The sequence below is a fragment of the Rattus norvegicus genome, chromosome 7, assembly GCF_036323735.1.
Source record: "Rattus norvegicus strain BN/NHsdMcwi chromosome 7, GRCr8, whole genome shotgun sequence".
Classification (NCBI taxonomy): domain Eukaryota; kingdom Metazoa; phylum Chordata; class Mammalia; order Rodentia; family Muridae; genus Rattus; species Rattus norvegicus.
Window position 1 is genome coordinate 15,825,876 of NC_086025.1, and position 72,089 is coordinate 15,897,964.

The 72,089-nt window shown below is 43.8% G+C and overlaps 2 protein-coding genes and 1 pseudogene across 6 annotated transcripts; 1 reads left to right on the top strand and 2 right to left on the bottom strand.

The window, feature by feature from the left end:
- Positions 1-17,372: 17,372 nt before the first annotated feature.
- Smokwl5 (sperm motility kinase W like 5) lies at positions 17,373-53,382 on the bottom strand. 5 transcript variants are annotated; one of them, XM_063264502.1, is made up of 6 exons: positions 51,745-53,382; positions 43,880-47,977; positions 42,919-43,072; positions 39,848-41,010; positions 37,495-37,830; positions 17,373-17,519 (listed from the first exon to the last, which is right to left on the bottom strand). In XM_063264502.1, exon 1 carries the CDS (start codon positions 53,198-53,200, stop codon positions 51,776-51,778), a length of 1,425 nt encoding a protein of 474 aa, XP_063120572.1. In that variant the 5' UTR covers positions 53,201-53,382; the 3' UTR covers positions 17,373-17,519; positions 37,495-37,830; positions 39,848-41,010; positions 42,919-43,072; positions 43,880-47,977; positions 51,745-51,775. The 5 variants fall into 5 exon arrangements, with proteins under 5 accessions (XP_063120572.1, XP_063120570.1, XP_038936416.1 ...); XM_063264500.1 differs by lacking the exon at positions 17,373-17,519 and having other exon boundaries at positions 35,229-37,830; positions 39,848-40,329; positions 40,848-41,010; XM_039080488.2 differs by lacking the exons at positions 17,373-17,519; positions 37,495-37,830 and having other exon boundaries at positions 40,772-41,010; positions 43,880-44,215; positions 44,901-47,977.
- Positions 53,383-58,164: 4,782 nt separating this feature from the next.
- On the top strand, positions 58,165-58,938 carry LOC120093784 (non-histone chromosomal protein HMG-14-like). The gene has a single exon (XM_063264504.1). It carries the CDS (start codon positions 58,588-58,590, stop codon positions 58,873-58,875), a length of 288 nt encoding a protein of 95 aa, XP_063120574.1. The 5' UTR covers positions 58,165-58,587; the 3' UTR covers positions 58,876-58,938.
- A 695-nt stretch (positions 58,939-59,633) lies between these two features.
- On the bottom strand, positions 59,634-62,017 carry Ddx21-ps9 (DExD-box helicase 21, pseudogene 9; annotated as a pseudogene).
- Positions 62,018-72,089: the final 10,072 nt, after the last annotated feature.

Sequence of the window (72,089 nt, forward strand, 5' to 3'; positions counted from 1 at the left end):
CCTGCAGAAAGAAACAGGAGAGAGCATATGGCAGCAGCTTGACAGCACACCTAAAGGCTCTAGAACAAAAAAAGCAAATACAACCAGGAGGAGTAGAAGGCAGGAAATAATCACACTCAGAGCTGAAATCAACCAAGTAGAAACAAAAAGGACTATACAAAGAATCAACAGAACCTAAAGCTGGCTCTTTGAGAAAATCAACAAGATAGACAAACCCTTAGCCAGACTAGTCAGAGGACACAGAGATTGAGTCCAAATTAACAAAATCAGAAATGAAAAGGGAGCCATAACAACAGAGCCAGTGGAAATTCAAAAAATCATCAGATCCTACTACAAAACCCTATATTCAACAAAACCTGAAAATCTAGAGAAATGGACAATTTCCTAGACAGATACCAGGTACCAAAGTAAAATCAGGAACAAATAAACCATTTAAACAACCCCATAACTCCTAAAGAAATAGGAGCATTCATTAAAGGCTCCCAACCAAAAAATGTCCAGACCCAGATGGGTTGAGTGCAGAATTCTATCAGACCTTCATAGAAGACCTCATACCAGTACTATACAAACTATTCCACGAAAGTCAAACAGATGGAGCATTACTGAATTCCTTCTATGAAGCCACAATTATTCTTGTACCTAAACCACACAAAGACCCAACAAAGAAAGAGAACTTCAGACCAATTTCCTTTATGAATATCGACACAAAGATACTCAATAAAATTCTGGCAAACCGAATCCAAGAGCACTTCAAAACAATCATCCATCATGGTCAAGTAGGCTTCATCCCAGGCATGCAGGGATGGTTTAATATATGGAAAACCATCAACATAATCCACTATATAAAAAACGGAAAGATAAAAACCACATGATCATTTCATTAGATGCTGAGAAAGCATTTGGCAAAATTCACCATCCCATCATGATAAAAGTCCTAGAGTAAAACAGGAATTCAAGGCCCATACTTAAACATAGTAAAAGCTATATACAGCAAACCAGTAGCAAATACTAAACTAAACAGAGAGAAACTTGAAGCAACCCCACTGAAATCAGGGACTAGACAAGGCTGCCCACTCTCTCCCTACTTATTCAATATAGTTCTTGAAGTTCTAGCCAGAGTGATCAGACAACAAAAGGAGATAAAAGGGATACAGATTGGAAAGTAAGAAGGAAAATATCACTATTTGTAGATGATAAGATAGTATATTAGAGTGATCCCAAAAGTTCCACCAGAGAACTACTAAACCTGATAAACACCTTCAACAAAGTGGCTGGGTATAAAATTAACTCAAATAAATCAGTAGCCTTTCTCTACTCAAAAGAGAAACAAGCCGAGAAAGAAATTAGGGAAAAACACCCTTCATAATAGTCCCAAAAAATATAAAATACCTTTGTGTGACTTTTACCAAGCAAGTGAATGTTCTGTATGATAAGAATGTCAAGCCTCTGAAGAAAGAAATTGAAGAACTCAGAAGATGGAAAGATCTCCCATGCTCCTGGATTGGCAGGATTAATATAGTAAAAATGGCCATTTTACCAAAAGCAATCTACAGATTCAATGCCATCCCCATCAAAATACCAATCCAATTCTTCAGAGAGTTACACAGAACAATTTGCAAATTCATCTGGAATAACAAAAAACGGAGGATAGCTAAAACTATCCTCAACAATAGAAGGACTTACGGGGGAATCACTATCCCTGAACTCAAGCAGCATACAGAGATATAGTGATAAAAACTGCACCGTGTTGGTACAGATATAGACAGATAGACCAGTGGAATAGAATTGAAGACCCAGAAGTGAACCCACACACCTATGGTCACTTACTTTTTTGACAAAGGAGCCCAAACCATTCAATGGAAAAAGATAGCATTTTCAGCAAATGGTGCTGGTTCAACTGGAGGTCAGCATGTAGAAGAATGCAGATCAATCCATGCTCATCACCCTGTACAAAGCTTAAGTCCAAGTGGATCAAGGAACGCCACATCAAACCAGATACACCCAAACTAACAGAATAAAAAGTGGGGAAGAATCTCGAACACATGGGCACTGGAGAAAACTTCCTGAAAAAAACACCAGTGGCTTATGCTCTAAGATCAAGAAACGACAAATGGAATCTCATAAAACTGCAAAGCTTCTGTACAGCAAAGGACACTGTGGTTAGGACAAAACGGCAACCAACAGATTGGGAAAAGATCTTTACTAGTCCTACAACTGATAGAGGGCTTATATCCAAAATATACAAAGAACTCACTAGGTTAGACTGCAGGGAGACAAAGAACCCTATGAAAAATGGGGTTTGGATCTAAACAAAGAATTCACAGCTGAGGAATGCTGAATGGCTGAGAAATACCTAAAGAAATGTTCAACATCTTTAGTCATAAGGGAAATGAAAATCAAAACAACCCTGAGATTTCACCTCACACCAGTCAGAATGGCTAAGATCAAAAGCTCAGGCTACAGCAGATGCTTGCAAGGGTGTGGAGAAAGAGGAACCCTCCTCCATTGTTGGTGGAATTGCAGACTGGTACAACCATTCTGGAAATCAGTCTGGAGGTTCCTCAGAAAATTGGACATTGAACTACCTGAGGATCCAGCTATACCTCTCTTGGGCATATACCCAAAAGATGCCCCAACGTATAACAAAGATACATGCTCCTCTATCTTCATAGCAGTCTTATTTATAATAGCCAGAAGCTGGAAAGAACCCAGATGCCCTTCAACAGAAGAATGGATACAGAAAATGTGGTACATCTACACAATGGAATACTACTCAGCTATCAAAAACAATGACTTTATGAAATTCATAGGCAAATGGATGGAACTGGAAAATATCATCCTGAGTGAGGTAACCCAATCACAGAAAAACACACATGGTATGCACTTGCTGACAAGTGAATATTAGCCCAAATGCTCGAATTACCTTAGACACACAGAACACTTGAAACTCAAAAAGGATGACCAAAATGGGAATCCTTCACTCCTTCTTTAAAAGGGGAACAAGAATACCTTTGAGAGGGAATATGGAGACAAAGTTTAGAACAGAGGCTGAAGGAACAGCCATTCACAGCCTGCTACACATGTGGCCCATAACATATACAGCCACCAAACTAGATAAGATGGATGAAACAAGAAGTGCAGGCTGACAGGAACCAGATGTAGATCTCTCCTGAGAGACACAGCCAGAATACAGCAAATACATAGGTGAATGCCAGCAGCAAACCACTGAACTGAGAACGGGACCCCCGTTGAAGGAATAAGAGAAAGGACTGAAAGAGCTTGAAGGGGCTTGAGACCCCATATGAACAGCAATGCCAACCAACCAGAGCTTCCAGGGACTAAGCCACTACCCAAAGACTACACATGGACTGACCCTGTGCTCCAACCTCATAGGTAGCAATGAATAGCTTAGTAAGAGCACCAGTGGAAAGGGAAGCCCTTGGTCCTGCCAAGGCTGAACCCTTAGTGAAAGTGATTGTTGTGGGGAGGGCAGTAATGGGGGGAGATGTGGAGGGGAACACCCTTAGAGAAGGGGATTGGGAGGGGTTAGGGGGATGTTGAACTGGTAACTGGGAAAGGGAATAACAATTGAAATGTAAGTAAGAAATACCCATGTTAATTAAGATGGAGGAAAAAAAGAAGGAAGGCCTCAGGAAAAGGGAGAAGGAGGGACAAAGTTCAGTGTGTCCCATAATGATTTTTCACTGCCAAATAAATGCAACCTAAAATTTACCATCTCATGTGTACAGTTTAGTGGCATGCTGTTGTACAATCACCATGCTGCCTTTCTCCAGAAATTCTGCATGTGTAAATATGATGAAGGGTGGACAAGTATCCTTAGGCTGACCTGTGCATGCATTTGCATTTGCATGTGGAGGTCAAGGTCAACCTCAGGTGATGCTCATCATTAAGCATCTCCCACTTTTTTTTTTTTGAGACAGGGTCTGTCCTGGACCTGGGAGAGGTCTAATTGAGGAGTGTCTATAGCCACTGATGGGCTCTGTCTATTTGGAGTAAGAACTGAAGCTTTCAGGGAGAGCGGAGTCACAGAAGATCAGAGCAAGCTGTTGCTATTTAACAGTTTCTTCAAATTTTGAAACATTCTATCTTCTATGCCTCCTTTACAGTCTTACCTTCCTTCATCCCTGTCCTAATTTCACTTCCATTGTTGCAACTAAAAGCAACATAAGATTGGAAAGGACTGACTGGATTTACAATTGCAAGTTACAGTCCATCATCTTGGGAAAAAACAAAGCAGATCAGGCAGCTGTCCCGCGCTTCGTCTCGCCAGCAGGAACGACGCGGCACACACAGGATCCTACTACAGAAAAGCTTTAATGCGTCTTGAGAGGGAGAGCATAAGCTTACAATGCGGAGACGGAGAGTGAGGAATAACCGTCCCTTATATAGGAAACTATCCTCGCCTAGGACGTGTCACTCTCTGACTGGTCGCTGCCAATTATGCCAGATGACGTACCAAAACGTACGTGTCCCTTTGAGTAGGGACGTTACCAGGCGCCTGCGTATTGCCCTTTTTACTAGGTGCGTTCTGCCGGATGCCGGTGCCATCTTGTAATGGAGTTTGTGAGGACAGCTCCTCACATATGTGAGGACAGCTCCTCGGACAGCTCCTCACAGGCAGCCAGTCATGTCACACCCAAAGTTAAAAGCAAAGGGGAAAAAAAGAATGAATCATTGCTTGTTGGCTACCTCAATTGGATCTCCCACCTGTTTTTTTTTTTTTTTTGTATGTATACTCTATACTCCCTGTCTAGGGAACAGAACTGACCACATTGAACTGGATTTATTAAGGATTCCCGGTAGACATGCCCACAGGTTAACTAAATGTTGTCATTCCCTCACTGAGACTTTCGTCCCAGGTGACTCTCAGTTATGTCAAGTTGACAGTTAAAATCAGCCTGAACAGTCCTTTCTCATGCATGCCACCATCTGATCTTTTCTCCATATGTGACAAGCTACGAAACAAAGCATGGTGCTTAGCTGGAAGGCCTGATGTCCACATCTGTTCATTGATTTTCCCTTAATTCTTTTCTCCAAATCCCAGATGATCACCTGCTTCTCTGAAGCCTTTACTGACATCATCTTACAGCAGGGAAGTTTCTGGAAAACATATACCATGATGTATTACAGTCACAAGATGATGAACTCTTTAAGGCTGAAGGACTGTCATTAAGGCCACCTATAAAGCAGGTGCTCAGTGTCTCTTGAATACAGGTACAGTATAGATGGCACATATTCTGTTTATGTTTTTATTATCTACCCTCCAAGAAACGTAAGGGCTTATTGAGCTCTCCTTTTGGACACCAACCTAATTTCCACTGGAGTCTCATTTATCTAATGGGAGCAAGGCATGTGTTGGTGAATTGGAATGGCCATAAAGAAAGGTAAATTACCAAGCTACATATTTACCACCTCTGAATGGTTTAAGAGAAGTGGGAGGTACTGGTAACTACTCAAGGACTAGGTGGTCAGGATAAGAACTCAACTCTAAAATTAACATTATCATTACTCCAGGCTCTATATTGGGTGCTTCACATGTGGTACTCATTTCAGTCCATAGGTACTTACTGTGGGCCACTGCTTTACATATGAGAAACCTTAGGCCTGGTGAAGTTCAACTGCTCTTCAGAGTCACATACAAAGTTGCAAAGCTGTGCCTCAAAGCCCACTAATGCCACTCTAGAGAGCAGGCTTTTGCACTTTTTGTGTGGTTAAAATGTATCTTAAGGTCAGGGGTGATTGTAACCTTTGAGATGAAGTAAAAGAACAAACAGAACTTTTGACAGCATAACTTGGCTGCCTGGAGTCAGAAACATTCAAAGGTAAGAGCCACTAGGTTGAGTTAGGAAAGGGTGGCCATGGGCTAGAGAACACCACCTGTGAATTTGTAACAAGTTCAGTAGATCAAAAAAGTAGGATGAGATCCCTGTCCTCCAGGAATCAAATTGAGAGCAAGAGCCATCACTGAAGCTTATTGAGCACAAACAAGTGTTCCAGAAAACTATTCTGAATATATTAATTAACTATTCAGTCCATATAATAAATGATGCGCCGGGGACTAGAATTATCACCTTCTCTTCTCTGATAAGGGAGTTGATACTTGGATGTTTTAGGTGGATGGTCAACCCGGCTGAGGCAGGGTGGAGCTGAAATTCCCATCTCCACTCCTATCTTCTCTGCAGCCATAGCCTCAGCCTTCAGCCCACATTTCCACCCACAAACACTGAGCTGCGTTCTCCTCAAACGTTAGAGTTTAATACGCTAGCTCTCTCTGATCCTGCTTCACTGCAGTTGAGTTTCTGAATGGAACTTTCCATTGCTTATGCATTTAGTTTGTTCACATCAAAGAGAATCCAGCATCTGCTCTATGTCATCTAAAGTCTTCAGTCAATGAAGTGTAATAAATTCTTATTGAGGGGGTATCAAATAAAGTCAAGTGTGAGCCCTTCGCAAGACATTAGATAAACTTCTTTCAAGGTATGTGCATATCAGTCAATCATTTTCTATTCACCATGGTGTCTAAATATTTACCAACATATCAAACTAGACTAACTTCAAAATTCTACTTCGCTATTTTGTTGACATCTGTTTCTTGAAGTCTCACCCTATTTTAATGGTCTGTATTTAATGTTATCTACGGTCTATTCTTTAAAAACATATTTTCTTAGAATTTCACACACAGTGCATTTTGATCATATTCAGGCCCACACTTCCCTCTTCTTTTTCTTCTCCTCTTCTCACACATGAGCATGGGTGTATGGCCATCCACTACAGCATACCAGAAGCCACACTTAATAGAAAACTGATTTTTCCACACTTCCTAGCTACTAGGTATCAATAGTTCCAGGGGATGGGTGAGACCTTCTGCTCCCCACCTGGTAAATTCTATTTTAAGAAAGGTTAATGCATATATGGTTATGAAGTAAAGACTAAAGTATGCATAAAAAATAAAAGTAATTTGAGGTGTTGGGGAGATGACCACTGGGCTAGAATGCTTTCTGTCAATCATAAGGACCCGAGTTCAGACCCTTAGCACACACAGAAAATGTGGATGTAGTGGCATCCATCCATAACCACAACACTGTGAGGGTAAAAACTGTTGGTATTCTGTTTAAGCTTCACCTCCACAGCTACCTGGCAGCAGCCAGGTATGCTCCGATCCACAGTTGCCTGGCAACAGCCAGCTGTGCCTGACACTATAAAAGGGGCTGCTTGCCCTCTCCTCCCTCTCTTATTCCCTCTTACCCTCTCTTCCCCCTCTTGCTCTTTGTTCTCCTTTGTTCTTGCCCCCATCCTTCCCTCCACATGCCCATGGCCTGCTGCCTTCTCTATTTTCTTCTACTCTTCTCTCATTAAAATTCTTCATGTGGAACCATGGTGTTTGACTGTCTTCTGTCTGGGCATAGGCCAAGATTTAAATCCTAACAAAAACAGATAGGAATGGAAAGATGAGAGAGATGGGGGTTCATTGGCTAGCCAGTCTAACCAAACGATGAACTCCAGGTTCAGTAAGGGACTCTGTCTCAAAAACCAACCAACCAACCAAAATAAATACAACACCCAAACCCAAAACCAAAACAACCAAAAAATCCCTGATGACAACAAAACAAAACAACACCACCAACAAAACAAGATAGAATTAGATAAAGGCAGGTACAGCCTGTTGACCTATGGCATACACACATATACATGCTAGTGAAGGTAGCATATATGCATACACATTCATATAGCATACATGCTGAGCTTCCCCCATAAACCAGAAATCTGAGTTTCCAAATGTTCCCCGTCCAAAAGTCTTTGAGGGTCACTATGACATCCTTGGCCTTAAGCTACAAGGATGTAATCAAAATATAGGTGCACTAACAAAATTATGTAAAATCTGTCAGTGTACGTATTACATGTCAAACAGAAACTAATTTTATAATTAGATTCAGCTCCCCTCCTACAATATATCATCATGTATGTTCAAGTTTATCTAAATATTAAAAAAATAAATCTGAAACACTTCTGGTCCAAAAGATCTTTGATCTGTACAGACACTATAGGTCCAAATATATTGAACTAATTTCCTTTCAATCTTTAAGAACGGAGACTGCAAAGGGAGTCCCTTGTGCTCAGATGTAAACCTATGGCTCATCCAGGTTCCTTCTGTTCCTGCTTTTCTGTCTAACACTGATGGAGTAAAGCCCTGTGGTTCTGTCTGACTCTCTCTCTCTCTCTCTCTCTCTCTCTCTCTCTCTCTCTCTCTCTCTCATTCCCTTCATCCTTTTCTCCCTTCTTTCCATTTCCAGTTTTACCAGACCCAGTGTTCCCTGCTACTTAGTTCTAGTAGAAAAATTTCTCAGTCTGTGGGTTTACTTAACATTGATCTATTCATCCATGGACCCTACCTTGATCTACCAATGAGTGACTTGTGTCGAAAGTCATCTGGCCTCAAATACAAACAGGAGAGTTTGGCCTGGCCAAATACTCTGTAATTCCACCAAGATACCACAGAAGGAGGCAGCTGGGTAATCAGATGCAAAGTGAAGCAGTTCTCTACTTGCTTCCCTGGGCTTTTGGAGTCCTGGCTCTGAGACAGCTAGGCAAGTGGTTTTGGAATTGTGGGAAAGAGGGTGGAGAGATGGGGTGGAGGCTTCCTCTAGGTCAACCACAACTAACTCTTTGACTCTGCCCAACAAAGCCCAGACAGTACATTTATCTGACTAATCTGGACCTTCACTGAGAAGCCAGCTTAGACTAAACAGTGGCATTCATCTTAATGCTTCTCTTTAGAGTACTAGAGAATGAGTGTAAATTTCCAGGGGGTTGTGGTTGCTTATGAGATCCACCCTTTGATCCAGGTGGGCCAAAGGGAAGCCATTCAAAGAGATTGAGGAAGAATGTCTTCCAGGGACAAATGGCTAAATGACATCCTAATTGGTTTCCTGACTAGTTTAATTTCTGGCTTTCCATGGCGGGAAGTGAGAATGCCTAAGTCAGCCAACATTTTCCATCATGACTCTAGCCCCCCACAGACTCCTGAAGTGTTCCCAGTATCTCTGTGTGCAGCTCCATCAGGTGTCCATCCCTACATACAGATTTGGTACCTGCCACTTGGGCCAAAGGCAGCGTTAAGATACAAAAGGGATATGAAAGCAAGCCTTGGGGTTACCACAAAGAGAGAGGCAGGTCCAGCTCACTGGGCAACTAAACACTGCCAGATGGTTTATGGACAACCAAGATCTTTGAAGAAAGATTAGAAAGCAGTGTTTATCACTCTTGGAAAGTGACACGCAGCCAGAATGTGTGGAATCTGTCAGTTACTCATTCTGCAAATATTTCCTTCAGTTCTAGTTTGGGATGGGACCCATGCTTAACAGAGTGAGATCCAAACAGTCATGGCACCTACCCTCAGGCAAATAGTCCAGCCCTAAATGTATAGGTAAAATACTCTGCTGCAGTGAGGTGCTTTGAGAGTAGTTCCACTGAGTTTCCTGATTCAGACAGGACTCGGGGAGGGAGTCTCTGAGGAAGTTAAGTCATTGAAGGCCCAACTCACTCTTCAAAATATCACTTTAGGCGCTAGCAAGATGGTTCAGTGGGTAAAGGGGTTGCTGACAAGAATAGGTTCCTGAGCATGGATTCTTGAAACCCACAGTAAGCATAGTGCAGTTGCAAGCATCTGTTTCTCAGTGCTGTCAAGCAGAGATTGAGAGACAGACCTGGGGAACTCCAGAGGCTCCCGAGACAGCTAATAGCATACACAGCAGCAAAACCAGAGTTCCTTACACATGCAAAGGGGAAGAGGACCCCAGAAATAGTTCTATAGCCATCACACATGCATTATATACATGTTCCTATACCACCACCACACACAGTCACACACAGTCTCACACACACACACACACACACACACACACACACACACAAGACAGATCACTCTGGTGTTGGTGTTGGCATGAAGAATAAAGTGGAGATTAGTAAACAAATAGAGCTATAAGGCTGTTGGTTGAAAGTTTGGATGACTTCAACCAAAGTAGATCTGTGACAATTTGGGGACAGCAGTGAAAAAGACTATGGAATCATAAGATATCACAAGACGACATGAGAGAGGGTAGGTGTGGGGGCAGAAGGAGACTTACAGATTTGCAGCCACAGTTAAAGGTCCAGGTGGCACTCTCCACTGAGAGAGGGGCAGGGGAAGAAACTAAGTCCTGTATTTCAGTCAAACAATGAGCCCATGTCTAATCCTGTACTGGCCAACTTCCTCTGCCCTTGGGTTACAACCCCACATGTTCTCCATGCCACCAGCTCCACATGGTGAGAGCCCATCTACTCTTCAATCCAATTCAAAGAGCACTCCTACCGCAAAGCCATTTCTGTTTATGGACAGGACCATTGTTTCTTTATCCTTCCCTACACGAGCAATCCAGCATAGTAGACACTGGAAACATGTGTAAAATGAACAAAAATAGCCTGCTTTTCTGGCCATGGAAGGAAAATTAGTAGAAAATGGATTTACATAAAAGCCACCAGGTCATACTGAAGTTCAAACTGTAGGTGTTTTAACATGAAGCCAACTCCATCAATGTGATGCTCAGTTTTTCTCCCTTCTTCTGACTCACAGAGATCAAAAAATAAAATGTGCAAGGGTGGGGGTGGGGAGAGAGGCCATTCCTGTTCTTGCATTCCAAATGCTGTTTCTTCCAGTTGATTTTATTCTTATTCACTGAAGAACGACAAGAAGAAAACGGTGAGGAGGAAAGGTGGTGGTGGAATGGAGTAGGAGGGAAATAGAGGAGGGGGGAGGAAAAGGACAGATAATCACTGTCTCAACCACTATCAGCACAAGAATCAGTAGGGGGAGGAGGAATACTGTGAGAGAAAATAGGAAAAAGGAGGACAAAGAAGGTAAAGGGGGCAGGAGAGAGCAAGGAAAGACAAAGATAGAGAAGAAAGAGAAGAGGGAGAGAAGGACATGCCCTGTCCCTAACTCATGCAATCCTACCTGTACGCCCACCATGCATCACAAGCTGATGCCACTGTTATCAAGAGAGCACCAAAGAAGAGCTGGAAAGGGCTCAATCACTGCTCAGCCATGAAAGTCCATTGCTCCTTGCTGTGATGTGTTCTCCTAAGGTTGAGTACAATGCTCCTTTAAAGGACTGTCTCAGGTTACTTATTTGGGGAGTCCCTGGTCAGGAATCAGGAGGTCTAGATCTAGTCCTGATTTCCCATGCTATTTGATCTAATCAATGCTTCTTTCTACATAAAATAACAGAGCTGGATATTGAGAGCATAATAGAGAGAAATGGTAGTCCCAATTCTGCTCTTTTTTGATGTTTCAAGTAATTTAGTCCCAGCTACAATGACACAAGAAAATGTTGACACAGGGAGATTAAGCCACCTGCTCAACACCTAGAAACAAGAGAGTCTGGATTCAAACATAATGCTCTTCCACTATGGTGGTCTGAATGAGAATGGCCCTCACAGGCTCATGTATTTGGATACTTGGTCTCCAGTTAGTGGAGCTGTTTGAGAAGGATAAGGAGGTGTGGCCTTGTGGGAGGAGGTGTGTCACTGGAGGCTGGCCTTGAATTTTCAAAAGACTTTCCACTCCCAGTGTGTCTCTCTCTGCCTGCTACTTGAAGATCAAGATGTGAGCTCTCAGCTGTTTCTGTTGCCTTTGCTCTACCATCATGGACCTATAGCCCTCTGAAATCCTAACACAAATTAAATGTTTTCCATTATCAATTGTTCTGGTCATGATATTTTGGCCACAGTCATATGAAATACCTAATACATATACTATACTGTACTATACTATACTGTACATCTTCCCACTGACCATCTCTACTTGTCTCAGTTTTGAAGCATGGACTCCTTTTGATACTTCCCTTGTAAAAAAAGTTCTCTATCTGTAATGGTTATTCTTGAGTGTCAACTTGACTAAATCTGGAATGAATTAAAGCCCAAAATTCTCAGTACACCTATGAAAGGTTTTTTATTATTTATTACATCATTTGAAATGGGATGATACACCTATTATTCAGATACTTTTAGGTGAGAGAATCCACCTTTAATTTGGGTCAAACCTTCTGATGGCAGCATGTATAAATGACACAGAAGAAGAAAGCTTTCCTTTTTGTGTGCTTGCTTGCTCTTACTGTTGCTAGAAAGTCCATTCGTTTACTACCATTAAAGCCTGCTTCTTTGGAATTCTAGCATATACTGAATAGTTGAGACATCCAGCCTCATGGACTGAACAACTACTAGAATCAGACCTTCCATTCGTAGAGAGCCATTTTTGGAGTAGTTGGACAAGAGCCTATAAGTTTCTCTAATAAATTCCATTCACACATACACACACATACACACACACACACACACACACACACACACACACACACACACACGTTGTTGTAAAATTATAAAAAATAGAAAATTGTCTTTTATCCCCCACTAGATTTGGCTCTGCAGTGCCCCAAGTTATCTGGTAGACATCTTGCCGGAAGCACACATCCCAGTTCCGGGGTGGCCCAGTGTCTCTAGCTGCCGCACACTTTCTCGCATTTAAATCACTCCATGAAAGAACACAGGACACAATAACCTTTGACCCAATTGATAAGATATAATTGCCCACTTAAACATACAAAGCCCTGTACACATCCATCCCTTAAGAACATTCATAACAACCTATAAAGGTACAGTGAGGAATCTTAATGTCAATTTCCATATTGTCCGAGTGCAGCTTCTCCTTCTGTCCCTCCTGAATCTTCCCCTTTCTGTTCCAGTCTCCTCCTCTTCCCTCAAGCCTTTCTCCCACCCATCCTTCCTTCTCATCAAATGACAGGCCTCCTTCTATCCTGTACCTGCCCTCACCTGTATCTTACAAATTAAATGGGGAGAAGGTTCTGGTGAAGTCACCTGAGTCCTGAGTAGTGACTAGGCAGCCGTCCTTGGGGTGGTGGAATTAGCATCAAATACAGATAACTCCAGGGCAAACCACAACATACACATACACACACACACACACACACACACACACACACACACACACACACACACACACTTATGATGCTTCACTATGTCCTCTGCTTTATGCTCCAGTTTTTTGCACAGGCTCACCCCTCTGTTTTGCCAGGCTGTTTCTCTCTCACCTTCCAGAGTCCTCATAGGTGCTATCTGCTCTCTTGGTTTCCTTAGCAGCACCCCCATCTGGCTGGGCTGGGTACCCCTCCTCCACAGCCGAGCATATTCCCTTAACCTTACAGTACTGCTTTGCCTTGTAATTATACATTACAATCTCTCCTCTGCCTCCAAACACCCAGTGTGTGAGGTCTGTTTCAACAGCCACTACACAGGACAGCACCTTGTGACACAGCACAGGATTGTGCTTCCTACATGCTGGAAATGTCTCCCTTGTCCCTGCATCCAGATCTTCTTTGTGACCCTCTATTGCCACCTACTGGCCAATTATTGCAATTACTCATAAATCTACATCTGGTTCTAGGGGTCATCGTGTGGATGTCCAACCTGTGGGACTGACAGTCTTGGAATTGATTCCAAACTGGAACCCAGACTGTTCTGCATTATATGCCTCCCAAGTAGCTCCTGCCTCAAAGAGGCCTCACCTTCCCAGGAGTCTTTGGAATGTTTAATGTTGGGGCTGGCAGGCTGTCTCAGGCTGAGGTGAGGGTCAGGCTGTCCATCCCTCTGCCTGGCTGGGAGTCAGAAGTCTGTCTCCTGCTGGGCCACACAGACTGCTGCCTTCTTGCTGGGGGTTGGGGGTGGGGATGGTGGTGGAAGGATGGGCTAAATCAGGCTGGAGTTGCCTCAGAACAGCCCTGCGTGGCAGAGAGAAGGGGAGGGATGGCATAGAATTCGAGATGCCTTGTGGGTGGAGCCCAGTGTCTCTGCTGTTGACTGGCTGCTCAACCTCAGGCTAAAACAGATGGATCCACGTTGTCCAATGGCTTTGTCTTCCACCAGCAGCCCCATCCCAGTGCCCTAATATGTCCACATTCACAGTTTCTTGAATAACTCTGCCAATCAACCAAATCCATGGTCCTGCCCTGTGAAAGGGGGTGGGAAAACTGGATTCCAGGAGGCTTCTGTCTCTGTGGGTGGCCTCATATTTTACCGACACATTGAAGGCAGCAAGAGAGAGAATATGGCAAACAAGGCTGCCTGGGGCGGGAAATGCCTACTTTGGGGCCCCAGGATGTGGTGGCATGTGACAAAGATTTATGAGGAGTGGGCACTGCATTCTTTTCCTGCCTCAGGCAGGGAATGAGCACAGATGGGATCTACCTGTGTCAGAGCAGGGCTCCCGGACAGATCCATCCGACCATGGAGACAGTGAGGCCAGGCAGCATCTCTTGCTGGATCCCAGAGCTTGAGGATTCTGCTAGCCCAGCCAGCCAGCTGGGATCCTCTTCCCACCTCCCTGAGTCCCGGAATGTAGCAGGGGCAGCATGGTCACTCATTCACCAGAGTCCCCAGGGTTTAACTCTGGTTCTCACACTTGTGCAGCAAGTGCTTTACCCAGCAAGCCAGGCCCATAGACCCAGGAAGCCTCTGCATGATTCAACCTGCAGCGCTGGACCATCTGCTCTGTGCAGAACCTTCAGGCTCCAAGGAACCAACCATGAAGACCACACAGGGCTCACTCCCTCCCAGGAGGCAGTGACACACAGATATGTGATAAACATCCGTGCAGCAGCACAGAGATCCAGCTTGGTCCAAAAGAAGCCCTCTGCCCAGCCTTGGATGAGAAGCAAGATGAGAGGCATGTGTGGTTCTGGTGAGGTGGCCCAGCTAGTCCACCAGCTAATCAGTCCATCCAGTGTTTGGTGCCTATTCTTTGCCAGGGCCTAAGACTTCAAAGGTGTGTGTGTGTGTGTGTGTGTGTGTGTGTGTGTGTGTGTGTGTGTAAGCATGTAGAGGAAGACCTGGTTTGGAGGTGGGGCAGGGTTTCTTATACCTGCTATAATTTGGGGACACTCCATGCCTCCTCCTCTGAATAATGGGGATGTAGAAGATTAATTGTAAAGGTGGTGAGAGGGTTTTCATGAAGACTCACATGCAAAGGCACACTGGAGGCTGCCAAGAGTACAGCCGTAGGCTACTGATTCCGGGTGTCTGAGTGAGGCTTCACCTTGCCGGGAGAAGCCGAAGGGTCTTCTGGCTGTAGAGACAGATCCAGGTCCTATTTAGCTCTGCCATTTATATTCTGATGTTGCCTCAGTAAACATCACCACCACAGTCCAAGTTCTTTCATTGGTAAATATTAGGAGAAAAATTACTACATCTGTCATCTGGGTCAGGGACTCCAGAACAATGCTGCTGACACATAGCAGGTGTTTTGCTAACATTCAGCTTGTCCCTTCTGTTTTTCTGCATGAAGAAGGTTGAGAAGATTTATTATCTATTTATTCACCCTTACAAATATTTAGTATCCATCAATAAACATATTATTTATCCATCCACCTAACTCATGCACCCATACACCCACTCTCCCAACTGCTTATTAAAATATCTATCGGGGCTGGGGATTTAGCTCAGTGGTAGAGCGCTTACCTAGGAAGCACAAGGCCCTGGGTTCGGTCCCCAGCTCCGAAAAAAAAAAAGAACCAAAAAAAAAATCTATCCATCCTTCCTCCTTCTTTACTTTGTGCTAAGTATCATGTTGGTCTTTGCAATGGCACTGAATAAAATGTCCAATCAGGCAGAAATATTTTTACATCATCCTGGAAGACAGTCCTTGAGGAAGACAGAGATCCAGAATTTACCTTAGCACCTCTATCTTTTACCTCAGGTCCCTGACAGGTGGATCTTGCAGAGTCCATAGCCTCATTTTGACAGGGTGAATTGTAAATTTTTCCTTTTGTGTGTGACAGGGGTGTGATGTATGCTAACATGAACATGGGTGTGTGCAGGTGTGTGCATGTGGAAGCCAGAGGAGGGCATCGGGCACTCTTCTCTGTTAATCTATACTGGCCCCGAAGACACTCTCTCTCTGAGCCAGGAGGCCCCACTTATCCTCCTTTGCCTGTGCATTCCAAGGACTGGGGTTACGGGTCTGTGGGAAACCATGCTGGGCTTTTTATGTGGGTGCTAAGAATCCAAACTCAGCAAACTCTCTGAGTCATGGAGTCATCACTCCCACCCCCACCCCATACACATCCATACACACACCTTTTACTTTTCAAATACAGAATTCGTTTTAAAAGCCTGACTTTCCTTGAGTATTAGAAACACGGCCGGCCTGTATTCCCAACTGGCAAAAGCTGGCTGAGTGGCCTGCAGCTGCTGCCTTTAGGGGGAACATTGGCTGTCACAGCCAGCACTGTCCCCATGGTTCCCAGTCATCTCCCTGCAGCTGAAGCCAAATGGCTGATGCCATTTGCCATGGAGCCTAAGCTGCTGTTTACCTGACCACAGGGAAGTGTTTCTTCCCTCCTGTGCTTGTTCCCATCCGCAAGTCCCCAAGACTGACTGATGTTTTTCCACAGGTAGCCTCTGATTAAGCCAGTTTTTCACATGGCAATTAACTTTGCAAAGGTCTCTAGAAAACTCATCAGAAGACTGGACAGGAATACCCATTCCCCTTTCTGCCATGGCAGATGATTCCCTCCTGCAAGGACTCCTTTTCCTCCCGGCACCTTTCCAGTCAGCCACTCTGAGGGCTCTGGCAGGGTGAGGCTGACTGGGTGGGGTAGGGCGCTTCCCTCCAGGCTGAGGTCACTTGTCTTCTATGCTTGGCCAATGAGGTGTAAATGGAGTTTTGCCACCATCCTCTCAGCTGTCAGATGCTGGATACATGTGTGTGTGTGTGTGTGTGTGTGTGTGTGTGTGTGTGTGTGTGTGTGTGCAAGCAGTGCCAGAGCCTCCTCACATGCAGCACATGAGGTCCTGAGCTTCAGGTGCAGATGGGAGAGCAGCAAGAACAGAGTGACAGACACCCAGGCTTGTCCTCAAATGCCCTCGTCGGATCCCAAGATGCCCGTAACATCTGCTCTGGTTAGGATCACAAAGCTTTCTTATTTATAAGACAAGAATAGTATTAGTGCCCACACAGGGATTAGGAGGACTAGAGAATGGGTGGGAACCACTTAGCACAACACCTGACAAGGTTGTTAGTGTTCATTGTCAATTAACGGAATCCAGATTCCTCTGGGATGTGTACCTCTAGGCATGCCTGTGGGGATTACTGTAATTACATTAATTGATGGGAGAACAATCTTAATTGCAGAAGAGACCATTCCCTGGGCAGGGGACCCTGGTCTGTTTCAAATGGAGAGAACAGGCTCAGAGCAATGCACTTGCTCTTTCTGACCATGGGTTCTGTGTATGCAACCACGTACCTTAAGTTCCAGTCCCCAAGGGTCCCCTAGTATAACAGGTCACAAACTGGAGCTGTTGGCCATAGAACAATCATCTCTTCCTCATGTTGCTTTTGTCAGAGTATTTTATCCCAGCCACAGGAAAAGACACTAAGTCCGTTCATAAATCTATTCATGTAATAATGAGGACACGGTCAGGCCTCAGAGTTTGTTGATCCTTGTATGTCTTTGCTTTTCTGTGCCATCCAAACTGCCCAGCATCTCCTTCATGCCCAGCATGGGAGGCTTGGGCAGGAAGGTGGCTCTTATTCCCCCACCCCCAGCTCTGCCACTGTGGTTGCCCTGAGCAGGTATGAGGATCTTCTGCTGCTTCCTCAACCGGGAAACAGCCCGTGGCCAGTCCACTGGGAAGGACCCGGGAAACAGCCCGTGGTCAGTCCACTGGGAAGGACCCGGGAAACAGCCCACGGTCAGTCCACTGGGAAGGACCCGGGAAACAGCCCACGGTCACTCCACTGGGAAGGACCCGGGAAACAGCCCGTGGTCAGTCCACTGGGAAGGACCCGGGAAACAGCCTGTGGTCAGTCCACTGGGAAGGGCTGCTGCACTGATGGCGCCTGTGACTGCTGTGCAACTGTCTGCCCCAGAGCCAATGTGATCTTCTGTTAGGCTGAATGTGGGGGTGACAGCAAGTGGGCCTGAAGCATGCCACCAAGTTCAGTCCTCGTTGTCACAATCACACCTTGTCACTGCTAATGACTTGCCAGATCATCGCACATTTCCCTGTATCTGTCATCTGTGCTGCTCTTTGCAGAAACACAATGACACCATTAGGAGTGGGAAGGCCACGGGTGGGAGAGAAGACACAGGTGGGCATCTCAGTCTTTTTCACCCTAGAAGCTCAACATGCGCTCATCCGGGGCTACCATTAACTGTGCCCATTAACTGGGCCTTGCCAGGCAAATGAGGTATGACAGCCTCTAGGCTCCAGGCATGGGGTGGCTAAGGGGAACTTCAAAGGAAGGACACCCTTTCCACTTGTCAAATAAACAAGGGGAGGGGGGCAAGCAGACGTAAGACAGGTCATTGTTAGATGGAACTGCAGTCAATTTGAGAACAACGTTAACTGAGAGGAGAGGGGGAGACCAGGACAAAGGCTTATCTGCACTTAGTGTCCCAGTGCCCACCTCTCACCCCAGACAACCTGCCATCAGGATGGTTCACCTACTCCAACACGTTATGGTCTCTGTCATTCCTAATGAACAGAATGGCTGGTATTGTGAAATTCAAAACCAGGGCTCTGTTGGTGCACACACATATCTCCCTGCTTGCTTTTGTATGTGTAAATGCTATGTGTGTGTACGTGTATATGTATGGAGTGTGTGTGTGTGTGTGTGTGTGTGTGTGTGTGTGTGGAGTGTGTGCATCTGTGGGTGCCAGAGGTAAGCCTCTGTCGTTCCTCAGCTCCTGCTCACACTGTTGTTGAGACAAGATCTCTCGCTGAACCTGGAACTTGCCAAGTAGGCTAGAAAGACAACAGTCATTGAGTCCCAGCGATCTCACGGTCCCCTACTCCACACTGCTAGATTACAAGTCTGTGCCACCACCTCCAGCTTTTCATGTGGGTTCTGGGGATTGAACTTAGGATCTTCTCAGCCTCTGCTTTCTCTATTAAAAACAATCCAAGCATTCACTTCTCAGGGACTCTGGCATATTGATAAAGAGCTAAGATTTCATAGTATGGGGATTAGAATTGTGACCCCTTCTACTGTGTGTGTGGTACCACCGACTACTAAGGTCAGGTACTTCTAAGTTCATGATGTCACACTGATTAGACAGGGATAGAGACAGTGACATACACCGACTGTGCACTGAGTGTGCAGTGAGCTCTAGACAATATCAGAGACTCGTGAACAGCTTGAGGAAGAATTAGTCACGAGCTGCTGTGATGTGAGCTGCAAGGCTGTGGTGAAGAATGTGCTAAGTTACACCGGGGAGGTAGCAACCAGCACTGTGAACAAGATGGTCACGTCAGAGGCGGCTCCCCAGAAAAGGCACCATCTTTACCTACTCAAGCTTCTAAGAAGGAAGAGAAATTGGCCGGGTAAACATACTAAGGAAGGGTGTTTTGAGGAACAGGGAACAGAAATTGCTAGGACTAGGTACGCCTAGGAGTCACTCGTTTGCAGAGCCGGATGTGGTACTGAAGACATACGCGGGGCTGGGGTGGGGTGAGGGGCACACGCTTATGACTTTAAACTTAAAAGTTTAGGCTGGTGATGCATCATCAAAGGGTGGAAGTCGATTTGTTTCCAGAGAGGGTATAATGATGCTAGGTTGGAAGGTAACCAGGAGACAAGGTCAAGACTGGAATCATGAAGCCAGGGAAACTGCTGGAAATCTAGGTAAGGGAGCCAGTGCCTGCTGGCGCATCAGGCTGAAGAAATCTGAGCTTGGAACCCGACTCATTTGCTCATTCCTTTCTCTTGTGGTTTCCAAGACTGACTGCTTTGTCCCATCCCATAGGACAGACCTGCTATCCAGTCAGACCTCCAGTAGAATGGACAGAAGCACTGTAGAGCCCCGTGGCATGGCCAGGTTCATCTGCACAAGCTGCATCTTAAAGTGTTCAGCCATGAGCCCTAGCAGCAAAGGTGGCTGGGGAATCTCAATTTGCTCTCAGAAAATGCAAGCGCTACAAACCCGATCCAAATCAAAAGCTATGGCTGAGAAAGGCTCAGGAGGAGAACACCCCAATACTGTTTCTCCCAAGGTGCAGGCCGTCAAACTGCATTTAAATATTTATGTCTATTCTCATAAACTCGTGCTGCTCTCAGCCTGGGGCAGAAGATCTGCGTTTCACCTCTCCTCCCCAGAGGATGTTGGTTAATGCAAAGATTCATTTCTGGTCCAAGAGCTGAGAATAAGTGATTGATGAGCATAAATCCATGATTGGGGCATCTGTGCCCCCATGCCTGTGTCAAGGCACACAGATTTTAAGACTGTCAGTGTGGAGAGGGTTGCCATGAAATGTTGTCATCCCGATAAAACATTGTCACTGTAACCATGACCACACAGACCCTTCCACACTCCATCAGAGAGAGAAGAGGTGGTGCCCACAAGAACCCACCCTTTCCAGAGGAGCTGATGACTGTTAATGGTTGCTGTGAGGGGGTGTGCCATTTTCTCCAAGGGTGTAGCCACTGAGAGACTAGATGCAAAGAAAAGTAAGGAAAATAATAATAAAATAAATGCAAGGTCACTTTCCCAGGGGTGTGGCCAATACTCAGGTGGAATTGATTGGACCCCCAGGTTTAAAGACTCTGCCAGCTGGACTTCGAGAAGAGGCGTGCGTTTCCACCACACTCTCTGCTTGCAAGGAAACCTCATGAGACAGATTGGCCCTGGACCAATGGAGAAAGACAGTTGCAGGGCTGAGTCTGAGAAGGGTCAGGAAGCTGACAGCAGTGTTCTTCTGGGGTTGAGGGGTAGGGTCACCCTTAGCCCTGACAGTCTGAGCCCCTCTCATTATCATCTCAAAAGGGAAGGAAGAGGCTGTCAGAGCTGGCTTCTCTCTTTTCCCAACTTCCTCCTCCCAAGATCTTCACACAGAGGAGGAGGAGCTGGGAAGGAGGAGGACCTGAGGGCAGCTGGCTCTGCCAGGACACACTGGACCATGGGGCTAGCCTGCCACCTGCTGGCTAAATTTGGTAGCTGTGGCCAGGCATTTTTGGAGACTTCAACAGGTAGGACTGAGAATCTTCTGGTGTCTCTGCAAGCTGTTAGTGCTGGAAACAGTCTCCCTACATAGCAAGGGCTGGCCTTGAACTCACAGTTCTCTCAAACTCAGCCTCTCTTTTTTTTCCTCCATCTTTATTAAATTGGGTATTTCTTATTTACATTTCAATTGCTATTCCCTTTCCTGGTTTCCAGGCCAACATCGCCCTAACCCCTCCCACTCCCCTTCTATATGGGTGTTCTGCTCCCCATCCGCCCCCCATTACCACCCTCCCCCCAACAATCCCATTCACTGGGGGTTCAGTCTTGGCAGGACCAAGGGCTTCCTTTTCCAATGGTGCCCTTACTAGGCTATTCATTGCTACCTATGAGGTCAGAGTCCAGGGTCAGTCCATGCATAGTTTTGGGCAGTGGCTTAGTCCCTGGAAGCTCTGGTTGGTTGGCATTGTTGTTCATATGCGGTCTCGAGCCCTTTCAAGCTCTTTCAGTCCTTTCTCTGAATGGGAACAGGGGTCCCGTTCTCAGTCCAGTAGTTTGCTGCTGGCATTCGCCTACGTATTTGCTGTAATCTGGCTATGTCTCTCAGGAGAGATCTACATCTGGTTCCTGTCGGCCCACACTTCTTTGCTTCATCCATCTTGTCTAATTGGGTGGCTGTATATGTATGGGACACATGTGGGGCAGGTTCTGAATGGCCATTGTTCCTTCAGTCTCTGTTCTAAACTTTGCCTCCCTAACCCCTCCCAAGGATATTCCTGCTCCCCTTTTAAAGGAGTGAAGCATCCGCATTTTGGTCATCGTTCTTGAGTTTTATGTGTTCTGTGCATCTAGGGTAATTCGAGCATTTGGGCTAATATCCATTTATCAATGAGTGCATATGATGTGTGTTTTTATGTGATTTGGTTACCTCACTCAGGATGATATTTTCCAGTTACATCCATTTGCCTATGAATTTCATAAAGTTATTGTTTTTGATAGCTGAGTATTATTCCATTGTTGACGTGCCACATTTTCTGTATCCATTCCTCTGTTGAAAGGCATCTGGGTTCTTTCCAGCTTCTGGCTATTATAAATAAGGTTGCTATGAACATAGTAGAGCATGTGTCTTTGTTATATAATGGACATCTTTTGGGTATATGCCCAAAAGAGGTATAGCTGAGTCCTCAGGTAGTTCAATGTCCAATTTTCTGAGGAACCTCCAGACTGATTTCCAGAATGGTTGTACCAGTCTGCAATCCCACCAACAATGGAGGAGTGTTCCTCTTTCTCCACATCCTCACCAGCATCTGCTGTCACTTGAGTTTTTGATCTTAGCTATTCTGACTGGTGTGAGGTGGAATCTCAGGGTTGTTTTGATTTGCATTTCCCTTATGATTAAACATGTCGAACATTTCTTTAGTTGCTTCTCAACCATTCGACATTCCTCAGCTGTGAATTCTTTGTTTAGCTCTGAACCCCATTTTTAATAGGGTTATTTGTCTCCCTGTAGTCTAACTTCATGAGTTCTTTGTATATTTTGGATATAAGCCCTCTATCAGTTGTAGGATTAGTAAAGATCTTTTTCCCAATCTGTTTGTTGCTGTTTTGTCCTAACCACGGTGTCCTTTGCCTTACAGAAGCTTTGTAGTTTTATGAGATCCCATATGTCGATTCTTGATCTTAGAACATAACATATTGGTGTTTTGTTCAGGAAATTTTCTCCAGTGCCCATGTGTTCCAGATTCTTACCCACTTTTTCTTCTATTAGTTTGAGTGTATGTGGTTTGATGCGGAGGTCCTTGATCCACTTGGACTTAAGCTTTGTACAGGGTGACAACCTCAGTCTCTTAAGTACCAGGATTACAATTGTGCCCCACCACAACCAGCAAGATTAATGCCGAGGCACCCAGGGAACATTAATTTAGAGACAGATGGGAATGCCACTGAGATGCTCAGAAGTTAGAGAGGTCATGGAGATTTAAGAACAGAGTTCAAAGAAGAAGCTGATGATCCTGTGTTAGGAAGTCTCTCAGTCACAAACATTCAGTGAATTTGGAACCAACTCCCAGGTAAGCCCATGAGCTTCAGTTTCTTTTTCCCCATCAAAGGGCAAGAAGAATGCCAGAAACCAAACACTAATGTTCTTAAGACCCAATTAAAGTGTGAGCATGTGATAAATGTCTCAACACATCGAGAGACTGACTACTCAGGCCGAAATTGTTATCTCCACCCTGACTTCCAAGGGAGCAGCACCTAAGACTTCTACACTACTAATCCATACACATAAGGAGATCCATGACCAAAGTCAAAATTTAAAGGCTACTTGACTGGGGCCATGAGCTGGGTCCCAACCTTGTACACTGTGCTTTGTCCCAGTACTACAGGCTCTGTGAGCAGATACAGAGCAGTAAGATCTGCTTAGTAGGGGCTGAGCAGGAAGGAATGCCAACAGGAAACCAGACATAATGGGATGAACCCTGTCCTATCTGCACAATACTGGGGATGAAGACGTAAATCAAGAACGCCTGGAAGGTGCTGATGTCATGATTAACGACATACAGAGAGGGCCACAGCTCTCTACAACAGGATGCACATATGCATCAGTGCCACTTACTAGTTATCCAAGGACTTTTGTATTGACTTTCACATTACGTACTTCCATAAAGTCCGTGAGGAAGTGGGTACCACATTTAGGCACAGCAAGTCACAAGGGTTACTAAGCTGCGAGGCGGATTGAAGAATAGAATAGAATGTGGCCTAACTGTTACTACACCATGATCTCCATTATTAAACTTCACTTCTGAACAGGAAGCAAATTTCTTGACAAATAGCTGAGGGAGAAATAAGGCAACTAGCACAGAACACTGATCCTGTGTCAAGGCTGGACTTCAGCAACAGACCACAGAACTATGCTACCTAAGTCTAGGTTACTCATCCAGTGGGTTCACAGGAGCTCCATGCTGAAGTATGCACATGGAGTCAATTATGGGAAGGAGTGACTCAAGGGCTGCTGATGTCCAAATGCCTGACCCAACTCTGGCTTCACCTTAGAAAATCTATTTCTGGAGCCTCAGGTAACCGGATATTAGCCATGCTGGTCATTGTTTTGGCTCACAGGCATCTCAAATGGCTAGGACTATGCATCGCCTCTCTCTTCAACTACCTATTGTTCATCAGTCTGAAATGAGATGATAAACTCAACAGCAAAGGACACTGAAGTACCTATGGGCTTTGACTTAATGAGCAAATGTCTGTGTGTTTGTTTCACAAAACCAAGAGCTTCTAGTTCTGCATCTTCATTTTTTTCTTCAATAAGACTCGACGACCAAGGGAATGAATTTATAAAAAAAAAAGTGTGTAATTCAGACTCATGTTTACAGAACGAGTTCACTGTGGTACAGACATAGTGAGAAGAACAGCTGAGAGTTCTCTGGGCCACAAGTGGGAGGCAGATTGGGAATTGCTGGGAACGGCTTGGGCTTTTGAAACCTATAAAACCAACCCTAGGGACACAGCTCTTTCCCAAGAAGCACTGCCTTATCCTTCTGAAACACATTTACCAACTATGAACCAAGCATTGAATCACATGATTGTATGGGCACCAACATCTTTCAAACCCCTAAATAGATCTTTAGCGTCATAAGAAGGAAAGAAAAGGCCCTGAAGGTAAAAGTCAAGACTCTGGAGATATGTTGAGAGGGCCACTGTCCATTTCTTGTTCACATGGAGAATGTGTGAGGGAAGTATAAGTAAAAAAGAAAGAGCACGTATTTAAGTCTGTGATCTGGGTTGGGGTTTAATCCCTCAGTCCAGGGAGCTGTTTTTTGCATCCAAAGGACTCCTATGTACCAGTCTTGGTTTAATTTCTAGTCTATGTGTCAGGATTTTCTCTGGACCTGTCAGCAGAGGCCAAGGAAAGTACTCAACCTCGCTGCATGGCTACCCTCTTCAGAAAGACAAACCTCAGGAGTAATCACAGCACCCTGGGCTTGACATTGTAACATTAGCTTGTCCTGGCCTTGCAGGGACCTGACAGGCATAATCCTACCATGCTGGAAACACAGAGGAGCATCAGTACTACATTTATTTCGATATTTCGATATTGCTGTTCTCCAAAAGTAACAGCACCTGATTTCAATGTTCACATTCCATGTAATAATGACATCTATATTTTATTTTAATCTTTGAATGTTCCTCCTGGCAGAAGAATCCTGCTAAGTCTTTGAAGAAAAAGACCAGAAATTATCTGAACAGAACCTAACAGCAACCAAATACTGCCCTAAAACAAAGCCCAAACCATTTACTGTATGCAGAAGGCAGTGGACACTTACTAGACAAAAAAGTGGACCAGTTCTGAGAGAGGAAGACAAGAAATAGTGTAGGCAACAAACAGGAGGCATTATCTAATGTGTATGACACAACACCAGAGTGAGCAATGGAAAGAGATCCCCAAATCAGTATCAGGAAAGTAAACAGGCCACTTGGAAGAAGAGAATGAAAATAAGACATATTGCATGCATGAGTGCATTCACACAAGCTTGCACATGCACGCACGCACGCGCGCGCGCGTGCGCACACACACACACACACACACACACACACACACACACACACACACACACACAGAGTGAGGTGTTATCCTGGCTGGTTCCTTTTCTGAGCTATAATGAACACTGCAACAATGATGCTGGATGTCTGAGGATCCCTGTATCACATCGATGAATCAGACAGCTGTCATATTTTACTCCTTCTGAGGGACAAAATAGCTGGCAGCCAGTTGGGTGGCCCCAGTTTCACTTCCCAATATCAGTGTGTAAACAACCATGATTCTCCCTGTCCTGCCCATCATTTGTTGGTCTGGGTTTCCTTGTTTCCTGTCATGGTGGACAGGGCACAAGTTACATAAAGCACTTTTAATCCCACTTCCAGGATGCTGAGGATGGGCAACACTTGTTGGAGTATCTACCTTTGAGGGTCTTCTTTTGAGGACCATCTCTTTAGTTTTTAGTCCATATATTGATTAGATGACAGGGATGTGTGTGTGTGTGTGTGTGTGTGTGTGTGTGTGTGTGTGTGTGTGTGTGTAGTTTTGTGTTGGTCAGTGGTGTCTGCCATGAACAAGGATGACGTAGGTTTAAAAAACTCCAGGAATTCTCATAACTGAAAAGTGTAGACATTAGGTCCAATTCAGGTCAAGGCCCACTCGTCTCAGAACAAGTGAACATGACATTGTACTAGGAGGATGATGTCATTTAGGGACAATACCTGAGATCCTCCCCCATGCAAATGAAGCATCCTAACTTTTCAGATTGAACCAACTGGAAGTCTTCTTCCCTGTATCTCACCTCACCTCACCCCATGATGTTTCGAAGTTCCCTGTTCACAAGGAAAAAGGTCCATGTGTTATTTCACCAAGAATCATCTGAGAGCATCCATCTTATTGGGCTGCAATTCTCCCAGGAAGAGTTTTCTCTTAGGAAGTGTTCCTTACTGGATCTTGGCACCATCCAGCAGTCTGGATTTGAGGTTTCCCTGCAGGTTCTTAGCTTGCTACTGAGGCTATTAATTGCACACTATTTACTGCCCCTAACTTTGTGACACTGACTCTGGTCCTGGGGATCCATATAATGTGTAAAATACTCACTGGACAAGCACTGTCGAGTCAGGGGCCAACCTCCTGGCCTATGTCGGCTTTTATAGACTTTTCTTTGTGGTGGGACCCATGTGTGTCCTCTTGAGCAGCTCTCAGGTCAGTCTTAAGTGCCTCTTAGGGTGTGAACTCAGGATTGAGTCTTAGGGTGACTTTGAGGTCCATGCTTAGCACCCTGCTGCTCTTCATTACCATAGAGGAAGGGACTAACCAGGGAATAGGTAACAGGAAGGCCTGGTTTAGATGACTCCCAGAGCATCATCTTTGATAAGACTCCTGGACTGACAGGTTTAATTTGGCCTCTAAGAGCAGGAAATCCAAGGTTAAAATAATCCCCTTCAGCTTGGTACTTTCTGCTGGGACAGACTGCTTGCTAGTTTGCTCCCTAGAAGAGGCTATATCTTCAGACAAACCAGAGGATGCACTGCACTCAGCATTTGGTAAGAACACTCCCCAAGCCCCACAGTAGCTCCTGGGGCCCAGTGAACTTGGGGACCCACCACCTCTCCAAATCCTCCACCAGCCAAATAGAAATCCCCTTCCACCTGGTCCTTTCTGCTGGGACAGACTGCTAGCAAGTCTGCTCTCCAGAAGAGGCTATATCCTCAGACATACCAGAGGACCCATTGCACTCAGAACATTTGATATCATATCCTGAAGCATACCAGAAGAACCACAGTATTCAAAACATTTGATACCACATCCTGAGGCATCCCAGGAGATCTGCTGTACTCAGGGCATCTGACACTGCATCTGGAGACATCCCAGGAGATCCACTGCACCCAGGACACCACAGCTTGAAGGCATTCCAAGAGTTCCTCTGTACTTTGACACCACAGTCTGAGGACCTCCCAGGGGCACTGATGCATGCAGGGCAACTGACCCAAAAGACTGAAAGCCTCCATGAGTGTGGCTGCACAGAAGGAAACAGAAACCACAGTCCATTGAATACCCACCCACCCCCACACCCCCATATCCCCACACTCCCACCCATACCCACCTCCATGCCCTCACCACCCCTATGCCCCACCCCTGGAGAACAGCTTCTCACAGGACAACAGTGTGACTGCTCCTCTGAAGACCCAACAGTATGAAGGCCTCCCAGGAGATCTACTGCATCCAGGGCAACAAATCAGCAGCTTCTCTGTCCCTCTGAATACCCTCCAGTTGGAAGGCCCCGCAGGAGGTCTGTTGCAGCCAGGACCACAGGCCTACCAGGGAACCTGTTGCAACCCAGGAACAAAAGAGGTAGACTACAGACAGAGTCACCTAGACCAGCAAACACTAGGAATAACCAGATGATGAGAGGTAAGCACAAGACCATAAGCAACAGAAACCAATATATGTGGGCATCATCAGAACCCAGTTCAACCACCACAGCAAACCCTACATACACCAACACTCCTGAAAATCAGGAAGATGACCAAAAATTCTATTTCATGAAGATAATAGAGTCCTTTAAGGAGGATATAAATAACTCAATGAAATAAATACAGAAAAACACGGCTAAACAGATAGAAGCCATTTAAAAGGGAACAAATAAATCACTTAAAGAAATACAGGGAAACACAATCAAACAGGTGAAGGAATTGCATAAAGCAGTCCAAGACCTAAAAGTGGAAATAGAAACAAGAAAACATAAATGGAAGCAAACCAGGAAATGGAAAACCTAGAAAAGAAGTCAGGAATTACAGAAGTATTACCAACAGAATACAAGAAATAAGAGAGAATCTCAGGTGTAGAAGATACAGTAGAAGAAATGACACAGCGGTCAAAGAAAATTCAAAACCCAAAACATCCAGGAAATTCAGGACACAATGAAAAGACCAAATCTAAGAATAATTGCAATAGAGGATAATTAAAATTCCCAGCTCAAAGGACCTGAAAATGTCTTCAACAAAATCATAGAAGAAAACTTCCTCAACCTAAAGAGATGGCCATAATGGTACAAGAAGTCTACAGAGCATCAAATCAATGGGATCAAAAAAGAAAATCCTCTTATCACGTGATAGTCAAAACACTAAACGCACAGAACATAGAAAGAATACTAAAAGCTGCAAGGGAAAGGGGCCAAGTAACATATAAAGGCAGATCAGACTTCTCAACAGAAACTATGAAAGCCAGAAGAGCCTGGTCAGATGTTATACAGACTCTAAGAGAACACAAATGCCAGCCCAGGCTATTATATCCAGCAAAACTCTCAATCAACATAGATGGAGAAACCAAAATATTCCAGGACAAAACCAAATTCAAACCAATCCAACCCTACAGAGGATACTAGAAGGAAAACTCCAATACAAAGAATATAACTATAACAAAGAAAAGACAAGATATTAAGAATCTCAAAACAAAGCCAAAAGGGAAAACCACAAGCACATAAAGCTATATACAAAAGCCAATATAACAGGAACCAACAGTCATCTGTCTTTAATATTTCTCAATATTAATGGACTCAACTCACTTATAAAAAGACAAAAGCTAATAGACTGGATATGCAAATAAGATGCAGCATTTTGCTGCATAAAAAAAAAACACACCTCATTAATAAAGACAGATACTATCTCAGAATAAAAGGAAAGAAAAAGGTCTACCAAGCAAATGGTCCCAAGAAACATGCTGGAGTTGCCATCCTAATATCTAATAAAATTGACTTTCTTTTTTTTTTATTTTTATTTTTTTTTATTAACTTGAGTATTTCTTATATACATTTCAAGTGTTATTCCCTTTCCCGGTTTCCGGGCAAAATCCCCCTCCCCCCTCCCCTTCCTTATGGGTGTTCCCCTCCCAACCCTCCCCCCATTGCCGCCCTCCCCCCTTAGTCTAGTTCACTGGGGGTTCAGTCTTAGCAGGACCCAGGGCTTCCCCTTCCACTGATGCTCTTACTAGGATATTCATTGCTACCTATGGGGTCAGAGTCCAGGGTCAGTCCATATATAGTCTTTAGGTAGTGGCTTAGTCCCTGGAAGCTCTGGTTGCTTGACATTGTTGTACTTTTGGGGTCTCGAGCCCCTTCAAGCTCTTCCAGTTCTTTCTCTGATTCCTTCAACGGGGGTTCTATTCTCAGTTCAGTGGTTTGCTGCTGGCATTCGCCTCTGTATTTGCTGTATTCTGGCTGTGTCTCTCAGGAGCGATCTACATACTATCTCAGAATAAAAGGAAAGAAAAAGGTCTACCAAGCAAATGGTCCCAAGAAACATGCTGGAGTTGCCATCCTAATATCTAATAAAATTGACTTTCAACCAAAAGTTATCAAGTGTGGTGAGGAAGGACGCTTCATATTCATCAAAGGGAAAATTCACTAAAAGAAAGTCTCAATTCTGAACATACTATGCCGCAAATGCAAGGACACCTACATTCATAAAAGAAACTTTAGTAAAGCTCAAAAAACACATTACACACAATAGTAGTGGGAAACTTCAACACCCCATTCTCATCAAGGGACAGGTCATTGAAACAAAAACTAAACAAACACAGTGACACTAAAGGTTATAAACTAAATGGATTTAACAGATATCTACAGAACATTTCACCCTAAAACAAAAGAGTATTACTTCTTTTCAGCACCTCATGGTACCTTTTCCAAAAATCTACCATATAATTGGTCACAAAACAACCCTCAGTCGATACAAGAAGATTGAAAAAAATTCCAGGCATCCAATCAGACCACCGTGGCCTAAAGCTGATCTTCAATAACGCAAAAGCAACAGAAATCCCATATACACATGGAGTGTAAAATTAATTAATTAATTAATTAAAATTATTTCTCTGATACACTATGGAAATGATCAGAAGACCTGGCCTAGGGATCTGATTTTCTGCTGTCTCTAGTCCGGCTCATAGGAAGGTGTGACCTCCTCGGCCTGGCAGGCAAAGGAGACTGAAAATGCCCATGAAAGGCCAAAGCCTGAGCAGAAACATCTGCCTTGACTGTAGCTGTGAACTTTGAGGTGCTGGCGTTAACAAGCTGTAGCCTTGATTTGTGCCAGAACTGCAAAGATACGGAAATTTAGATTACTGCTGTACTGTTGCTACCCCCATGGTACTGTTCTGGGGATGGGTTTTGTGGTTTCTCCCTTTGTATACACTGTGCTGAATATTAATCTTGTTATAATAATAATAATTTGATCAGAATGCTGTCTTGGCTCCATGTTTCGCTCCATCCCCCACCCCCTCCCACTCCCCACCCCGCCCTTTTCATTTCCAGCCCTCCTTTCAGGTGACCCTGCTTGACCTTAAGCCACTGGGCCACCGTAGCCGAACAGGACCTGAAAATGGAGGACCGGCTAAGAAACGCTGTTTTGCGTGGAGCTCCACAGAACAAAGTGAAAGCAAAAGGTAATTCCCAGTACAGGATAAGTAATTATGTCCGCAGATTGATGGACTATTAAGGACTGCAGGAACCTTAGGCTAGGGAGGTGCTTATACAGGAGTGCTCAACTAGGAGAGAACCAGCGAAAATGGGGCCGGTTAATACAAAGAACTGGTTAGTTCACAGCCTAAGAGCTGCTTCAAGCAAGAGAAGCAGGGTTTACAAAGCATACATTGGAAAATTTTTTGTCCAGGTAGACTCATACTGTCCATGATTCCCGGAGCAGGAAATGGTAAATATACTAACTTGAAAAAAAAAAAAGGAATACACTTAACAGATCATTACACTGTTCACGGATCTGAAAAGGTCATGGTAGAGATACTTTTCCTTTGTGAGATTTTATCAGGGACGTTTTGGATCCTCACCATGAATCTCAAAAGATGAAAGAATTAGACAAGCTGAGGAGTAACAAGGGAAGTTAAAAAAAACAGGGCGCTAGGAAGCAACTATCAGTAGTAGCTCCCACTGTGCCTCCTCTCCCTTCTCTGACAGAATTCCCAGATGAAGGAAGAGATGTGTTAGACCCTCACATGAGAGAGAATGGGTTTCAGAAAAACAATTTGCCACCCTACATCCACACCCCCACACCCACACCCCCGGCCTTCAGAAAAGCAATTTGCTCCTCCACCCCTGCGGCTGGGACTCTTGGGCAAAAGAGAAGGAAAATGAACATAAGCTGTTCCAGAACTCTCCTGGGGACAGGAGGAGGTCAGGAGACATACTGCCTGCTCTCTGTCTCCTACTGGAGAAATCATTAGTTTTGGTTCTAGGTCTCTCAGCTATGCTATCTGGGTCCCTTTGGTGGCACATTTAGTTCTCTTCCCTCTAGATCTATTGTTTGTCCTTGGCGTGCCAATCTGTCCTTGTCTGTCAGTTTATGTCTTTTTTTCTTTTTTTTTCATTTCCTTGCTTGATTGTTGCTCTGCGTTTAATGTTGAAAAAGAAAAAAGAAAAGAAATGGTTAAGACTATCTGCTGGCTGTCCACCCCTTGAATTAGTTTTAACGTGTTGAAAAAGTGGGGAAAGGAGGAGAAAAAAGGCAGTCTCAATTTGGAGCCCTGCACCAGTAGCTAGGAGTCAAACCCAGCTGGAGAAGCTCTGCCAGGAGCCAATTGCGATTATAGCACAAGCTGCTCTTAAAGGGGCCAGCAGCTTCTGGGCTTCTATGGTAAGGAAGCTGATGGTTGTTTTTCCTAGAAATATCTCTGTAATTGTGTTTATTGAGATCAGCAGGTGACAAGGTGCTTCTTTCTTAAAATTACATCTAGAAAAAGTTAAGAAAATGTTGTCTGGTTTAAATAAGTAGATGTGTATAGCCACTTCATGTTTGGTTCTGACTGGTCTTAAAAGTATAGATAGGCTCTGCATGGCTTGGTTATAGAGTATTGGCTTATAAGTTATTGGGTATGATTTAAAAATTGTAACATTGGTAACAGAAACTCAGCTTAAAACTGGTAACTCAGGGTTGGAGTAAATCTAAATAACAACACGTGGCATGAGCCAACCCACAGATACAGGTCTCTAAAGATACCTCTAAATTGGGATAATATTTTATGTAATTCCTATTCTACAAACCAGACTTATAAAATATAAGATTTAAAACAAGGTCTCTTTAATGAGGTATCAAAAGCTGCACCGTCGTGCGTTCCCATGTAAGAACTGGCAGTCAAGCATTGTAACATGAAAGGAATGCACTTGGTATTGATTTTAGTGAGAATGGGTTGTTTATACGGATGAAAATTGGGTTTTCTTTCCAAAATTATGCTCTGATACTGCAAAATAAACTTAAGAATTTTATTTAAACTGCCAATGTTCCATTAGCTGCAGTTTACAATTCAATCACAAGCTCAAGATTTTAACTCACGCATATTTGAGATTAAGGGAAAAAAATCAGGCATGTGGAGATTTATGAAAGGTTAATGAAACTAGCAACTTATGGGAGCATTAAAACCTGGCTTACCCACTCCAGCTGCCATTCTATACTATACAAAAATTACTATGGATTTAAAGGATTGTTTTTATATGATTCCTTTGCATCATCATGATTGTAAAAGATTTGCATTTAGCGTGTCTGCTTGGAATCTTGAAGAACCCATGAACCACTATCTTTGGAAAGATTTGCCTCAAGGAATGAACAATGGCCCTACATTAGGTCAAAAATTTGTTTCTGGTTCAATACAAGAGGTCAGGGCTTTGACTCTTTCAGAGAATAATATTCATTATAACATTCGTTATATGGATATTTTATTAGCTGATCCCTCTGAAGGAGTTTTACTACACGCCTTTGCACTTATACAACAAGCTTTAAAATCTTGGGGATTAGCTATTGTTCCAGAAAAGATTCAAAGGCAGTATCCTTTTCAATATTTGGGACATCAATTATATCTTAAACAAATTGTGGCACAGAAAAGTCGGATAAGAAAAGACAGCTTACCTACTTTAAATGGTTCTGAAAGGTTGCTAGGAGATGCTGATTGGCTAAGAGCTCACCTTAAACTTACCGTAGGTAAGTTTAAACTTACTGTAGGTAAACTTATCTGCTTGATATTTCTCAAGGGGGATGCAAATCCTAATTCCCCTGGACAATTAACTGATGAGAGACAAATAGCTTTGCAGAAAGCAGAGGAAGCTGTTAGCCAACAACAGAAACATTATATAGACTATGACCAATTGTTGGCTGTTTCAAAAAGGTTTGTTTGCTGTTGGCAAAAGGGACCATTAAAGTGGATTCATCTTTCTTCCTCTGCAAGTAAAGTTTGAACACTCTATTATGAAGCTGTTGCTGTGTTAATACAGAATTGTAGGATAGAATCATGAAAGTATTTTGAGTAAGAACCTGATGAAATATTTATTATTCATTCCGAACAGCAATTAAATTGGTTGTTGCAGATACTGATATTTGGCCTATTGCACGCACAAATTTTTAGGCAAATTTGATAATCATTATCCAAAAGACAAGTTGTTAGAATTTGCCTCTATACATGCTTTTGTATTTCCTGTAAATTTATACATGCAGCCGATAGAGAATGTGCTTACTGTATTTACAGACAGCTCATCTAATTGGACGGCAACATATGTAGTTAGATCACATGATTATTCTCTTGAGTTTCCCCCTGCTTTGGCACAAATAATTGAATTAGCTGCTAGAGCCACTGATTTTGAAATATTGAAAAATCAAGCTTTTAATTTATATACTGATAAACAATATATCATGGTTTACAATTGCTTGAAATTGTTCTTTTTTAAGATACTATTAATTCTCAAATTTTGCAATTATTTATGCAAATACAAATCAGTTTAAGAGAATACACTGTTTCTTACTTTATAGAATATTTAAGAGCTCATACTAGATTTCCCAGACCTCTTAGTGAGGCCACAAGAGAGTTACATACCAGGCAGATTATAGGCCTTACACAGAAACAATTAGCCAAACAATATTATTCTTTACATCATCAAAATAGTAATTGCTTGAGACAACAATCTGGTATTTCTAGAGAATGTACATGTTAAATTGTAAAGACTTGTCCTCATTGCCCTTAATTTCTTCCTGTACCACATAATGGTGTTAATCCTTGAGGACTCATCCCTAATCAATTATGGCAAATATATGCTACTCATATTTCTGATTTTGGAAATTAAAATATGTCTGTAAAATATGAGTATTGATACCTTCTAGGCTTTGTAGTTGCAACTGCTTTAACAGGAGAAGCAACTAAAAATAGAATTAGTCATTGCCTATGTTGGTTTCACTGTACTGGATGTTCCAAATCAGATTAAGACAGATAATGGAATTGGCTATTGCAGTAGAGCATTTGAAATGTTTTTCTAACAATTTTGTATCACCCATAGTACTGAGATTTCTTATTATCCTCAAGGAAAAGGTATTGTGGAACAGTCTCATGGAACTTAAAAACAATATCTTCATAAGGGGGAGTTATATCCCCATGTGCCACACAATTACTTAAATCATTCTCTTTTTCTTTTAAGTTTTTTTTTAACAAGGTGGGTTTTTTTCTTCCATCTTTATTAAATTTGTTATTTCTTTTTTACATTTCAAATGTTATTCCCTTTCCTGGTTTCCAGGCCAACATCCTCCTAACCTCTCCCCTTCCCCTTCAATATGGGTGTTCCCCTCCCCATTCACCCCCCCATTATCACCCTCCCCACAAAAATCCCATTCACTAGGGATCCAGTCTTGACAGGACCATGGACTTCCCCTTCCACTAGTGCCCCGACTAGGCTATTCATTGCTACCTATGAGGTTGGAGCCCAGGGTCAGTCCATGTATAGTCTTTGGGTAGTGGCTTAGTCCTTGGAAGCTCTGGTTGGTTGGCCTTGTTGTTCATATGGGGTCTAAAGCACCTTCAGCTCTTTCAGTTCTTTCTCTGATTCCTTCAACCAGGGTCCCATTCTCAGTTCAGTGATTTAATGATGGCATTCGCCTATGTATTTGCTGTATTCTGGCCGTGTCTCTCAGGAGAGATCTACATCCAGTTCCTGTTGGCCTGCACTTCTTTGCTTCATCCATCTTATCTAGTTTGGTGGCTGTATACGTATGGGCCACATATGGGGCAGGCTCTGAATGGGCATTCCTTCAGTCTCTGTTCTAAACATTGCCTCCTTATCCCCTCCTATGGGTATTCTTATTCTCCTTTTAAAGAAGGAGTGAAGTATCTGCATTTTGGTCATCCTTCTTGAGTTTCATGTGTTCTGTGCATCTTGGGTAATTTGAGCATTTGGGCTAATATCTACTTATCAATGAGTGCATACCATGTGTGTTTCTCTGTGATTGGGTTATCTCACTTAGGATGATATTTTCTACTTTCATCCATTTGCCTATGAATTTCATAAAGTCATTGTTTTTGATAGCTGCGTAGTATTCCATTGTGTAGATGTACTACATTTTCTGTATCCATTCCTCTGTTGAAAGGCATCTGAGATCTTTCCAGTTTCTGGCTATTATAAATAAGGCTGGTGTGAACATAGTGGAGCATGTGTCTTTGTTGTATGTTGGAGCATCTTTTGGGTATATGCCCAAGAGAAGTATATCTGGGTCCTCAGGTAGTGCAATGTCCAATTTTCTGAGGAACCTGCAGACTGATTTCCAGAATGGTTGTACACTGTCTTGGCTCCATGTTTCTCTCACCGTATGCCTTTTGAATTTCCAGCCCTCTTTTCAGGTGACCATGCTCTACCTTAAGCTTCTGGATGGTTACAGGTAGGAGGAAAACTGATTATTGTATGTCCTGTCTGTAACATGAACAAAGCCCATGTGATGCTGGCAGCCAAGAGTAGTGCTTCATAATGCTTGTGATTTGCAAGAGAGAGAAACGACTGGAACCAAGGTACAGATGGAGGCTCAGGCAGGTCCTGCTTTGGTTCTGCTTCAGTTAGAGCAAGAAAGCCCATCTGTCCAGCTGTGTGGCTACATAGCTCATGCTACCTGGCACTTGACCTCAGTGTGTGTCCTACTCTTCTGCTGACTTGTCAACCCTCCTGTGTACTCAAACAATCCTGTACATTCTAGAGAATCCCTCTATGCCAGCCCCAATATGTGCCAGTCCCAATAAGGCCAAGCTATCCCATCTTTGTTGTGTCATAGTTCAAGATGTCACGTAAAGGACTTTCCTCTTGCGAGCACTGAATCCTGTGTTCCCGGTCACATTCCTGACCTGAATCCTCCATACAGAGGCAGATGGGCTCTTCCAGACTGGTAGCTGACACCTAGGCAGCTTTGGGCCATGAATACAATCACACACTCCCTCCCGTGTTCCTCTTCCTTTCATTCTAGATGTAGAGGGTGGTGTGATGTCAGTATCTCCTGGAACCACCCACAACACCAGCCTAGGGCCACTGTACTGCTCTGCTGCCCTGCACTAGTATTCTACTAATGGTGACCTCCTATGGAGTTTGACAGAGAGCATGGCAGTCACAGCACTGTGGGTCACAGAGGCAATGATATGGCAATAAGAGTCTCCCGTGGGTCATTTCTGTCAATGGCAGCTCCTGAATTCTAACAGTGGAATCCCTGAATGATTCTCTGTAGGTTTAGTGTTGCTGAGTCCTGGACCTACAAATTAATCTGTAAAATTCTCGTGTCAGACATCTTGTTCTTGGATTCATTTCTGAGTGGTATCTGTACTGTTTTGAGCTATGGGTTTCTGAATTTTGTAAGGATGAATCTTGGAAATATCAGGTTCTCAGCTTTGTTCCTAGTCAAACAAGTTTGAAAAGGGTCAATAGCCACAGAGTACAACTATGGGTCCAGCCTATTTCCAGCCCCTTAAATGGGTACAAATCTTTTTTTATACTATGTGTCAAGTGTAATACCATCTGCACATGACACTCCCAATTATAGGGCTTGTAAAGTTCTATCCAATGAAGTATGAGAGGAGGAATGTAGATACCTGGGCACAAGACTCCTGAACCTGATATCCACAGAGACACAAGTTTCACAATCATAGTCCTGGTTGCAACAGCATCAGCAACAGGCTTCTTCTGTGGAATGGTACCTTCTTCCACTTCTAGGAATCAGAGGTAACCTCTGACCTGAGTCTATCAGACTCTCAGTAGGCTAGAATGCCTGATGAGATCTTGGCGATTACATTTTTCTCCTATGCACAAATGCTTTTCAATATTTCATGAAGATGTGACTTGGCCTTAGATGGGCCAGGCTTCTTGGATGCTGTCCATCTTCTAGTCCTGAGCTCATCAGGTAGAACAATCTCTTCAGTATCAAGAAGCTGAATGTGGAGAACAAAACGAAGGAGATTGTATAAATTGAGGGAATAATTTTTTTCAGAAGACATGTTTCCAGCTCTTTCCCAATAGTTTTTGCACCTATAGACATTCTAACACTCTACCAATGAATAAGAAAACCATCATTGCCATAATTGTCCCTCTAAACCTGATGTCTGAGCTTTTTGGTGGAGCTCTCCTGTCAGAAGAATCAGATGCTCTCTGAAGTGTTAGCCAAGGAGCCATGCAGGAGCTGAAGGAGGAGGAGACAGGGGGCTTGTGGGTGCTCTCTACACTATGTAAATTAGGCTTTTCTTTTTGTAAAGAGTTGATTTCTGCCATACAGCCTGTCCAGGGGCATCGTAGATAACTTGTAGAAAGTGACAGGGTCCTAGCACTCAGAAGTTCTGCTGTTGGTTTCCTGCTCTTCTTCTGTACTGCCTATATAGGTGAGCAGCCTGACATCTCCAGGTCTTTGTTCTGCTCACCACAATGGGGTGAGGAATGGAAACATAAACTCAGGGGTGTTCTCAAGGACACATCAAAAGTCTAATCACTTGTGGTCAGATTATGACTGGTGAGCAGGTGTGGAAGAACATCAAGAATGGGGTGAGTAAGCACAGACAATGTGAAGATCCTGGGTACTCAAAGGGAGAGAGGCACAACTATACCTTCAGGGATCATATGACAAGTCACAGAAAGCATCATCTGTGTTATCCATGTACAGAAGGCAAGCAAAGAGACCCACACATAGATCCTGCATCAACCTGACCAAAAAGTTTCCCTTGGAAACTCAAAAGCTCAAGGGCTGGGACACAAATATAAACACATCTGGAGGTGAAGATGATGACCATGGGTTCTTCCTCCATAGCTGAAAAAATGTCCAAATGGTACTTCTGCTGAGTGCCCACTCTACTGTGCACAGGCCAAAAGTCATACACTAGAAATTACATTTTAATGTTACTGTGTCCTCTCCATTTGCCAGTCTCATAGGAGCATCATGAAGAAGTAGGGACACATTGCAGATATGCCACTCTCCAGACATTTCTTCACAGACCAGTACCTTGCTAAAAACACAATCAGGGCCCAAATGCCCCAAAAGACTTCAGTAGAATTCTTAACCCTTTTGTGCAAATGGGGCAGGGAGTTCAAGAACATTTCTGAACACTTACTTAACAAAGAAGGGTCTAGATTATCTCATTACACTTTGACAAAAGTTGCCTGGAATCTGCCCATCATGGACCAGCTGAGGAAAGCTGCTAACAGGGAGTGGAACCAGCTCAGGAGAAAGAAATTTGCTGTAGTCAACAAAGATAAAACAGGAGTTGAATATCTGAAGACCACTTTGACATCAGACATGGAGACAGCAGAGTTTGAAGTTTGCCCAGTGGGTTGCCTGTCTTAATTCGGGGTTGACATCTAAGTGATTAGATGGATCTTGGAAGATACTTTGAACTTTGGACTTTTAACATTGTTGACCCTGCTATAGACTCTGGGGACTTTGGAAGTTGAACTAAATGTACTTTTCTTTTATTATGCTAAATTTGGGTATGGCCTCCATAGACTCATATGTTTAAAGAAGTCTATGGAGGCCAGGGAGTGGAATGTGATAGTTTGCATATGCTTGGCACTATCAGAAGGTGTGGCCTTGTTGGAGGATGTGTGATACTGTGGGGTGGACTTGGAGACCCTCCTCCTAGCTGCCTGGGGATGCTCAGTCTGTTCCTGACTTCCTTTGGGTGAAGATGTAGAATTCGGCTCCTCCTGCACCATGCCTGCCAGAATGTGGTGATGCTGCCATGGTCCTGCCTTGATGATAATGGACTGAATCTCTGAACCTCTGAACCTGTAAGCCAGCCCCAATTAAATGTCCTTTATAAAACTTAAAAAAAAAGAACAACACCCTAGGACATCAGCTATCTGTGGTATGAGCTGCAGGACTGAGCTCTACTTTGTGTCTTTTCCTCTCAGAGTTGTTTGCTTAAAAATCAAAGGCTAGGTTTTCTAAGGTGATCATCTTACCTGCAACTAATAGATGAGGTCCGCAGTGATTTTCAATTCTGATTCTAAGGGAAGACTATGGAAAGACCATATGAATGGCAATCTCAATCTTGTCCTTCAGATTTGTGGAGAACCTCTGAGTGCCTCATGTCAACAGTCATCCTAACTGTAACACTTTCACTCATCTTCTGGGAGGTAAGACTGTATAGATTTGTTAGTGATGCCTAGAAGACAGAATTGGAAGTATTAAGGTGGTAGACATCAGACCCATTTCCTTCTGCGGACTTCCTTCTACCTTGTTTTCCTCAGGTCAGAAGCACATTGATCCTTGAACAGGTTGTTGGTTATTTATAGTAGATGGAGGTCCCACTGAGAAGTCAAGTGTTTTTCCAAGTATCAGTTGTCTATCTCAAACTCTCTGTAATAGTCAGAGCTTGGTCTTCACTCTTTTGACACTTGCTCCAACTTCGTCACTGAGTGCAGCACTCTAGAATAGGCATAACCTTTGGAGAGATGTAGTATATTTAATGTTAAAAGTGGAGATGGAAGACAGAAAACCCAACATGGGTCAAGGTCATGCAAGAAAACCCCACCCTTTGCTTTCTAGATTCCCAACTTCTACAGAAGTCATTGTTGACTCTAACAAGAAAGGAATGAAAAGTGTCCCAACCCTGAATAAACAAGAGGGTTGAACAGTGGTGCTGAGAACTCTCAGGCTCAAGAACCACACTGGGACATGTCATGTTCTGAGTTTTAAGGTCCTTCTCAGCACTGATTCAAGATCAGGGTTACTGGTTTGGACTTCTCACAGGTAAATAAGAGCACATTGTGTATGGGTTCTGGGTATCCTCATGTGGGCTTACCCATCATAAAGTGTTACAGATGGAATGTCTTACCCATAGAATGTTCTGGCAAAATAAAGTTAGAAAGAACAGTGGCAAATAAAGTAGGATACTAAGATTCAATATGCCTTAACGTTAGAGAACTAAGCTGAGAGATTGAGGATCCCCAAATCTACAACCAAGACAACTCCGTTGGACAGAGAAGATCGAGTTGTTGTGACTGGCATCCAAGGAAGCAGAACAGCACTTCTGTGGGCCAATGCCTAGGCCGCTACTCCCGAGTCCAGTCAAGTACTTCTCCAGCATGTACTGGCACAGCCTCAGGTCCTTCAGGTTCTTCACCTACAAAAAGTTTTTCACAATAGGCAATAGAGTTCAATCACTGGGTCCTTTATGGGTTTGAGAAATACCTCAATTGAGTTAAACTCTGACCTTCAAAGGCTCTCCAGGAAATATACATGCTACCTCCCCCCACATGCATGGACACACACACACACACACACACACACACAGGGCGGGGGGGAGACAGAGAGAGAGAGAGAGAGAGAGAGAGAGAGAGAGAGAGAGGGGGGGGGGGAGAGAGAGAGAGACAGAGGGAGAGAGGGAGAGAGGGAGAGAGAGAACAGGAGAGAGAGAGAACAGGAGAGAGAGAGAGAACAGGAGAGAGTCAGAAACAGATGCAGAGAATGAGACAAAGATGTAGCAAAAGAGGGATTTAAAAACAGAGAAACAGAAGAGATACACAGACAGGGAAGATGGAGGAGAGAGTGAAAATATATAAATATGAAAAAAATTTAAAATGTTTTGCAAAGTTACATGCTCTCAGTGTCCATAATTAGGGTAAATTTTGTAAGCATCATATATACCTAGTAGCACTGATTTGGACCTACTCAAAGAAGTACAGTCTAGCTGAAGTAACTGGCATGAAAGTCTGACCAGTTGCTAACATTTATTGGAGGGAGAGGCTCCACACCTGGAAAAAAAACCTGGCAGAGGAAATAGAAAAAAAGATCAATCTGAAGGCAAACATGTTTTTATCTATGTCTAGAATGTATTAGTCAATGACACAGTGGAAAAACCCCAGTGATGAGCTGAGAGCTGAGTGGTAACAGTGTCAGGTATAATGTGGGAAGAAACCGAGAGGGCCAGAAAGGATACCCTACAAGATGTCAGCTTTGAGCCTAAGTAGAATGAGAAGCTGAAGTCTCTAGTCATGTGTCTGACAGTTTTCAATGTTGGGATCTGAGGTGGCCACTGGGAGCAATTCATGCTCTATAATTTTAACTCTCACATAGTGCAGAAGTGACCTGGAAGAAGAGTCTTCACAGAGGAATCCTCTAGATGAAGTTCCCCTGTGAGCAAGTCTATAAAGGATCAATTTCATGATCTTAAATGACATGGGAAGAAACACGGATTTGGGCAGTGCCACTCCCTAGCCTTAGGTAAAAGAGTTCATAAGAGCAGAAGGCTTTAAATGAGCACAAGTAAGCAAGCCTGCATGGATGCATTTATTTCTCTACACTCTTGAGTGTGGATATGACATGGGTAGCCCCTTTGCATGTGTGCCTTGGCTTCACAGTGGTAAGGCAATATAACCTAGAAGTGTCAAGTCACTGTGACAAAAATGAAACTAAAAATGTTGTGTTTCAGATAATCACACAGACTCTTAAACAACCCTCAGAAAACAGTGGAAAATATCTGGTGGTTCCCTTAGTCAAAGTGATCAAACTAGCTCCTAACTCCTGCTCGGTGGGACCAGGTGGGCATGACTTCACTCCCTCTGAATGTCTGATCTCCAGTCATAATCTAAGAACTGCCTTCAGGGAGTTCTCTCAAGGGTCAGAGACTCTCTCTGTCAGTGCATGTCTTGTGTCAGATGACAGGAAAGAGGAGTTGTCAGAACTCTGAACATCTCTCCACTAATGACATTCTAGGAAGTACCAATCATATCAATTGGCATTCCCATAATAAAGTCATTGCTTTCTGTGTGCCACCATTTCACTGACAGAAAATTAGGGAGCACCATTCTTTCTGAAGTATGGATGAAGAGCAAGAGAAGAAGGTACTCTGTAACAGTTGGATACATAGATTTCCTACATTTGTGGAAGAACCAATTACACAAAACACTATCCCCTCTATACCTGGCCCTTTTCCCAGCCCTAACCTACAGCGGAATTCTAGATCTTGGCACTGAAATGGATGACCTATATCACACTTGTTGGTGGCAACCAGGGAAGGGAGGGGCCATACCATGTTGACCAGATATCCACACTACAGATGCTTGTGATGATCCAGATGAGGTTGCTTGACACATTGTTGGTGCCCTCCTGTCTGCAGACAGAGGCTTATGTTTGGCCTGCCTGGTAGCCACATTGAGCAACTTCTTGTGGGAAAGCACCAGGATCTGCAAGGGACAATTGAGAGTATGGAATACCATGGGATGATAAGGACAGCGTCCCCACTACTTCTTCACATAATGACACTGTACTGAGACTCTGGAGAGAAGATGTGTAAATAGACGAGAGGGTGAGCATCCCAGGAAGACAGTCACAGGGATCAAGTGCCCAGAAGTAGAGGACAGCAGAGGGTGTGTGCAGATGGTAGAACTTTAGAGGATATTCCCATGTTCCTACACAATCAGGTCAGTTCTGGTATTGAGTATTTAGTTCTAGTATTTAGAAAAGAATCAGAAAAGATGGAATCAAAGAAAAGTGGTTTTCTGTGCTGATAACTAATCACAAATTCTATGGTGCTGAAGGATACAGGGATGACTGGATCCAGTAGCCCCATCTTGTGCTGCTTCTAGGCATTACAGAAGACCAGCTATTCAACACACTGTGTTAGTCAGATTCCTGTTTTACAGCACTAAGCACCCTCTATAGAAAAGGAAGCTGGATCCTAGAAGTCAATCAGAGTGGGAGAACTTTCCTGAAGTGGTGAGTAGGTCTGAAAACTGACCAGTGAATGTCAGAGTGTTCAGGGGAAGCATTCATACCACATGATGTTCAAATAATGAAGAGAAATCTGATGTCACCAAAGACCCTGAAGAGTCTCTGCATGGGACTTGCCACTCAGGGATCCCTTAGTCTCTATCAGCACTTCATCCAAGAATTGCTACTAATATGGGGCTGGCACTGAAGGAACTTTGGGAAATGGGTTTCAATCAAGCACATTTTGCAAAAGCCACATGGGACCTCCCCATCTTCCTCACCTTGTCTTTCCTTTGAAGTATAAACAAGGTCCTCTCTGAGACAGAATGTTCCAGGTTGGAGGTTGAAAAGTGTATATTTTCACATATTGAACTAGATTTTTGAATCAGAAGCAGCATTAGCTACAACTGCACTTCAAAATGAGAGTTCAAGAGGTTTTGCCTTCATGGAGAGATCAGGTCCAGACTTTCAGTTCAGACTGTCCTCAGCAGTAAAAAAACAGGGAAGGACTTTGGTCACAGCCTTGGGAGTTTGGCTCCAGCCTGTGTTGCTTCAGTCAGGAAAGCCTCATGATCCTCGACTGCTTTATTGTATATCAGAATAATAGCTGGTTATATCTAAAAAGAGGAGAGTGACAGAAGGTCAGAGCACAGAGGAATTAGCTAGCTCATTTGACCTGTAACATCCCAGTGTGTTATTTCTATACTTAAGAAAATTCCTGGACAGTAAGAGGGTGTGCTGAGGGAGACTGAGTGTCTGCATGGGAGATAAAGCCAACTACAGTGCTGGTGTACAACCAAGGTTCAGGATTACCTCTGGTGACAGTTTTTATCTGCACTCCTTACCGGCTTAGAAACTGACATGCAAAATCAACGATGGTTAGCCATGTGCAGCAACATGGGCTGTTGTTTGTTTGTCCCTCTGTCAGGATGGCCTCCTCATCTTCTGACAATCCCACCACCAGCACAAGAGCAGTGGACACTTCAGGCCTTTGACATGTAGCAATACCCAACACTCCCAGGGCCTGTGCTCTGCGTGGAGAACACCATTTCACCAAGTGATAAATTACAATACATTTTCTTTAGGGTGTCCATAAATAGCTATCACAGTATCACAGATACTTAACAGACCCAGTCATTTATGGTGACTGCCTGTCACATGGCCCTCTGTCTCATGCCTTCTTTCTCTCCAGGTTCAGTTCTACAGAGCTGTTTTCTCAGACACAGTGTTTCCCAACAATCTTTATGAGGATGGGAACTAACAGTTTTATTACTGTTTTTACCCATTTCCATGTGGACTTACCTCACCACCTCTGTCTTCCTGGATGTCCTGTACTCTGGAAACTGCATCAGCTCCTTGGGCACAGCTTGTTCATCACACTAATAATCCTGGCATCTGGCACCTACTGAGAGCCTTGCACATCACAATGCTTACTGAATAGCAACTGACAAAAGAGCAGATCAAACTACTTCACATAGACAGTTTAGAAGCTGTGGTCACATCTCAGAGTGAATCTACATACTTACTCCTTGTATGTAAGAATAATGTCAGGACTGTGAAGGGAATAATGGCTTTCATGATGGTAAAAGAGGACTAGAGCAGGCACAGTCCAAGAAGTGAAGAACAGGTTCCATAGCAAAAACTGGGAGCCTAGCTCTGTCAGACATCCCACAATTAGAACATAATCCCAAATAAAAACAGTGGTAGCAGTTGATGGTCCAAACCCACTGACTGATCTACAGAGGCCCTCCTCTGTGCTCTTCAAGTCTCAACACTGGGAAGCAAGGTTGGGGAAGAGTCAGGAAGAAGTTGTTGTCATTGGCTAGCAGGGCTGTCACTAGAAGACACCAGAGTAGAATGAAGGTCTGAAGAGTGGCTCAGGGGTTGCACCATGTAGCTTCCAGGTACAGCTGGGCTCCACATCACTTTTGCATACAGCCTCCACTGTTAAATTCCTCCTCTGCTTTCTGTCTCCTCAGTGACAGAAGCAACTTGCAAGGCCAGGTCTCCCATATGGACAATCATCATATGAGCTTGAAGGGCAGAATAGCCTTGTCAAAGTTTTACTGGGACATAGGCTTGAACAGGAGATGATGACAACATTGCAGCTTGAACTGAAGGGGACCACATTCATCTACACTGTTCATGTTCAGGTTCACTCATATAGGCATTAGATTTCTCAGTAGCCTTTGGGCTCCATATCAGGACACCATGTGTTCTGTATGTAATCTGGCAGTCCTCTTGTATCCTCTTGTCTTAATGAGGACACACTTCATTCCCTAGACACCAGACTCTAGTCAAGGTACTGTACATGCTCCCACACTGAAGTCCTCCAGAGCTTTATTTGGGACAACATTAATGGAGAAGCCACAGAAATCTTTTTCCACTCTTTGCTTGTGAGCACTGGAATCTTAGACTGGATCAGAGTTGCAAACATCTGTGGTATTCTCTTGACTCACCGTTGAAGAGTACTGGAACACAGAATTAGCAGAGCATTCCAGGCAGGTTGAGAAATCTGTAGGGACTAAACTGCTTAAGCTCCCTGAGAAGACAAAGTCAACAGGGAGGAGGAAGCCTCTTTAGCTTTCCTGTCTGCAGGGATTCTGGAACAGTAACAGCTGCTCTGGAGTGAACTGCATTGCTGAATGTTACATTGGTTATAGGGCTCTTGATGGGGTGACAGGTCACCAGAATACCTGTCACCTTATTCATCATTACTTTTGGCCTCTGATGATTTGGAAGTGTATAATCTTCTCAGGAAGGGTTCTAGTTCTTGTAGACAGCATGTTTCACAGTGATTCAGGCCTTAGAGGTTCCCTGTCAAACTGGGTGCCCTTCAAGAGTTCAATATATATGAATGCTCAGGGTTTCCTCCATCCTGGTAAAATTCTCCACTCAGGAAGGATTCTGGTACTGGCAGACATGTTTCACAGTGATTCAAGATTCTGAGGTTCCCTCAAAAAAAAACTGCATGACTTTCAAGTGGACAGGATATATATATATATACTGCTCCTACTCCAACCCCTTTCCCAAACGGAGAAGTCCATGAGTGCTGTTTTCCTCATTTAGACCAGATGTCCAGGTAGACAAGACTATTTTGTTCTCTGTGTACCTACACAGAGTGAGAGCTCTTTCAGTGTACCTGAAGAACTTACTATTCTCCCATTCTGGTCAGATGCATCCTCCATACTAACCTGGTGGACTCCTGAGTGTTGGTGTTGAGTTAGATCCAGAAGTAACTCTCATCTCTCACACTTAAAGTCTACATCCTTAGAGGCCTGAACTTCTTTGTCAGCATTAGAAGGTGACTCAATTATTATTATTATTATTATTATTATTATTATTGTTGTTGTTGTTGTTGTTGTTGTTGTTTTGCATCCAGATTCCTACTGTCATAGTCCTCTTGTCCTTAGGGTTTCCACAGTGACATTAGTACAATGTTGGGGTAGGCAGATTGGTTCATATGGAGACAGGGGAATCCTCACATCATTGTCAGGGGCAGAATGGCATTGTTAGATAGTCTATTGGCTCAAGTGCTTCTGCCGTAGATATGGACAACACAGCTGCTCAACCCATCCTGCAGCTGGCACAGGATCTTCCAGAGACTGTCCATCCTGAAGGTCCATATGGACAAATGAGGACATGGAGGTCCAGATCGACTTTTCAAATGTGTTCCATGAATTGCAGAACAAGATTCAGATCAGAGCATGGGAAGGAAATGTCTACATCCAGATAGGAGATAGAAGGAATTGGGGAATGAAGATAAATGAGGACCAGTGCATGTATCCTATCAGAATGAATGTTATTTGGTCTTGAGGTACAGAGATCAAAGGCTTCTGCTCACGTCTTCTCGCCTGATTTCAGATGGTTTAGGTGGCTGCCAAAGAGGCCCTGTTCTTGTGAATCAAGTTTGTGTGGAGAATCCTGTATCATTATGTACGTACTTCACTAGGGATAGGCGGCTGTTTTACTGTTTGGGTGTGCAGAACTAAAGTGTGGGAACCAGTCTCTCCCTGGTCTAGAGATGCTGGTGTCCATTCTTGGCAGATGCTCCACAGTGATACAGGAATCACAGAGCTCAGGCCCTTGGTGTTCTTCTGAGCTGCAGGGAGACTTTGAGGGGGCCCATTAGATAGTTGACCATTGTTCCTCTGCCAGGCATAGATCATCACTATAGATTCCATCTGGACACTTGCCCCTGTGCATAGCAGTCTCACATCTTTTCTGCATACCTGGCTGAGGTAGGAGGATTTTACTTTGTGTTTCCAGTTCAGTGTTAATTTGAGATGTGATCTTCAGCAAAAATGAGCCACTGTCCTTGTACTCAGGAATCCATGACTGTCCTGGCCTCACATGCACCACCATCTGCAGAGGAGAAGCTAAAAGAGGGAAAGACAATAGATGTGAGGGGGACTAAAACTCAGGGACCCCGAACAATGGCAGGGTCATCCTTTCTCAGGACCTCTGACTGAATGAGACCTTCCTTTGTAGATTATAACTAGGGTAACTGCAAAGCACTCAGAGGGGAAGGACACTGGAGCAAGTGCAGAGATAGGAGAAGTTATGGACCCTTTCCCTTTTCCTGAATGACTAAAGACTGCACTGAGACAAGCAGTTGCCATTAAGAACTGCTAAGGCTATTGACTACTGGATGTCAGCATGTTGTATGTCAGGAAGCTAATGGATCACCATGTCCTTTAGGGTGAGAGGGAAGAGTCCACATGTGTTGTTGGCTTTGTCTCATGCTGACTCTGGGATATAGAGAGTGCAGACACTCTATGTACTGTCTGAATTTAGGTTCCAGAATTACTCTAATGACCATCATCTGCAGATAAAGACAGCAGAAACAAATTCTAGAACTTAAACAAATGGAGGATAGTATTGATTGGGGGAGGATGAGTGGGTGAGACACCTAATAGATATACATGAGTGAAAATGTGACAGGAGACAAGTTCAAATTCTCTACAGTGACAAGTGACGGGACATGCTCGCACCCTGAAGTGTCTGGCCTTCCCGAAAGTGATTGTCCCTCTCCATATATGTTGGATACTTTTTGATAATTTGGTCAAGTTTAGGCCATTTTGGATGGAATTTTTTCAATTATGCACTTATCAGATTGTCCACTGCATTTATAGTACATTTTCATGATGAGTGACTGACTAAGTGTTTAGGAAAGTATGGATGGTAGTTCAGCCAGGAATAGGAAACAGGCCAAGGAAATCATGGTGAAGAAGCCAGTAAAGAGCACCCTTCATGGCTTCTATTGCTGTTTCTGCCTCTAAATTTCTACCTTGAGTTACTATGACTTCCCTCTTGATAGTTACATACATCAGTTTTAAGTTAAACAAAAACACTTTCCTCCACAGCCAAGCAAGACCCAGTGCTCTCTCTGTTCCTGGAAGAAATGAAGAGGGCAAGGCTTTGATGAACACTTGTTAAATTGTGGCTCCAGATCAGGGCTGCCTAATCCCAGAAGATTCATGGTAGTTTCCTACCTTATTAAAAATATCTCAGGTAGAGAACTCTATGGAGACTGGGGAAAGCTGGTGAAATACGAGAGAAATAGCCAGTTCACTGTAACTGTGCCCCTTTTCAGCTATACTTTAGAGTAGAAGGATATATCTATGACACTGAAAATGTTGCTTCGAGGTTATGGAGCCTTTGATTTGGACAGAAAGCACACATTAGATGCTAAAAACAAATCCACAGATCCAGAGAGCTGCCTGGTGACACTTTTTCCTTGGAACCACCACTGGGTTTGAAGGAAAGTGTACACCCACAGCTGAAACAGGGACTCTACACTCTGGGATGCCACTATAAGCCCCATTTCTGTTTGGCTCTGTTCTTTCCCACTGTTCTGCTCACAATCTTGTTTTTCCCAATCCTCAGGACACAGGAGAGTGCACCCCTCAGGTCTTTTCCATGTGTGGACCTTCAAGACTGTGAGAGCCTGAATGTCAATAGGAGTTTCAGGAGTTTTCACCTAAAGGGGAACTTAGTTTCTTCTTAAGCGGCCCAAAACAATGCACTATCAGAAAAACACACCATCATGTACAGAGAATCATGCAGGCAGCAGGTAACACAGCTTCCCCTATGATCCTCTATGCCTTCTATTCTTATTTCCTAGGCCCTGACCTGTTTTAACCTTCACAAAAGTGTCTCTTCTGATGCCCTGGACTACACATGTCTCTTACCAAGTTAGTTGTTTTCATGCAGAACTACACCATCATTTTTGTCTTCCTGATTTTCCTGGATTCTGCCAGGTTGTCTGCTGCTTGGGGACAGATAGGTCTTCAGGCCTAAAGATCCCTGGACCCAGCAGTGAGTGAAGGCTTGGGACAGAGCACGTTTTTATTCAATGACTTCTGACTGGATAACTGATCATAGCATGACACAGAGTAAACCTAGAGCACAGGATTGAATCTCAGATCTCATTTTCACACTGGAAGACTTGTTCCAGTTAGGAAAGAATGACGTGAGGCCTATGAAAGAAGACTTAACTCTAGCAATGAACTGGACACACAGATGCTGTAGGAGAAGAACTTGAACAGGCTCCACCCAGAATGCAAAGAGCAAGCTGGATGGCTAGGACACTGAACCCTAACCATGACGAAGAGCCCACACTCTGGCAACAAAATCCCATGGAAATGCAGGAATATAAGTCATGAGGCTGACCTCTGACTAATGAGGAGAGTCCCAGCTCTAGGCTCTTCAGATGTGGAAGAGGACTGAGTGTCAGAAAGATGGCAGATGCTTACGGAGCAACCCTTCTAGTTTCCCAGGCTTAGCCGCTTTGAGGTTCACTCACAAGTTTTGCATCTTTCTTGGACACAGTGAGAGAGATGCGCTGGGTACCTACTCTTATCCTTCTCACAGGAGAGCAGGTCACACAGGCTGAGTGATCTCCATGATAGAAGCACTGTGTTTTGTTCTCGAAACCTCAGTGTGGCATCCTTCAGCCCAGCACTGAGACTCACACCAGACATGGTAGACAGAAGCCTGAACTTTCCAAAGCTGGAGCACTTTTGGAATGTGGTGCACGATCACATCCTGGAGGCAATTAAGCTCTCACACCTGAAGCCCACTTCCCATATCCCTCAAGTCTGCTGCTGTCTGCTGCATACAGTGCCCCAAGCCTACCACAGTAGATTCTCAAGAGGAAGGCTAGTTCAAAGAACTTCGAGCTTTAGAGTGAGACCGCAGTGAGCTTGGTTTGTATGAGAGACTGAGGTGTGTCCTAGGTATGTAGCACGTGTGGGAACGTGAATAGATGTCACTTTGAATGCCCAGTGGCCTGACCAGGAGCTGACCAAGCCAGCACATGCACTGAATGCCTAGGGAAAGCAGCTAGAACAGAGATATGGAGGGAAACTTCCCATTTCTGCTCCTTGTGAACTCTGGAGCAGGCATTTGGTGTACTCACAGGGAGCATAGGTCTCCTTGTTGGTAGCATAGCAAATGATGGGAGGAAAGGAAACCTAGGAGCCCAGGGGTCAGTGTCCCGGGACATTCGGTTTGAGGTTTAGTTGCCTTGAGCCTGGTGGCAGGGAAGATCCTCTACCAGCTATTCAGCCCTGGTTAGTAGCTGGTAAGACAGACTAGCATGACACTGTATGACCAGTCTCTGAATGCCAGATTGTAACTTCTGGTGACACTGACCCCTCTCTTTTACATGCAGGATACATAAGAACTGGGTATCCACAGCTGAATCCCAGTGTATTTATCCAAGCAGCATTGTCATACTTCACAGGACTCAATACACTCCGCCTATCCAGTTCAATTGTAGGGAGACATTGAAGTGGCCCCTTAGTACTTTGACCATATTTACTCTACCAGCCACTAGGTCCCCAAGTTGAGTCTCTATCTCAATATGTTCCCCATGAAGAACAACCCTACATGTGCCCTTTCAGACTGGCTGTACCCACAATCACTTGCTGATTATTGCTACATCAGACACCACCTAGGCATTCTCCAACAAGATTTCTTCCTCAGATGGTATGGTAATAAGCAGGGTTTAATCCACCTGGAGTAGAAATACATTTCACCACCCCGAGACCCCAACTATACTGTTTTGACAGAGAATACATGAATAAAGACAGAGAAAATAAAATTCAGAGTCGAGTCGCACCCTCCCATATTGGCTTACCTTTTCATTTGGTTCTGCCTTACTGCCTCTTTCAGGGAAGCCACTTTCTTGGAGAATGTACCTTTGGAGCCCACAGGAAGCAGCAAAGTCTTGAAAGACAATCCCTAATTCTTTGGCAGAGTCTCTGGAAATACCCAATCCTCTGAGGGGGAGATGATGTTTTCATATCAAAGTCTTGCTTAGTTGGCAGGGGTATTTCGATTTCCAATATGGTGTTGCAGACACATGGGGAAGCCACAGGTCTTGAGTGGAGGGCACTGGTAGAAGTGCTGTTCTGCTTCTTAGTACCGTATAGGGCAATGGGAGGCATGGAGACACTCCTGGCTACATTGTGTCTGGCCACCTGCTCTCCTGGGGGCCAGATGTGAAGGAGGCCAAAGTTGGGTTCACTGGCTCTCCTCTTTAGGGGAAGACCAGAGACAGAGTGATGTGCTGGTGATTGGGGTGGCAAAGGACCTTGATCCACAGGCATGTCTGAAGTGGTAGTTCCATGCTCAATCTCTTGGCGTACCTTGTCTTTTAAGATCAAATATGCCGCCATTGGTTCATCGTATTTTTTCTTTTGAAGGGATTCCAAGATCTTGTTGGCATTATACCCCATGCCACAGAGCATTTCTACAATTTTGTAATCTGGGCAGGTGATGGTTGGGATGTTTACCTCACACTTCCTGACCCATGGATGTTTCTCAATGTCCTCGATGGAGGGCCTCATTTCTGGGGAAACTGTGAGGATTTGATGGATGAGGTTTTCAAGTTGTCCGGAGAAGTAAGTTGGAATGGTATACGTCCCCGTTGCAATCTTTTTCTCCATGTCTTTGGTGGTGACTCCTCTGAAGGGGCAGTACCCAGTGCTGATGAAATAGAGCAGCACACCCAAACTCCACACATCTGTCTTCTTGCCATTATATGGCTCCCTTAGTACCAGTTCTGGGGCATAAAATTCCTTGGTCCCACACAGCTCTTTCAGTAAGGTGCCAGGTCTGAACTTGGTGGCCAGGCCAAAGTCTGTCAACTTTCCATTGCCCTCTGCATCTGTTAGGATATTCTGTGGTTTTATGTCTCGATGGACAATGTCAAGGTTGTGGCAGTATTTCACAGCTGACACTGTCTGGCCAAATATTTTCTTTGCCACTTCTTCCTGCAGCGGTCCACCCTCCTTTATTAATTCAAATAAGCTTCCCCCTGGAGCATATTCTAGTACAAAATTTACATGGCTTGATGTTATGAGAACCTGAAAGAGGCGAATGATGTTAGGATGGTGCAGTGTCTCCAAAATTGCTCTTTCTGACAGGATAGAGCTGATGGTCTCCTTGCTGATCTCTAACATTTTTATGGCAACCAGAGCCTGCGTTTTCAGGTGCCAGGCCAAGTTTACAGTGCCAAATGAACCCTGACCAAGATAGGAAAGAATCTTATAGTGACTTCCCAAAGTCTTCTCTTTGGATTTGCTGGCCATAAGGCTTAATATCTCCCGTGTTCTGGTGAACACAGGTTGTGAGTTATACCAACCCGGCAACTAACAAACTACACAGCTATCAAGGAGTCCCACAGGTCACCAAAAAACAGCTCCCTGGTCTGTATGGACAAAGACAACAGACTGGTCCACAGTCTTATACAGAGGACCCTCATTCTGCAATCACAGTGGTTCTTTGTGAGGTCATAGAATCAAACGCACCAACCACAGAAGGCTGTAATCCATAGTAGCTGTCTCCACTCTGGGTCACAGGGAACTTTTCATTCTCATGATAGGAGACTAGCTTCTATCAGCTTCTTCTTCAGTAGATCAAAGAGACAGATATTTATTGTTTAGCAATTACAGGCAGCAGAGTGCTTCCATGTCCTTCATAGCTGGATGCTGAGTACGTCAAACCAACCATCTGGACTTTCAAGGATGAGGTGAATTTTGGACAATCTTTCTGCAGAGAGAGGCTAAGTTATCACAAAAAATAAACTGGGGGCTTTCCTACCTAGCCTCTTTGTTCTCAGAATAGGGCTCTGAGACTTAATTATTCACAAAGAAATGCCTAAGCCATAAGCTTTGGCTCATTCCCCAGCTATATTGTAAGTTAAATAACCTGCTTATTCTAGTCTGTGTCTGCCACATGGGTGGTTATTTCTCTTGAGATTCATGTTTCTGTCTTCCTCAGAGATCAAGGCCAATCTGCAGGTCTCCACTGTTTTCCAAGGTTCTATCTCTTTATGCTTGATGCCTCACCTTCTATTTCCTGCCTTGTTTAATTGGTCTTCAGCTTTTTATTGGCAGATGCTGCTTGTACACACTACCAAAGAGATTCTTTTTATATTCCCCTCCATAGTCCAACTAAATGCCCATTTCATTAGCAATCTATAATCCAGAGAAACAACTGTGAAAACCAGCAGCTTCCTAAGATCTAGAGCTTTTTAGCAGCTGTAGTATCTGTCTCATTGACATTTTAAAATTTCAAGTCAATAAAGCCTGATTTAAACTATTTTGGGAGATCCCAGATCCCCCCTTTCATTCTATGAGCATTTTCTCTAAAGTCTTGAGAGAGTTCTTTAGAATTGCTTGACCTGTAAGTTGGCAACATATAATATTTTATGCCATAATGTGAAAAGTGTATCATAATGAATAAACATGATAAAGCCTCATTAGTTCCAGTCTGCAAAGGCATTTCCAAGATAGCCATCATCTCTAATAAATGTGCAATGTCAGAACCACTCCTTACAGACCTCGAGCCTGGAGCAGCTTAGAAGTCTGAATATGTATCCAGTGTATGATGTATCAGCATATGTTCATGTTTTAAAATTTCAAAGTCTACAAAATGAAACACATAATCTATTATATTTAATAGATTTAATGTGGCATTATAAATCAGAATCTGGATTTTTTTTAACTGAGAATATTGAGCCTCTATGGGCTGCCATTTTCTTTCCTCACACCTTTGTGTAATTTTCTCCTCTGGAAATTCTGTTTCTGTTCTCATTCTACATTGTGGATGGGATTTATCAAGACTCTTTATTCTGATTTTAAGAATACTCTCATCTCTCTTTTATGGCCTCAAACCTAGAATTTCATCCCATCTGTGACTTATCTAAGTCTGCTTTAATCTGAACTTACAGTGATATAGAAAACTGCAATCGCTAGTGAAAATATAATCATTTCTTGCTTACAGTCAAACAAAATTATATCAGGTCCAAATGATACTGGTCATTGTACTTTTCTCCATTTCTAAATGCAAAAGTATTTTTGATTTATTCTATCTCTCTCCTTCCTTTGGAGACTTGATTATATTATTTCCAAACAAATTATTCCATTCTAAGATTTTTTTTATATTCAAATTCTTTTCTCTTTTATTGTTTTCAAGTTGAATACTTGAAAACCTTTGAGAAGGTTGGGGGTTCTCAGTGCCACTGCAGCTCAGTGACAATATTCATTCTGCTTTCCTGCCTCTTTATTCAGGCTCCTTGGGGAAACATATGTCTATGGCAGCTAGCTTCAATCTCTGCATTTGCTCCAGCAGGCTGTCCTTGCCAGATTTTGGGCCAGAGCTTCCCTTTGCCCTGTATCTGCCACCCGCTCTGGGAAGGTAGATCAGACTTTCAGAATGTCACTGCATTGTTTTTGTCTGGGGGCCATTGCAGGCTCCTCTCCCAGGCACATGCCGGTTCGTGATGGGCACAGGCTGCTCAGTTCCTCTGCTGTACCAGAGAAGTGCTTTAAAGCTGCAGCCTGAGAGAGACCTTTGATCAGCTCTCCACCCTCCAGCTCTTTTGACTCATGAGCCTCCAATTAAAGGAGCAGCACTTGGGAAGTGCATTGAGGGTCCAGTAGAAAAGCCTTTATTTTCTCTTCATCAGGCTAGCTCTTTCTTTCTTTCTTTCTTTCTTTCTTTCTTTCTTTCTTTCTCTCCTATCTTTCCTTCTTTCTTTCTTCCTTTCTTTCTTTCTTTCTTCCTTTCTTTCTTCCTTTCTTTCCTTAAGTTACTTTAGAGCAGCCTTCTGCATTGCCTCTCTGTGGTTCACTGCTCCTTTTCAACAAAACTGTCTTACAACCAAGAGTCTTCAGGCTCTAAGCCTGGATTCTAGCCTCTCATTCAGTATGCTATTGGTAACTACTGCTTTCTACCCAGGCTCATTGTTCCCAGAATAACCGATGACTTAATGAGTTACATGCCCAGCCCATAAGCACTGGCTCAGTCACAGACTAGTTCATAATTTAAGTAACTTGCTTATTGTCATCAATAGCTGCCACACTGGTCGCCTGCCCTCAGTCTCATGTCTGACCTCCTCACATTTTAAGGTCAAACTTGTCTTCTTGCCTCTTTCCCAGGATACTCTCCCTCTGCTGCTGGTGGTTCTCCCTTCTCTTCCTTGCCTCAGCCAATAGGACATAAGCTTTATATTGGCAGTTGAGGCTTGTACACAATCCATAAGAGATTTGTCTCTCTACAATTTTTTTTGTCAAAGCTAAGTTCACAGGCTTCTGATTTTGTGATCTTGGGTAAGAAAGGCAGAAAGATCCATTGCATGAGGAGCCCTTGGTCCTCTCTAACCTGAACCTGTTGTCCCTTGTTCTGGCCAAGAGCCTTGCTTCCAGTGTGCATTAAAGAGCCTCATCAGTGGTCAAAGTCAGAAAAGAGGTGGAGTCCTCTAGATTGTCTATGACATGAAGATACTCATATTCTGAGAAACACTGATGTTCTTGGACTCCCCACAGGCTTCTGTGATGCCTTGTCACCTCAGGCAGTCTTACAAAACTAATGACTTGACTCCTAACAGATAGGAGAATGGGTTATGGAGTTCTCCCTTTTGTTCCTGTGAGATAATTTGCCTTTAAGTCAGTTTTCCAGGGAGTATCAGGATACCTCGTAGAGAACTGCTTCAGGCTACAGTCTGCTTTGGGGGGAATTCTCCAATTATTCTTGTCTCGTACTTGCTAAGATACTGATTGATCCATTTGTGGGACAGGATCGCATTCTGAACCAGAGGTCAAGCTCAAGTTTGTCTTCGAGACAAACACAACCTAGCTCATAAGGACTGGTGGGGACTCAGGGACCAAATAAAACAACCCCTCTGCCCTGATCCACATCCCTGATCCTGCTCATATTCTCCTTTAGAGACAGGACCTGCTTCCTCTCAAGCAATGGACTAGGGTATTTCATTGCTTCTCCCTTGCAAATGTATTATTTATTCTCATAGTATAAATGCAGTCTCAGGCTTATTGTCTCGTTGTGGTAACTTAAACCTAGTACTAGAAGGCTGTAGCCTTCGGATGATCTTATCAAGGCCTAGAAGGTTTTTTGCCCCTGAGACATACTATGGAATAAACTCACCCCTTCCTGGTTCTCTCTGATCTCTGTAAATCTCCCAGTAAAACTGCTTCCTTGTCTCCCTTTCTCTCTCTGCACCGCTCTCTCTTAAGTAGCCCTTTCTTCTCATGAGAGTTGAAGCATATCTCTTCTGTCAAATGTTTCTCTGGTTCATCACTTTTTCTGCCACTCAATTTGATGGAACTTCCAAACAGGGTGTTACTTCCTACAATATTATCTTTATTTCCATTGTTTGGGATTGAAGATGTATTTTAAGAAAGAGCTGAAGGGGCTTGAGACCCCATATGAACAACAATGCCAACCAACCAGAGCTTCCAGGGACTAAGCCACTACCCAAAGACTATACATGGACTGACCCTGGGCTCAAACCTCATAGGTAGCAATGAATAGCCTAGTAAGACCACCAGTGGAAGGGGAAGCCCTTGGCCCTGCCAAGGTTGGACTCCCAGTGAACTGGATTGTTGTGGGGAGAACAGTAATTGGGTAAGGATGGGGAGGGGAACACCCACATAGAAGGGGAGGGAGAGGGGTTATGGGATGTTGGCCTGGAAAACGGGAAAGGGAATAACAATTGAAATGTAAATAAGAAATACCCAATTTAATAAAGATGGGGGGGAGATGTGTTTTAAGAGTCAATCATGCAACCACTAGGAACATGTTTTACCAGGAAACATCATAATCTCTGGTTTCAAAGTATAATCAAATATCCTGCAAGAATTCATGGAGAGTGGTACTACCATTCAGCTGTTTGTTATCCAGCTTGTATGTTAGGAAATGATTGACTTACTTTGTATATCCCCGTCATATGCTCCACTGAGGAAAGTCGTTAAAAAGTCAAGCAGGAGCAGAGGAAAGAACATGGAAGAAAGTTATTCACCTACTTTTTCTCCCTCAGCTTGCCTTCTTATGTGACCAAAAAAACCCACTACTTACTGGGATGCCACCCTCAGTGGTGTATAAGGACCTCATCAGGGATCAAGGAAACAGCCCAAGAACATGACCACAGGACAAAAAGTGGAGGTAATTTCTCAGTGGTGTATAAGGACCTCATCAGGGATCAAGGAAACAGCCCAAGAACATGACCACAGGACAAAAAAGTGGAGGTAATTTCTTAGTTGAATTTTTTTTCTCCCCTGGCATCTCTCATGTCAAGTTGACAAGAACCGACCAGTTCTCTTGCCTTTTCTGAGTATGAGTCTATTTCCTTCTCAGCAGACTGAGAAGAGGCTGTGTTCTCTAAGGAGGATTGCCCAATGCTCTCTCCTTGTTTTTCTTTCCTTTGTAAATCTAGAAGTAAGTTGTAAAATGAAGTAATGAATTCCTATCCTTTTCCAAAATGAAGACAGTTTACAATGGTTAGTCGGACAGTTCAGAAGCCTGTCTCTTCAAGGAAGGGCGGCTGAGAAATGATCAAAAAGGAATGAAGTGGTTCTCCCACCGACCCTGCGATGGGTCGCAGCAGTTCGAGTGGTGGTGGATAGGCAGTGCAGCTCCATGACAGATCCATCACACGCGTCTCCCACCCCACACTGCCATGATGCCCAAGAGGAAAGATGGAGCTGCGAAGGTGGAGCCCAAGCACTGCTCAGCGAGGCTGTCGGATAAGCCCGCCCCTGCCAAGGTGGATGCAAAGCCGAAAAAGGCGGCGGGAAAGGATAAAGCATCAGACAAAATAAAAGTGCAGATAAAAGGGAAGAGGGGAGCAAAGGGCAAACAGGCTGAAGTGGCTGACCAGCAAACTACAGATCTGCCTGCAGAAAATGGAGAGATGGAAAACCAGAGTCCAGCCTCTGAAGAAGAGAAAGAAGCGAAGTCTGACTAAGCATCCATCACATCATATCTGTCAGTGGTCCCTGCCTCCCTTCTTGTACAATACAGAGGAATATTTTTATCAACTATTTTGTAAATTCAAGTTTTTTAGTAGCTCTAGAAACATTTTTCAAAGGTGAGGGAATTCCACCTCATCCCATTTTTTTAAAAGTATAAATGTTTTTTTAAGAGGTTAAATCATTTGCTGGTTGTTTATTTTTTGGCAGAACCAGAAAATAGCAGGATACTGAATCAGGAGAGACTGTGACTGTCTCGGGGGTCACCATAACATCCTGTAGAGGGGGCTAGTTCTATAACCTACAGTACAAAGCATACTAGATGGCAATTTGGAGTCTCAGTTGTGCATTTGTGTCTGGAATATTTTCAGTTCTATCTGGTTCCATGTTTCTAGTAGAACCATTTTGTAAGAAAGTCAGTCTTTGGTCCTCGCCCTGTCAGAACTATGATGTCTATGGTCATGGCAGTCCATTTTCCTAACAGTTGTGATAATGTGCTGTGAAAGATGGAGATTTTGAGTCTGTGCAGTGTGTGGCCTAAAATTGTGAATTGGTGGAACTGAGCACTTGGTAGTTTTAAGAGGTCCTAAGGAAACTTGCCAAGCTTGAGGCTGGAGCATCACTGGAATAAGTTCAAAGAAAAACAATATGTAGCTCTTCATTTGCATACACGAATACAATGTGACTCTTCAGGGTTTGGGTACGTGTGATAAGAATTGGAGTGTCTGTTCTCTGTTCCTGGACCAATAAAATCTCAGTTGTGAAAGAGTAAAAAAGAATGAAGCACTGGGGACTTTGACAGCGGGACTAGCCCTTGGATACACATTAGCTTTACTAAATACCGCCTCCCGCCTCTGTTATAAGATCTGTTACTTTTGTTGCCACCTCCTGGTCTCTGTTCTCTGAAGTTTCTACTTCCTTCCCACTCTCCCAGCCCCTGTTTCAGGAGGTTCCTGCTTCCACCCTGCTGTCCCATGAAAGCATCAAGGATGCCATCCCAATGACCACTGCCCCCTCGATATCTTTCTGGGGGGTCCTTCCAGCTCCCGCTACTCGGTGGCCATGGTGAGCTGCCAGCATCTCAAACCATGCCATTTCTCCTGTATTTCTGTGACTGCTTCAGTGTGGACATCAAAGCAAGCTTCCCGTTTTCCTCTGAGGAAGACCATCCCCTTCACTTTGGCATCGATGCTCTTGCCCAGCTGCTGCTTAAGATCTTTCTAAGCATAGCTTATTTGGGCATCTCAACAGAGCACTACAGGATCATGGTCACAAAGCCTGCAGGGCATTTGATCAGGGAGCATGCGTCCACCAATGTGGCCCCTGAGCTGTGGGTCAGAGAAGCTCCCAGGGCCTCTACAGCTCCTTTCTTCTCAGTCAGTTTCTCAGCTGACTGCTTGAAATGGCCATTGGCAGTGGGAGACACAGAATCCAAGAGCTTGATGGCATCTTTGCTGGAGGCTTTGATTATTTTTGTTTCAGAAGGAAGACCTATCCGTTCAAATTTAATGTTGGCTTTCTGCTCCACTTGCTGTAACTGTTACTCTTCTTTGTGCTGGTAAAAGCAGATGCAAAAAAACAAAAACAAAACAAAACAAAAACAAAAACAAAAACAAAAACAAAAACAAAAACCAAACCGTCCTTCCAGCTCTGCCTGGTCGCCCTGAACAATGAATGTTAAGACTCCACATTTTTCAGTGGCCAGGTCTGAACAACCAGGTCAAACTCAGGGATGTCTAACCCACAGACCGCAACATTGCTTGCCACAAAATTGCCATTTCCGCACCTTTCATAGTATTTTCCTTTTGACTGTACACTATATTGCCATGTAAGGACTGGGCATCCTGCTTTATGCAAGTGTTTTCTGACAGCTCCTGGGCACCCGTCTTGGTTTCACAGAAGATTATCATGTTCCACTGAGGACCATAGTACACTCAGATCACATCCCCAATCACCACTGACCTTTCTGTCCTGTGACACTTAACCTCCTCTACCCCACAGTTGTGGCTGCTTTCTGAGTCTTTTCCCAATCAGGTCCACCCATTCATATGTAGGTTTTGTGTATTTCTTAGCAACATTAAATACCCAATGAGGGCAAGTTGTACAGAAAAAGCAATGTTTGGGGATTGCCTTCAGAATCTTTCTTGTATGCTACACAAAATTTCTTCTACTTGATCAGCAAAACCTATATCCAACATCTGGTCAACTTCATCCAGGACAACACATTAAGTTTCTTGAGGTCTAGTTTGCCGTTCTGCAAGTGATCCGTAATATGACCTGGGTTCCAACCAGGATATCAATCCCACTCTGCACTTCCTCAACTTGACCACCATATGGATTTTCACCATAACAACAAGTTACTGATAGCTTTTATTGACGTTACTGAAGTCTTTGCTCACTTGATTTGCTAATTCTCTTGTAGGTGCAGGACTAGTTCCTGACTGGCTTGGCCTTTCTTCCTCTCTTGTAGTCCACCTTGAAGTTACTCAATCAAAGGGATGGCAAAGGAGAAGGTCTTCCTGCTTACTGTCCATGCCTGGGCAATTAAGTTGATCCCTCTGTATACATGATGGAATGTCTTGGCTTTTAGAGAAAACAAGAAGTTCACCCCATGAGCTTTGAGAAACTTGACAGTCTCTTCAGGTATGTGAAAATTAAACAAACTCCTTTTTGCTTCATGAGTATTTTCTTTTCTATCTCATGATCACTTTCTTCACCAGAAGCTTCACTGGAGTTGGGGTTTGGTTCGGAATGGTAGAGCCCATTGTTGAGCCTGGGCCTTTTCTCTCCCATGTCTCAAACACTTCCTTCCATTTCTTCTTCTTGGGCTTAGGCATGTCTGCCTCCTCTTCAGAAATCTCCTTGGTTTTTATCTCTTTGGAGTTTACACTGGATGTTTTCTCCTCAAGGGGCTGCTTTTTTCTTCTAGGATGTTTTGCTTTTAGTCTTTCTAAGGCCCTTCTTTTTAACTGGTTTTACTCTGGAGGAAGCAGCTTCTTCCATTGCTATTGTTGCTTCTTCTGACTTAGATTTTGTCTTCTCTCTTATAGTTTTCTTTTTGCTTGGCTTTAGCATCTCCTTGCTCTCCTTGGCCCTGTCTCATCCCAACTTGGATGCACTGTGGAGTTTTCCTGTCATTATTCAGCATGAAATACTCATACCTACAAGTTCCCTCAATTGTGTGCAAAGGAGAGAGATGGATGGAGCAGCCTTCTATTTGTGATCCACTTTGCATCTTTCCACAGTTCCTTCCCTTGTCAAGAGATGACTTTTACTTCCCTTGCATTGTCACAGTTAGAGTTTCTACTACTGTGAAAAGACACCATGAATTAAGGGAATATTTTACTGCCTTGTCATGTACAATATTTTACTGTAGCTGGCTCAATGGTTGTGCGTTTAGTCCAAATCATTATGGTGGGAAGTTAGGCAGCTTCTAGACAGGGAGGGCAATTGAGGTGTTGAGTGTTCTACATCATGTTCCAAAGGCAAACAGAAATTCCTTCCAGGCAGATAGGAGGAGAATCTCCAAACACACGTGTACAGTGACACACCTACTCCAACAAGGACACAACTTCAATAGTGCCACTCCATTCACCAAGCACGTACAAACAAACACACTCAGTTTCCAAGCTCTTTGCTCTGTGTCCTCCCATCTCCTTTTTCAGTCAGCATTTGTCTTGATCAAAAAATGAACTTTCTGAACTTAAAGTACTTCTTTCTATGGACTCCTTAGCTTTCCAGAAATCAACCTTCTTTGTGACTGTGACAGGTGCTTAGGTGCCAACATTTGGGCAAGAATCTGTGAGTGTTTTTGAGACTTTTTTGTTTAAAGGACTTAAGCCCCACCCTGCATGATTTTTGGAACATTTCTTGGGCTGCATTTCCAGCTGCATCAAACTGTGAAAGCAACAAGATTCTCAACTATCCACTGCCTGGGATTCCTGACCATGAACACAGGGAAATCAGTTGCTTTTTCTGCTAATACCCTGTTGTTCCCACCATGAGATACTGTATCATCATTACATCTGAGCCAGGACAAACCGTTCCTTAAGTTATTCATTATTTAAGTCCTCATTATTTTCTCACAGAAGGAGAAATGGAAGTCAGAGAATTCCCTATCAGATCTAGAGTCATTCCATTAGTCATGTGTCTACTCTCCTTTCCAAGTCACAAAAGAATTACCAATGCCTGCCACACTTTTCAGAGAAATCAAGTCTTTCAGACCACAGACTCTTCCAGTGATTTTTGTCCCCTCCCCCATCTCCTTCAATTGAATCTAAGGTAAATCAGCTCAGGGTCCTGACTAGAGCCTCAGTGGTGGAGGTGACCTGTGAATCTACATCTCTAGGTGGATTCCCCTACCAGACACTGTGCTAACTGGGTGTGAAGGTCTCTGCACCTGTGGTTGAGCGTCTTACAAGTTCTGATCCTCTAAGTATGGATAAAAGATGAACCACTGGGGACAAGAATTACACACAGCTAGTGTGGTTTCCTTCTTCTGCAATCAAATATTTCCTAGTGAGACATTACATGTGGATCACAGTCATGATGCAGATGAAGACAGAATGCTAGGCATACTGCAAAGCTGAAAACACTCAACCTGTCATCAACGAGCTCTATTAAATCTCAGCCGTGAATGCAGTTCTGAGAAACGATGAACCCTTCTTCAGTGATGGGACTCCTCAAATGCCCATTAGTCCCCTATTAAACCCATGTGTGCCCTATCAGTCACAGCCCTTGGGGATGCAGGAGTCAGAAGATGTAGAAAACAGTGCTCCAGCTGAGTAAACGTAGGTAATGGCACTGTGCCTCTGAAAGTGTCCTAGGGAAGCATCAAGAACAAAACTAGTCAACAGAGGTTGGTTTGTCCTAAAGACTGAATACCAATCTCACTCTCTTTTTCAGCCCCTCTGATCATCCTCCTCCTCTCCAACCTCTCCCCCTCCCTCCCTTCCCTGTTTTGCTCTTCCTTTGTCTCCCCTTCCCTTTCCCTCTCCCTCCTCCTCTCCCTTTCCCTTCATATCTCTCAATCAGGTCTAGTTTTTGTTACCCAACTAATCTCAGTCATGAAGTGTGAGTTGGGGAATCATTGACCTCTCAGGGTTTGGCATCAAAAACAGCCTTTCCCTCTCCCAGCAGCTATCAAGTGCCAATGGTCTCTCACCTTGTAGTTGGATTTCCAGTCCTTATCCCCACTTCCATGTTCATAAGATTCCCTCTGGTATGAGCTTGCTTAGCTATCATGCATACGCTGACAATCACTGTGAGTTTATATTTCCAACAACCCTGCTGTTTCCTTGACTTTTAACTACCACTGTGGCATTTACAACCTTCCTTGCACTTAACATTATTAGATTTTGCTCTCTCTCTTCCTCTCCCTTTCCTTCTCTCTCTCTCTCCCTGTCTCCCTCCCCACATGTCTGTCTGTCTGTCTGTCTCTCTGTCTCTCTGTCTCTCCGTGTGTGTGTGTGTGTGTGTGTGTGTGTGTGAATTTTCCTTCACATGACACAATCCCACTATCTCCCCCTCCTCTCCTGTCCATACTTAAACCTTGCCATCTTTCCCTAATCATAGGGGAAACAGATTGTTGTAGAATGTTATATAGTTATAGGTCACCATGGGTTTCACACCTTTTTCCCTGCAATTTTTCATTATGATGGCTGTTGGTGTGGTATGAGGCTTCTGCTACTCTATCAACACTGGAATTTCAATGGGACTCTTCTCAGATATTTTGTTCTCATGGTGATTATCAGTATCATGGAGATCCTGGAGTTTTGAATCTATAGAACTGGCCCCTGTATGTACTCCAGAAGTTCACCAATGTGTTAGATATTGGTGTCTGACAATTCAAAGTCCTGAATCTGGGCCTGAGAAGTATCTGGTCAGCCTGCTGGCTTTAGCACCCTCCAAGGGGACGGTCTAACTTGTATTCCCTGAAAATATTACCAGCTCCACCATGCTGTTCAGGTGAACTGCCAGTTCCTGTCTCTTGAGTATTGCAGCAAGTAAGGACATGGCCAGTTCCATTACACATGAGCACAGGGCCAGCTCCCCTGCCTACTACAGATTTCAGTGGATGAAAGTGGGGAGAGGGCTTTCTCCATCATCCTCACCATTGCGTAGCATACAAGACCAATGGGGCCTGTTCATATATAACCCATACATTCAGTGCTAGACCTACTGTGCTACCCAAGGAAGACTAAGGACCTAAACTCCTGACTTCTCTAGCAAGTGAATGATAGGGGTTGCTCTTCTCTTGACCAGAGTCAAGTGTCATGCATGCCATAGGTGGTGAGGTACAAGGGCAGAGGAGGGTGTCTTTTTCTTGTCCACACCACTGAATGGGCAACAGGTAGCAGTGCCAGCCCTCCTACACTTTCCACACACCCTCCTCAGACTGTTACTATGATTTAGGCAATGGGGCTCCTGCTATTTTATGATGGCTATATAGAATGCCATGTGGCAATGTTGGGCAGTGCCTGAGATGCCTCCTGGTGGGTTTTCCTTGAGAGAATGCTTATGATGTCTCATTTTAGGATGAAAAACTCCAGACCAAGTCTGAAATACAGTGTCCTTGTTTTGGAGTCAGGTAGCCAACTGACTGTCCTGCTGTTTGGAATCTGGTGACTAAGATAAACCAGCTGCACTGACCACTTTTCCTGTGTTGAGGAGCAGCTTTCTTGTGCAAGACAACTCACACCTGCACAGAAAACAGCTGACAAAAGACTTGCCCCTCTTTCAGGGAACTGGTAATTTTGTATTGATCATATCACTCATGAAAAACAAAACCAATATCTGTTTTTTCAGCCCTACTCTATAAATCTGATCTTTGTCCCTCCTATATGGTGACCTCTGGGTCCCAGTTATGACTATTTGGTTGCTGTCTTGTTTTAGACAAAAAATATATCTCCACCTTTCTACAGACCTATTTCTAAACTGACTTAGTACCAACACTTACTAGGACCATGAGGCCCTCGACAGTGTTTCCCAAGCTCATAGTAGAATTGATGGGGGCCAATAGGATATTTTGCTGTTGTTGGGTGTTTGGCCTCAGATCTTGGAAAAGAATCTTAAAAAAGGTTAAAACATTTGAGTATAGAAGTAGATCCTGAATACTGGAGACTGCTCAAAAGGTTTAAAATAACCATGACTGTGTAAGAGATATGCTACTGAAAGTAAGAGAGACCCCAGAGGGGAAGCCAGAGACACCAGGAGAGGAACAGGAAAGAATGATGCCTGGTCCTATGTCAGGGAGATTACAGAGAAGGTCCATGCTCCATGCTGTATTGGCCTCCTACTGGGCAACAGAGGTGAAAGTACAAAGCCCAAATAATCAGGCGGTTATCCCAGACCAGCTCCATAGTCGATACTGTTAATTTCAAGCCTGCCAGCCTGCTGCCCTACACTAAGCCAACAGAGCCTCTTTCAGAGAGGAGAGGAGTTGTGGTCATCAAAGTCTCTCAATCTAGATGGGGGACAAAAGGATGTGATTTTGTGATGCTACAGTGGATACAGATAAGATGTCTAGCCATGAACCAACATGAGAGCAAGGTACACTTTAGGTTCTTTACCAGGCCATACCACTTAAGTTCCAGCTGCTGGACCATGTAGCTCAGCTAATCCAGGTGGACAGTAGCAGTTTGGCTTCAGCTTGTAGTGGGTCCACAGGACCTCTTAGTGAATATCTCTTTGGTGGCTCCAGGTGTAAGAGACAGACCCTTTTATTTGTACCTCATGCAACATGGGATCTGAAGAGGTAGAATGCTTCCTCCCTAGGTATATGCACACTGGTACAAGACTGACATGCTGTCTTGTTTGTCAAGGAAAAGGTGTATGTGCCTCTGCCTGTTTAAGAGGACAATGCTTCTGGTAGCTTTTCATAGGGACCCTCTAACTTGTTGACTTGGCATGATTTGAATTCTCCCAGGTCCTCAATCCACAAAGTGTTGATATAAGCCACTGGTCAGGGGATTGCCTATTGCTTCCTCCATGATGTTAATACCAAGGCTTTTTAAAAAATTCTAAGCCATAAGACCCTGTCTTTTGAAGCCTTTTGCTGGGTGACCTAGTCTTTTCCCACCAGATGTTCTAAATCCCAAGACAACAACTTAGGTAGAGCAGGTGCTGATGGGATATTCCAAGTATGAGATGGATGTGAGACTGGATCCAGAGATCTCCTGTGCCTGTCACCTGGAAACAGTTCCATGACTCACAGACACCTGGTGTGGTTCACCCCAATAGGGCTGCACTCACTCAGAAGGCCATCTTACAGGGGCTTTGTTCTACTCTATTTTTGAGTAGAACAGTGTCTGAGTGAAGGGTTTACCCTCTGAAGACTTGGGCCTGTAGGTATTCTATCCACGTGTCTGCAAGGGCTCAGTGGATTGGGATCCACCTGCTAAGGCATCCATAGGGTCAGTAACCATATGAACTGCTTGGGCTCTGTCTTGTTTTGCTAGATTATTTGCAATACCTCTCCATCTGTCTCTGTATATAGAGAAGTAGGAAGCCATGATTTGCTTAGTATTCTGGTCTTTACCCTGGCTTGGATCTTTAATCTAAAGCAACCATTCCAAGTGATAACTCCATAGTGAGATCCAGGGGGCCATGAAAGTTGGAGAAGAGATGGGACACAGATTAGTGGGTGAGAATGTATTCTCAGAAACCAAGAGGACATCTTGTACACCAAGACTGATTCTTACCATAGTGCCCAGCTCTGGTTTAGCTTTCTGTCTGGATACAAGGTGCTGTACAAGCAGAAACTTTGTGCCTTTTCTGAGGTAAGGCCACCTGCCTTGTGGGGAGCCATTTTGCCTTCTTTTGTGAATGCCTGAGTCTCTGGCGGAGTCAAGTCAGACCGGGGTCTACTAGCAGATTTCCTGATTTGCTGATACATGGAAGGATATGAGGGACACACTTGAAGTTCATTTTGAGGGGATCAATATTTGTTAATCTTAGAGGAAGTAACAGAAATGACTAGGTCTCGAGATGCTTAGAATACATAGTCTTTGTGGGTTTGGAACTTTGTTTCCCAGGAGAACCTCAAGACTCCTGCAGTACAGACTGAACAGCCCTTACCATTGCTTTTCTCTGTTTATTTTTTTTTTGGTTTATTAAGCATTCCATTCATTTATATCTCAAATGCTATCTCACTTCCAGGTTACCCCTCCCCAAACCCCATCCCACATCTGCCCTCACACCCCTCTGCTATGTCTATACATACAGTTTCTCCCTATGCTGGGGGAATCAAACCTCTACAGGACCAAGGGGCTCACCTCCCTTGCCTGTCAGGAAAATCTGTTCTCTACTAAATAGGTATTTGGAGCCATGGATCCCTCCCTCTACACTCCTTGTTGGGTGGTCTAGACTGTGGGAACACTAGGTTGTCAGTTCGGCCAATGTTCTTCCTGTTAGGTTAAAACAACCCTCTGCTCCAGTCCCTGTGACAGCTCTTCCATCAGGGTCCCTGAATTCAATCTGATGGTTAGCACCAAGTATGCACAACTGCATTGGTCAGTTGCTATCCAGACCTCCCAAGAAACTGTCAACCAGGTTCCTGTTAGCAAGCGCCTCATGACAAAGACAACAGTTTCAGGTTTGGTGTCTGCACACAGTATGGATTCCCAGGTAGGGAAGTTCCTGCTCCATTCTTGTCCTTGTTCTTCCTTTGGACAGGAACATTTCTGGGTAAAATACTTTGAGATGTGTAGGCTCATCCCTCCATTGGGGAACAGCTCATCCCTCCATTGGGGACTGTGCCTATATACTGGAGGTGGTCTCTTCAGGATCTATCTCCCTGTTCTCTGCACATTTAGGCTAAAGCCATTCTCACTGGGTCCTTGGTGGTGTGTTGCACCCTCTAGTGGCCTTCTCCAGTTCCTCACCCCGGTTAAAAGTTTTTATCCATTTCCTAAACTTCTGTTCCTCCTTACCGCCTCTGCCAGTATTTTATTGCCCTCTTATCTCCTCCTCCTCCTCCTCCTCCTCCTCCTTCTCCTCCTCCTCCTCCTCCTCCTCCTCCTCTCTCCCTCCCTCCCTCCCTCCCTGGTCCCCTTATTCCTCCACCTCCTGCAATAATCCTGTAACCTCCTCAATGCAGAACTGAAGCATCCACACCCTGGTCTTCCTTCCTCCTTAGCTCCATATGGTCTGTGGGTTTTATCATGGGCATTGTGAGCTTTTTGGCTAATATCCTCTTTTCAGTGAGTACAAACTGTGTGGGTTTTTTGGGACTGGGTTACCTCACTCAGCATGATATTTTCTAGCTCCATCCATTTGCTTGAGTATTTAATAGCTGACTAGTATTCTACTGTGTAAATGGACCACATTTTCTGCATCCATTCTGCTACTGAGGGACTTTGGTTTGTTTCCAGCTTGACTGTTACAAATAAGGTATCAATATAGTGGAACATGTGTCCTTGCTATATGTAGGGGACTTTTATGTATATGCCCAGTAGAGGTAACCTTTGTCTCTGAGAGTTTCTTTCCAGTAATCCCCTCTCCCAACATAGAAGGCTGCTGGACATTTTGCCAGAGAGACACACATACTCTGCTCTCCTCTCTAGGGACAGTTAGCTCTTATTTTCAACTCTCATCACAGGCACCGATGGTCACATTTCAAGTTTATTACCTGGCCTACTCGAGGAGGTTTTGGATCTTATTTGCTTGAACTCTGTTCTCTCCTCATCTTCAGCCAGCTGAGAAGATGCCAAAGTCACTACATGAACCTCAGCAGACAGGCCTGGTCAGTAGACTCCTACAATAAACACTTTTATCCTCTGTCTATCAGAAAGTCACTTGTTGTTGAGAAATATCCCTGTTGTTGTCCTCCCTCAGTCACCTTCTCTTCACTGTGACCAAAATGGCAGGAGGAAAGTAAACACTCTGCTGAGCCATCTGTATCTTTCCACCAAGTTTATTCTATTCCTAATGGGCCCTGTTCACAGGGGCTAATGTCTGCAGTTGCCATTCTTTACTGTTGTGTCTCTCCGTTCTCAGTTCTAACAAGGCTACGTAAAGTACACTGGGGTGGAGTAGGTAAGGCAGTAACCTGAGATGTGGAGCTGAGATACTGTGGCCTCAGCTCATGCTCCATAAAGGATGCAGCCACTTGGCCCCATGGAGAACAGGAGCACTAGATGTTGCTTTGTCCAGCAACCTCTCAAGCCTATTTCTGCTGGAATAAGGAAGGTCCCAACTGCCTAGGGGGATGTGGTTCAAAATGAACATCATTTATATTATGGTTCCATAAAGAGTTGAAATAGTCGGTTCATGTATTCAAATGTTCAGAAATGAGTGAACAGAATTGTCAGTGAAAGATACCTTTGGATCCAGGCAAGGAAAATCAGACCTATATATTCCTTAAGGTTTTCAGGGGTCCCAGTGTCTGTCTAAGGGAAAACATTCTACTGGAAGATGCCAGGATTTCTAAAGAAGGGTATGTGTCTTTTGGGGGGTTGATTTAGGAATATCAGAATATAGAGGACACTTAGCTCCTAAAATTGGAAGGAAGTCTTTTACTATGTGACAGTTCTCTCCATAGGTATTTTCCCATCCAAGTATCAACACTGGACCTCTGGATGAGCCCAGATGTTCATGAGAAGATCTGTGGAATATATAAAATTGACACCAACTGCCATCCTATCTGTACATAGACATTTCTCTCCCATTGCCTTCCTATTGTACCATGAGCACCTCTCTCCAACTGCCTACATCCCTATACATTTGGAATCTCTTGGCAACGACTATCTATCTCCAATTAGTATATTGCCCAAATAGAGAGCATCACTCGCAGTTTACCTTCCTCCCTATACATAGAATAACTCTGGGCAACTGTCTCCTTGACTGCCTCTAGCATTCTTAGGTGGAAGAAAACTACTCTTGGGGCCCAGAACCAACATCTCAAAGACCATTCAGATGAAGTGAGAGAACAGTAGAATCCATATTCTACTAATTACTAAATTCAGTCTAATTACTTCAGGGTAGAATTATCCCGCTTCTCAGAAAGTTACATAAGGGTATGTCAGATTGCATCTTGGAGATATTTGTGTAAAGATAGGAGTATGGAATCTGTAAGTTAAGTCCAATTCTGAGGGACCCTACCTGACAAAACAGAAAACTTCAATAATGAGAAGATGTGTAATTTAAAAATCAATAAAGCATGAGGAAGGCATGGCAAGCAAGGGTTCAATTGTGTAAAGTAGTGTCAGGAGCCATCCAAGAAACCTAGCCTTATGGCCAGCACCACAGGAAAAAAACAACTCAGGAGTCAGTACATGATACTTTTTCCAATTGTGCATTTGAGACCAATAATCCTGCTTGACACAGAAAAACACAGGCCTTAGTGATCATAAGTAGAGATCATCAAATATCTCATTGGAATGATCCAGACAAATATCACAATATACCATTCTAATATCCAGAGCCTCTACCAGGTTCTAAGAACATCAAATCAGATTCATCTACTTTCTGAGAATGCTCCAGAATGAAACGACCTTGACCAAATAGTGGAGGGGGGCATGTTGCAGAAGGAAGAGCCAAAGAAAATGTTTCTACACATATGGGCCTCAATAAAGTACTGCCACAAAATTGAACTTGTCCATCCAGACATAAAATTCCAGAATATCCACAAAGATGCAGTGGATTATGTAAAATTCATAGACATCACCAGCCCATCAATGTAGACACTGCCCCTCACTGAAATGGCCACATGGGACCAAGGATTTTATGCTCCAGAGCTCACACTAGGGGAGCCACAGGATGGCAAGAAGGCAAGGGTAGAGTCTAGGCATGCTGCTCTATTATACCACCACAGGGTCCCATTTTTTCAGTGGAAGCAACATGAAAGAGGGCAGAAAATGATTGTCACATGGACCTATGACATTGCAACTCACTTCTCCTGGAAACACTAAACCTAAATCACCAGATCCTCAACGTTTCCTCCACTGAAAACATTGACATTCTTGTGTAATGAGATGAAATGTAATCTAAGTATCTCTACTGTCACCTATTCAGATTCTCAAATTATAGGCATGCTCTGAGGCATGGAGTTTTATATTTGCAAGATCTTAAATCCCTGAAAAAGTAAGATTATAGCAAAATGATGGGGGACATATTTAAATTTAAAAGAACATGAACAGAAAGCACTTGAGCATGAATCTAAGACTTTTGTCATGATTGGGGATACATGCCCTATGCCACCCATATCATA

Excerpts from the sequence above, each read along its gene's own strand:
- Smokwl5 (XM_063264502.1), bottom strand. The coding sequence starts at position 53,200 with ATGGCCAGCAAATCCAAAGAGAAGACTTTGGGAAGTCACTATAAGATT.
- LOC120093784 (XM_063264504.1), top strand. The coding sequence starts at position 58,588 with ATGATGCCCAAGAGGAAAGATGGAGCTGCGAAGGTGGAGCCCAAGCAC.